The 72,089-nt window shown below is 33.7% G+C and overlaps 1 protein-coding gene across 1 annotated transcript; it reads right to left on the reverse strand.

Moving 5' to 3' along the window:
* Window positions 1-22,456: 22,456 nt before the first annotated feature.
* On the reverse strand, window positions 22,457-46,953 carry LOC129233420 (histone H1.M6.2-like). Its single transcript, XM_054867449.1, has 3 exons — window positions 46,746-46,953; window positions 29,767-29,828; window positions 22,457-23,373 (listed from the first exon to the last, which is right to left on the reverse strand). The coding sequence occupies exons 1-3, from the start codon at window positions 46,819-46,821 to the stop codon at window positions 23,245-23,247; spliced, it is 267 nt and encodes an 88-aa protein (XP_054723424.1). The 5' UTR covers window positions 46,822-46,953; the 3' UTR covers window positions 22,457-23,244.
* Window positions 46,954-72,089: the final 25,136 nt, after the last annotated feature.

A 72,089-nucleotide genomic window follows, 5' to 3' on the forward strand; every position in this document is an offset into this window, starting at 1 on the left:
ATTAAGTGACATTAGAAGAACAATATTTGCTTAGCCTAATATTATGACCACTTTACCCCATCTTACTTGAATTGTTCTAAAAAATTATCTAAAAGAGATTCAGCTAACTGCTAATGAGTAAGAGTTCTTGAGACATATAGGAATTTTCCTATGCAGTCAATTCGTTTATAATTCTAACAAACAAAATTTCCCAAGGAAGTTAAAAGAGGTGTTTAGATTTAAAAACTTTTCATATTCACACAAAATATTTTTTTTTACCAAATAAAATTTTTCCAGTTGTAAAATTTTGTATTCAAAATGTAGTTTCTACCTGCCCTACTCTATAATAAAACTTTCACATTCATTCGAACATTTATTTCCAAGCTATAGCCATTTATTTGACGAATGACCACATTACCCCATTGACCTCTTTCCCCCACCAGACCCTATGGCTCTGAAACAATTCTCTTGAGACTGCTTTATTCTTCTTTTTTTTTTTCATTCAACTCCCCTCCCCCCGAAAAAAAAAAAAAAAAAACATACAACCTTCACCTTTTTTTGTTTTTGTGGAATTTGTTATTTTATTAGCGCTCCAATGTTTTACATCCTTAAAGGAAAAAATAAAATCATGGTTCTATTCAGAGAAGAATTAACATATGCTCTCCAAAAGTTTGATTTTATAAAACGGCGAGGATGATTTTATTAAAGGATAAACCTAACATGCTTTGATAGAGAAATGATTCTGTTCTTCCAGATTTGATTCTATAAAGGGGCTGATTTTATAATCCAGTGATTTTATTAGTGGCGGGCACTGTAGTAGTATAGACCTCCTTGTCCATATAATAGTTTTTAAAACTAAATTCCTGGTGAAGTTTAATTATGCATTATTTAAAAAAATTTGTTTATATATATATATATATATATATATATATATATATGTACACACACATATATATATATGTGTGTGTGTGTGTCAAAAATTTTACAAAAAAATTATTTTTAAAATTAAAAATAAATAAAGGTATGATTAATCAAGTTGGAATTAAAACAAATTATACCAATCTATTACAGTTCTAGTCCACCAAACATAAATATTTTTTTAAAGCAAATAAAACAAATGTGCAGGAACATTGCAGACACATGTTTCTGCGTTATAAGGAACGTCTTTTTCAGTGCATAAAATGTGAGCTAAAGAATGTAAAGACATTCGACAAAAAAATCCGACTTTTGTCGGATGCCTTTAAATCCACGAGCTCATTTTGTGCATTAAAAAAGGAATTCCTTGTAACGTCAAAACATGTGTCTGCAGTGTTCCTGCACTGTGCTTTTAACGTTGTTCTATTTGCTTTTATTTTTTAAGAGCAAAGGTATTTTTATATTTCTTATAACTAATTTTTGTTTGTAGCAAAAATCCATTTTTAATATAAAATTTCTATATTTTCTACTTACTTTTTTTTGCACAATTTTTAATAAATAAGTTTTATTAACTTTGGGGACATTAAAATAAGGATTTATTCCATTGAAGCATTTCAAACTTCATTATTCCCAAAATTTAAATTTGACTTGCAAACTTGAATTGTACGGGGTTCATATTCTATTTGGATTAAAAAAAATCAATGACTTTTACAAAACTTTTTTATGACTTCATAAAAATTTTCATGACCTTTTTACATGAAGAGAATAGTACAATTTAATACCAAGCCTGCCAATTTTTTGGAAATGAGCATCAGCAAAACTTTTACGTGAATGCCACTACCTCATTGAAGCACTTACTTGTGATCGAAAAAATATCAGTATTCACCAAAAAACTAAGCTATTCTTATTTGTCTTCATCACATAAATTTAAGTAAAAATACAGTGAATGGAATATAATGATGTTTAATGTCTCACATTTTTTTTTGTAAACAGCCACACACATTCTGTAGTAAATTAATTCTTCTACACCAGATATTTACTTTTAAAAAACATTCAGTAGTGAATAAATCTTCTGATTTAAATGTACTTTTATTTGCACATGTTCAAATGCATACTAATTAATAGGTTTAAAAATTCTAGAACATAGTGTTTGATCCCTGACATTAAGTTTTGCAGACCGTATGTTGGGCACTACTGTTTTAGAGTATTAGAATTCCCCTATTTCTGTATGTTATCGCCTGACTAAAGATCTTTATTTTCTAAAATCTTCAACAAATTAAGATAAGCTCTGATAAATTTAATAATAAAGTTTTTATGAGTGATGGAAACAAACTTGGATGCAATTGAATTGCATCAGAGTTGCATCTGGATGCGATCAAACTGAGTGGGTGTGGCAAAATCAAGAATGTGCAAGTTCGCTACTACAGAAAAAAAAATTAAAAAGTGTTGAAAATAATGGTAAATTCAAAATGAGTGATGTGCAAGCAATAAAATTACATTGAAAAAAAAGACGAGTGGCTGCAACAATGGATCTTAAAATAGAATAGATGTGCCTTCTCCCCACTTTTTTCCTCAGAGCGTGCGTCAACATACCCCGTTGAGCATCACGTGAACAAGGGACACCCCTCACAAGAAACTGTTTCCCTTATCGAAGAGAATCACTTTGCGCCGCGATCATTTGCACAATTAAGGGAATATAAAGCATTTAACCCATGGGTTAAATGCTTTAAGCATGGGTTAAACCCCCCTTTAAGCATAGGTTAAATTAAAGCATTTTACCCATTATTAAAGAAAAAGGGAACACTCTGTCCCTCACATAACACCTCATATTATTCACTAAAAGTAATAATTAAAAAAGGTAACAATTTTTTTTTCATTAAGAAATCGCAAATGTATTTCTTGCACTTTTGCAAAAAATGTTCTTTGTTACCTTTTTAATGAAATGCGGGACAAAATGACAGCTTTTTCATGGAACGGTTCATTAGATATTTTCCCATCACAACTTTTGAAGCAGACGCACAAGCTATTTAAACAGTTTTTCCAGTGCTTTAAATACTGAGTAGAAATAGACGTCTTCAAAAATCTTAAACAAAAATTGACCTTATAAATTTTCTTTTATTTCAATCAAATTTTTCAAATACAGATAAATAGTTTCAATGCGTGCTTTTTCCCACAACTTTTGAAGCCAGTGCAACAATTTAACATAAAACCCTATCTAAAATCATAAACCAATTAGAAATACAAATGTAAATAGTATCGAATATCAACACAATTAAATAATATTCTAATATTTGCATGCGTTTCGCACCAACACTATATTAGCCAAACCAATAACTTTGGTTTGTTCCTATTTTTAAGCAACTTCAGTGTTTTCTTTTTTTTTTTTTAAGTACTCAGAAAATAAATTCATTTGCAATTATAAACTACATGAATGGTCATTTGACTTCCGCCCCCTCCCCAATTTTTCTTTTCTTCTTTTTTTTTGTCCACAGAATATGATAATTTTGACAATTTAATGTCGAGGGTGAAGAAAACTAGTGATGATTGTCTCTTAACAATATTAATTTTGTTACTTTCCTACTTATTGATCTTTGAATTATTTTCATTATTTGAATTGACTGTGCGATATATTCACACGCTTAAATATTAGTAAAGATTAATTTTATAAACTTTTTAACGAGAAAATCTGCTGCTTCTGTTTCCAACATATGCTTATTTAAACTTAGAAAAACGGAATCCAAAATTTCTCCAATTCTTGTGGTCTCATGAGTAACATTATAATTTTATGTTTTACTCCCAAAACTTTTTCACATTCTTGTTTAGTTGTTCTTCACAAATAAACATATTTCAATGGCTGCAATCTTGCAATAAGTTATCATACATGAAAGTGTCTCAAAATTCTTAAATTTTATTAGGTCTATTTTTTGATTTGTTGTAGTTAAGACTGCGCTGCAGTCGTCGCAGTTTACAACAGAGTGCACTTGCTGGACAAAAAATCCAGCATAGTCCGAAACATCATTAACTGCGTCATGTTAATTGAGATGATTTCTGAATTTTCCAAATCTTCGTCAAAGGAATCGGAAGAAAAGGCTTTCTTTCAAAGCATTTTTGTTACGCTTCAAATTTAATCTTAGCATTTGAAGGTTGTCAAAATCAGGCAATTTGAAGAACTGCTGGACTCTTTAATTTCCGTATGAATGAATAATCTTTTTTTCGCACTTCGAAATTGTCCAACGATTATTGTTGAATCCCCCCTCATAACCTGATAGCACTGAAAAAAGTTTCAAGGTGATCCTGAGTAAGCTTATAAGTCATTATGCAGTTTAGAACTGGAATTTGGGCACCTATATACTTTTAATATGTTCCCAGCACACTTTTCATAGAAATTAGAAAAACCTAAAAATCCAGTTTTACGCGGACATACTATAACTTAATTTTCTATCGCTTGTTTTTAGTGATTTAATATAATGCTCAGCATCTACAGTAAATTGCTTAAAATATTCTTAATTTCAACTCTGCATAGGGACTTTTTTTGCCTTTCGCAGAAAGAAAGATTTCTGTTACTCACTATGTCTTTATTTTTTAATAAAATTCATCAAACTGTCTTTCGCTAGAAAATCTGATTCACAAATATAGAGATTTCTCACATAAGTATAATGAAAATCTTCAGAAAATCCTGGACTTTTAATGACGCTTCATTGTTATATCGTTATATCACTGCTGCCCGAGAAGAGGGAGACACGATGTCCCTTGATCACGTGATTCTCGGAAGAATCATGATGACCCCACTTTCTCGGGCGAAATACGCTGCGCTGTAGAGAAAGGCCTATCTATCTCTTTTAAAGATCTATGGCTGCAACAGAAGTGGATACAATGAGATTTCAAAATTCAGATTTGTTTTTGGGATCGTTCAATTTTCCAGTTTTAATAGCTTTTATGTGCAATACTGTTAAATTACTCAAGATTTTTAATGCTCTTTTAGATACAGTTACTTTCTCTTTGCCCAGAACTTTTTTCCATGACCTTAAATAAATTTCCATGACTTTGAATGAAAATTTAAATTTTCCATGACTTTTCCAGCTCTGAAATTTGCATATTTTTTTCCCATGACTTTCCAGGATTTCCATGACCCATACGAACCCTGATTGTAAATAATTGCAGAATATTATATATGCTTGAGCTTTTTATAAATTTTTACATCTGTCTTGGACAATATTCAATTTTTTGCAACTACTCGGTATTGGCCGAGTATCTGATCAAAATTTGTTTGAGTACCGAGTTCTCAGCAAATTGGCGGAGTACCGAGTAGTTACCGAGTACTCGGTACGTCTCTAGATTTAATTATTCATTTTGCATAGTTTTAATAATTATTAGAAATTATCCAAAAGTTTTCTTACCATTGTCAATGAAAAAAGCTGGAATTACGGAAATACAACTGAGCAAAGTAAGCTTGAAATTTTCACTCAGGGCAAAACTTAATCTAAATATCTACGCATGAGCTATAATAGTTTATTAAGTAACAAACAGCAAATGTTACGTGTATGCTTTTAGTTTTTTTTTTTTTTTTCTATTTAGTATACTCATAGGACTACTAAGAAATTATTTGAACGAAGCAAGTATACAACCAAAAAGGCTAGAGCTTCCTTGTTTCCCAGGTTTCATCATAAGCATATGGCAAAATTTGTTCGACAATGCTCAAAATATCGAAAATGAGGGTGCAAATCAGCCATCTATATGGAGCAAATTACCCAGTGAGTACTTATCTCTTTTAAAAACTGTTAAATTTTACAAAGGACACTATGACTAAATGTACACTCTACAGATCAATTTGCAATGCAGTTGTTAGCTATGGTGTTTCAACTTCAATATAGGAATGGTATCAGTGTAATCATCTACATTCTTAACCAGGCTAACTTTTGTTTTCATGTAATGACCCACCACAACTAATGATCCATGGATCTAATACAGAATTCCAAATTCATATGCTATAGGGCTCTCTAACCTACGGCCCGCGGGTGTTCATCCCCATGTTTTTTCACAGCATTATCCATCAACAAGCCTTGTGTGGGAAACACTTGAAAGTAGCTGAAGTAATGAACGTAGTTGTCATTAGTTCAAGTTCTCTCAAACACTGTCAAATCACTTTTTTTTTTTGCTGAAATCAACAGCGTTTACTCAGATGTTCTGTACCATTGTGAAGTTTGCTGGTTGAGCAGAGGCAAAGTAATGCGGCGGTTTTTTAAACTCCGTCTTTTATCATTCACTCATTAGCCTTTTAAAAAAAAACTTCACTTTATTTTGTGAGAAAGAATATTTTTTAAATTTTAGTTTTCTAAATTTTACTAGATTCTTTAACGTTACATTATTAGACATTTACGGGCACTTAAAATTTACTTTAACTATAAACAATACATATAAGGAAATATAGCAACTTAGAAGCAAGCCCAAACATTTTCAGAAATCACAACTGAGCGCTTAATTAAAAAATATATATATTCGCGATGTATGGGTGGAGGGGTTAGTAGCGCTAAATAGGCCATCTGAGCTGAAATATTGTTGGACCGGCCGGCCTAGCCTCCAAAAATTTACAATGTGGCCGGCGAGGAAAAAAGGTTGGAGACCCATGTGCTATACGTTTCTTCAGAAATACTGAGGCACAGCAAGAACGTGTTACACGAAACTATTTAAGATTAAGTATCAACTAGCATGGGCAAAATTATTACACAAATTGTTAATAGAATGAATATCAAACAATCTTCATTGAATTTTCAAAGCAATATTACAAAACTCGATAACTTTTTACGAATACAGTTGGTAATGACTTTCTCAATTTAAAGAAGACTTTTCACGGTCCTGAAAAGTCGTTAAATAGAGAATCAACTGTAGTTCAAAGGAAGGACTTTTTCTCTGCTTAAGTTTGTCTGGCGAATAATATTTTTAGGCAACAATTTAACTTAAAGAATAAAAAACTTTCAATTTATTAAATAGAATCATTGTCCCCTGATCGTCTTCTAAGAAATTGGAGATCAGTGGAAAATTCTTACTCTTTACAAAATGTAATAACATGCATTTAAAAAGTGCTGACAGCCAAAGCAAAGAAACAAAATATTTTTTTCTCGACATTCCTAGAAATAATTATCCACAATTCAAAACAAAATCTGCTTTCTCTAAATTAGTCAATGATTTTTCTAATGTTTACTTTCATTATTTATTAGGAAGAAAATGCTTTATCTTTTCATGCATTTTGAATGAAAAAGTGGATTTTCCTTTTTTAGATTGCTGATCACAACTTTGCCCAGTCAAAATTAAAACATTACCGAATAATTATTAAAGGAAATATAAAGTTGATTTTTTAAAATTATTTTGCCATAAGCAAGTTTAGAAAAGTCGCTAATTCATGTTTCTACAGTATATTAATAATATTTGATCAAGAAGCTTCTGTGAAAATAACTGTATTCTGTGAAAAAATTTATTTGTGCATTAATTTTTAATCAAGCTATTAAGTCAATAAAGTCTCAACTAATAAAGAAAGCACAGCAAAATTTTTTAAACTGTGCCAAGAAAAGGGGGAAAGAAACCAATAGTAAATACAGGATGTTTCAAAAAGAATGAGCTGATTTCAGAAAATCATAACTATTCAGATTTTAATGCGTTTCACTAAAGGTATCGGTTTAATGGAGAAAATCTCAAGTTTCACAGTGTTGTCGACAAGTAGCTTTATGAAGATGGCGACTGCAAGTCTGTAACAACTGTTCAGCATGATTTTCGTCAAGAACACCCTGGTGTTGAACCTCCTGCCCTGAAGAGATGATGTAAACAAAAATCAAAGACACGGGTTGTTTACGTAATCAGTGGAAGCAGTCAATGCAGACATGCTTGCAATCATTTGGGACAAATATGACCACCATATGCCGTGCATCCAAAGGAATATATAAATCCATGGAATATAAAATTGATCTGAAATATGTCTTTCAATAGTTTTCATACACAATGCGAACTTGCTTAGGGCGAAATAAATGCCATTCCCTGTCGGATAAAGCTTCAAATTAGTGTTAAATCAATCGTTTAACACAAAGATTTGGACGAAATCCTGCACAAAACGATGACAATTTTAAGGTCTTGGAGAAAAAGAAAATCCCCATTTTTACATGAAATTATTTTGGAAAAAATTCCTCACGCGTAGGAAAATGGCAAAACCCACGTTGTACAAGAAAGCACAAACTTTAACTATGCTTACAGTAAAAAAGCATGGATGAACGGTGAAATCTGCACCAAGTCACTGACAAACCTAGATTTTAAATTTCATCGTAGAAAAAAAATCTAATCCTGGACACTTGTTTTGCCGATTAGAGGTTTAACCCAGAGCCATAGAAGAGGAAGGGCTAGGTCTTAGCGCCTCGAAAGTAGGAACGGAGGGGGAAAGTGCCAGTGACGTCACTAGGTACACTCGATCTGGGACATTTGTGTAGTGCGTGCGTGCGTGATTCCTCACTCTTTTCCCGTTTTTATGTTATTTCTTGAGGGTTAAGCTTCAAAAAGGAATGAAATACAAGGGTAAATGCTTTGAGTCCCATCGACAAGTTAATAAGCGATACGAAAAACAGTAAACCTGATTAAAATCTACAATACAAATTTTCAGTTTCTCTTGTGTAGTTTTGGATATTCTTTAGCCAATATTCCTGATTTAAAGGGGTAGAAAGCGGAAATTTCGCACAATAAAATTGAGCTTATAAAGAAATGAAAATAATTTACTGTGCTTGTCAAGTTTCCTCTCGTGTGTACATAATTTTGTCAGTTTAGGCTTTAAATAATATTAATAACATTGTTATTTCAATCTTGTCTCAAATAAAATGAAAGAGATAAGATTGATATAAGGAATAATTAAAACATATTTGAATTTCGCGATACCATTTGAATCTAAATACTGCCGATATGTTTTAGAGAAAATTATTTTTTACGAAGTAACTATAACTCTGAACAAGAATCTTAACAAACGTTGTTTTTGAAAACTGAAGTAGAACCTCATTAACCTAGACTAATATAGGATCCAGGTCATCTAGATTGTTTAAAACGACTTAAACAAAACAACCTTTAAATTCAATCAATGTACATATGTAAAATACTTGAACACAGTAAAAGTTGTATTTTGAATTCAAGAGAATGAAATATAAAGCTGCATTAAAGAAAATTAAAAAAATAAAAATACAGCCTTACAAAAATACATTATTGCACTAACGCGTTCTTCATTTATACCGTATGTACATTTAAATGGTTTTCCCAGATTAATGGGTGTTTACTGAAATTATTAATCAACATTTTATTCACTTCAATTTATAAATAACGTATTGAAATTTATCAACGTAAACCAAGTTTAAAGTTTCAATGATTATCGACAAATTTATAAAGCTAACTTATTTGTAGACTGAAAAATTTCTTCATGTCTGAATTCTACAAAACATTACGTTACAGCAGAGGTTCCCAACCGGTGGTTCGCGAACCCCCAGGGGTTCGCGAGGTGCAGGAAGGGGGTTCGCGAAAATTTCGGTGCAATGGCGGATTTTTCCTAGTTTGGTAAAAAATTATAAAATATTCAATTTGCACACATAGTTACTAAATTTTTTTTTAATTTGAAAACGCGCCAGACTCTTGTATTAAGCTCAAAAAAAAAAAAAAAAAATTATAATCTTGGTTAAAAAGAATTTTTTTTTTTCGATAGACAACAAAAAGAGATATCCTTCCTTCTTTATTGCGAGGCGCCATGCAGAAACGTTGTATTAAGCTGTGGCGGGGATCACGATGACCTTAAAAAGGCGCCATCGCGTGGAGTCAATCAAACAATATACATAATATACATATGTCGAAAAAAATAAAGAATTCTCAAACAATGCATCATAGGAGTATTATTTCTAATCTGGTTGAAATATAACTCGGGAATTTCCGTCGAATTCAGTCATCGAATAGCAGACATGACAGCAAAAGGCTCCAAACTTAATATTTATTACTGGATTTTACCCATCTGTTCGTTTTCAAAAATATATAACATCAGCATGCTCATAGTTCTGGGAAAATAGTTGTCAACAGACGTATTTAGAGATACTTTAGAGATGCTTGAAAACAAGTGATTTTGTTTGCAATTGGTTTTGCTACGTGAACTTGCTACTCTGTTTGTGAAGTTATAATCGTGTTGGTAATTCTTATGACTTAATAACTTTCTGCTGTTATGGATCGATGGTTGAAAACTGGTAGTTCGGTTGAGCGACAAATGGACAAGCAGTCAATCGATCAACCCTCAACATCAGCAGTAACTTTCGAATCAACACAGGATATTGAAATAGATAGCTGTAATGAACTGCCGCCTCCCCCGACTAAACAGAAAAGTGAACTAGGGGAGAAAAAAGGAAAAAAGCGAAAATATGACAGTGACTATTTACAAATGGGCTTTTATTTTACTGGAGAAGAGTCTGAACCTAGACCGCTTTGTCTTCTCTGCAACGAAGTTCTAGCGAACAGCAGTTTGAAACCGTCACTTCTGAGAAGACACCTCGAAACAAAGCATCCGACACACAAGGACAAACCTATCGAATATTTTAAAAGAAAATTGGAATATAATAAAAAGTGTAGCGTCTCTACGTTCCTGTTAGAATCCAACGAAGATAGTAAAATGGCCCTTGAAGCTTCATATCGAGTCAGTTATAGAATTGCAAGATCTGGACAGCCACATACAATTGCAGAAAATTTATTGGACCGTGTGCTAAAGCGTATGCTGGGAGAAAAGTCAGCAAAAAAATTTGACCTGGTTCCGCAATCAAACACAGTATCACGCAGAATTACTGATTTGGCAAGTAATGTGGAGAAAGAACTTGTGAATAGAATAAAAGAGAATAATTTTGCGATCCAGCTTGATGAGTCGACTGATGTAGCAAACGCTGCAATATTACTTGTCTATGTTAGGTATATTTTTAACGATACAATTAAAGAAGATGTACTATTTGCAAAACCTTTGAAAACCAACACAACTGGAGAAGCAATTTTCGAACTGGTCAACAGTTACTTTGAAGAAAATGGAATAGATTGGTCTTTGTGTGTGCACGGATGGTGCAAAATCAATGACAGGAAAATTTGTTGGCTTTGTGGTGCGAGTAAAGAAGATTAACGAGAAAATTGAATGGACTCATTGCTGCATTCATAGACAAGCATTAGCATGTAAGCGTATTCTCACAGAATTATCCGCTACTTTGAATGATGCGGTAAAAATTGTAAATTTCATAAAATCACGTGCCACAAACTGCCGTCTATTTCACGCGCTTTGTGAGGAATTGCGAAGCCTTCATGTTACTTTACTTCTTCACACAGAAGTTAGATGGCTTTCCCGTGGCAAAATTTTGACACGCTTATTTGAATTGAAGTCAGAAGTCCAAGCATTTTTTGTTGATCATCCATTTCACTTGTCCACTTGCTTTGGATGCAAAGGCTTGCATATTTAGCTGACATCTTTTCAAAATTAAATGAATTAAATCTATCCTTGCAAGGTGCAGTTGTTAATATTTTCGTTGTATATGATAAAATTGAAGCTATGGTAAACAAATTGAATTTCTGGATCCAATGCCTGGAAATGGGTGAGTTTTCTTGTTTCACTTCTCTTAGTAGTTTTTTATCAGAAAACTCAATGAAACTTGATGAAAGAGTTTAAAGAAATGTATGCGAACATCTGCAACATCTTGAACTAGCTTTTGACGAGTATTTTCCTAATAGGCGTAACGTCCCTCTCTCAAACAACTGGATACGCAATCCTTTTGAAGGAAATCCATGCTTAGAGAACACCCTGACATTACCTGAAAAGGAAATGCTCATCGAGTTATCCTGTGATAATTCATTGAAAACTACCTTTAAAGAGCTCTCGTTAATTGACTTCTGGCTCAGTGTAAGAAATGACTATACCGTTTTGTCCAAAAAAGCAATTCGAATTTTATTACCATTTTGTACAACATATCTGGGCGAGAAAGGATTTTCCTCCTATACTTATCTCAAAGATAAATACCGAAGCAGATTGAATGCAGAGCCTGATTTAAGACTCAAACTGTCAGGCATTGAACCAAACTTTCAGTTTCTTTGTTCCGTCAAACAGCCACAAATATCGCATTAAGGATTTTTTCCCCAATTTAAAGTATGCTTAGAAAAAATAGTTGGTTCATAAAACTTCTTGTTTATAATTTTTCTTGTAGATGTAGTTTTAACTTTTTGTTAATATTTGCACTTAATGATATTTTACAATTATATTTTTGTTTATTGCAATCAAATGCTGCAAAAAATGGAAAGCAAACATGCTGTTTTTTTATTGTTTCTTACATGTTACTAATTTCAACATCAGGGGGTTCGCAAAGAGAAAAAGGTTGGGAACCGCTGCGTTACAGTAATTAATTGAAATCTTTTGGAATATTCTACAAAGTTTTCTTCTGTGATAAAGTCCATTTAAAAAAAAAATGTCGGCGTACCTTTTGTAATCAGAAAGTTTTTCGTTCAAATATCGGATTCTTCCAAATGTTCTTACGCGAGAAAAAAGTTCAACAGCTTTTTTATATGGGTCAGGAAATTAGTCTTCCAATACAGAAGAACAATTACCGTACTACCCCGCATTATTCGGCATGCCGGAAAAAAGCGAGGTTGACCAGCACGCCGAGAAATTAGAATTGTCCGGCATGCCGGATAATTCGGGGTTTATTTCGCATTAAAACAAAAGTAAATTTTCCCGTTCCGGTCCAATCAAAAGTCAAACCACTGTAAGTAAAAAAATAAATAAATCGCGAAAGTAACCTTTTTTCAAAATAAATGTGCATTTCATATAACATGTGCGTGCTATTTATGATAGGACATAACTAATGGATTTGATTACATGCCAATAAAGTAATCAGTTCAGAAACAATTATCGTTACTGCGATTTATTCATATTTTTTTTACATAAAAATATTTTAGGTTCCTTTCAGAGAGGTAAGTTTAATTTTTACTTATTGAAGAGCTATGGTAAATTATTTAGCACTGGTTTAGGGGCGGACTTTTACTGCTTAAATGTTTGCTTACATAGTTTCAATTTAATTTTTATAAAATTATTTGTTATCAAACAATATTTTTCTTGTTAAAATAACAAATGGCATTGTTAGTAAATATTTTCACAAAATTAAACTGTTTGTTAATATCAATAAGATAGGAAAAGAATTCATATTCATTTTTAAGCTGATCATATATTTTTTATATTATTATTATTTTTTTCCTAACCTCGATTTTTCCGGCATGCCGGAAAGGACCAGGCAAGTGTTATTGAAAATCTGGTAACCCCCAAATTTTGCGGCATGCCGGATAATGTGGGGTAATACGGTAAATGGCCAAGCTTTTATACAATCACAAAAACACTAATGTATCTGATTTGAAAGCTTTAAATGATCACAAAAAAAAAAAAAAAAAAAAAAGAAAGAAAGAAAAAGAAAAGAAAAGAAAAGAAAAGCTCCTACAAAAATAGATACACGATTGAAATAATCACGATACAGTGCTCATTTTACATGCGAATTATTAATTATTTTAAGCATGGGGATACAGTGTTCAAGAAATTTAGTTAAATCTATTGAATAATATTTACAAAGAAATTTCATGCATTACATCTAGATATTGTAATTTTACGGTTGAAGGAAACTTATTACGGTCTCACAGTGCCGTTAATAAACTTATTAAATATCATTAACTTGCAATGTGACAGGGTTGAACCAAATCCTGCATTAAAAAATAACTTCGTACACCACATTTTATGAAATTTGCCTAGCTCTTTATCTTAACTTTTTAAAATTCTTCCTCCAATTATTTATTGAAGCAGCTTCAAATTTAGTATTCCATAAAAAAAAAAAGCATTTAAAAACAGAAAAGAAGGTTGTATTCTCAATTTTTTGATGTGTTTTGAGCTCTTTGAAAATTTTGAGGGAAAGCTTAAGTTTCCAGAACTTTTTCAGTACTAGACCATCAGCACGTGAAGGAATTTTCAATACTTTCAAATATAATTACACACAAATATTTTCGATTCTAAAAAATGTGACCTTTAATGTCTACTTTAGCATAACGTGGAGGAAAAATGACCTGCAACTGATCTAGCGCAGGAGCATATTTCTGAAGAAACCCTAGTCGAATGTTATGAGACATTTCCAAATTAAAATCAAACCTTGAAAACAATATTCATATCCTTATTCATAATGAGTGATTTTTAACCTTGTCTGGGATTGGCCTGGGCCCCTTCAACTGCTTCTTTAACAACCCTTGTACAGAGAACAAATTTTTAAATTGTATTTTAGCTAAGGCATACAGCAGTTCTTTGGGCACACACACACTGGATTGTCCCGCGTAAGACCCCTAGTCCCGCGGAGTGTACCCGATGACGTCAAAAACGAGTTTTCTACTCTCGCTGTCCTTTCGGCGGTGGAAGGGAAAGATCAAAGGATTGAGCTAGCCCTTGTAACTTTTATGGCCCTGGGTTTAACCCGTTCGCACCCAGCGTCACGCGGACGCTACGCAACAATTCCTCTGTTATCAGCCCAGCGGCACGTATCCGCTACGCGCTCTGATCGACGCTGACGCCCCAGCGTCACATATATGCTTTCTCGAAATGGAAAGATTGAATTGAATATTTAAACGATAATAGATGGCGCTAAATGGCTATAACTTTGATCATATTCGAGTCACATGGTATTTGACCTTCATGTACACGCTTTAGTTTCTTATTTGGACCTCTCAATGGGATAGATTTTTTTTTATGTAAACAACAGTGAATCACTGCTCTGCGCATACTATTTATGAGGTCTCAATTGCTCTTGTTTATATCTTTGCTTCTCTTTTTTTGTTACGAGTAATTGAAAGAGATATACATCTAGCTGAATAAATTATGGGGGAGGGGAGGAAGGTTAAAATATTTTTGCGTATGTGTTCCAGACTTTTGGGATTCCCCGTTCGATGAGAGTACAGGAATGATTTCAAGCGGCACTGAAGTTTATGATTATTTTTGAATCCTTTCTGATATTGTTCTTCTTTAGGGTCTGGTGGGGTAAAGTGGTCATAAAATCGTAGGTTTCCAACTTAGGTTTCTAATAAATGCAACAAATTCTTTAAACACTTTAACTTTTTTTGTTGTTAATTTACATTGCATTATTAAAGAACACGGTATAGTCCAGGATCTGACAGCACTTCTGTAGGAAAGTTCGAGTAGGGAGAGTTTCTTTTCAAAAATGTTTAGTAGGTGTTCTAGAAAGTATTTTGGACTCGGGTGGACATCCGCCACCTGGTCACTTCTCCTGCTATGACGTCATCAAAGATGGCGGCCGCTCGCTCTCATAAATGCTTAGTACTTCGATGGAAGATTGAATACGGAGAATTTTGCTTCAAAAATGTTTATTAGGTGTCCTAAAAAGTATTTAGAGCTTATGTGGATATCTGCCATTTCGTACATTTTTTAGCTATGACGTCATCAAAGATGGCGGGCCCGCGCTTTCGTCCCCATATAAGCCCAAATTTATGTTAATACTTAACCAACAAAAATGAAAATTTGGCCAGTAAGTTACTATTAGTGTTTTTAAGGCGAATAGCAATGTATTTTTACTGCTGCTATTAATAACTATTTTTTTTATTTTTTTGTTGCACTTAATAAAATTATATTTAAAAGGGGTTGTTACAAGTTGGTTGCAAACCAAGGGCGCCCATATACAAAATAGTAGGGGGGGGGACTCAGATATTTTCCCCATGGGTTAGGAGGGTGTTTTCTCCATGGAAACCGATTTTAGGACAGATTAGAGTCATTAAAATATTTCATTTTTAATAACTTATTCATTAATGGCTGGAGAATAAATGTTTTTACATTTTTGCAAAGCAAAAAGTGCCAAAAGCAAGGAAGTTCTAATTTTAAAGGCGGAGGGGGGGGGGACACCCCCTTGCCCCCTATATGGGCGCCCTTGTTGCAAACCCGTACTATTACACTTACAGAAAGAGCAACAGGTTACTTCATTTGCTCTACAAGTATAGGAAGATTTGGCACATTTCAAGCAATTACATGCTCCAATAAAATCGGTTGGAAATCTCTGTGAGTTCTTTTCTGGCATCAAATCATCATCTACCACTGCAAAACCAAATTCACAAGGATCTAAGTCAAAAGCAACATCGTCAATACAATGTCGTTGTAGGTATGTGTAAAAATATGATTTTAATAAGTGGCTTTTAGCACTTCTGCTAGTAGGCGGCAAGTTAACAGTGTCAATATTTTTCGCATGATGATACAGCAATAACCTAAGTTCATCTAAAGATTTACAGAATGAACCTTTCCGCAGTACTTGCACTAAGTATTTTTCTGCAGATTTAAGGCTTTGCTCTATATAAATCCAGTCAGATGATACGCCAAAACTCTCCAAATACTCTACAGATGCACAATGAAGAGCAGATTTTTTGGTACGAAATTTACTTGTATAATCTGATCCACATAGTGCGTGGATGGCAGGAAACAACGAACATAAGTTTTCGCCTTTTTTCAGTGAATATCATTAACAGATAAGAATCGTGTAAAATCACCAATTCCAGTACGCACCTAAAGTTCCTGAACACCAAATCGTTGAAGAGTAAGATAGTGAAAAAGTTAACACCATTATATCAGTGTTGGCGCTAGCAATAATGATTTTAGTGAACACACACAGAGATGCATGTTTTGAAGGAATCGACATTCTGAATTCAGCTTCCTCTACTGTCAGACAATTTAATTCTGGGTTATTTATCTGTTTTCCACTTTGCACAGATGTACATTTAAATATTACATCATCCTCTTCATCACCACGAAAGACACTAAAAGTGTGGTTGGTATTATGTGGTGTTTGAGTCAAAGAAGCTGTCACTGTATCAGATGTGAACTTTTGCAACATCAGTTTGTTTCTTAAAGATCCCCAAAAGCTGCTGAGTCGGACAGGCAATGGAATATATCTTCTGAGATTTTGACCACATCTATAACGATGCTGCTACCTTGTCTTTGCACCCTTTCAGATTTTTTAGGAGAAAATTTGCGATAACTGTCAAAAATGTACTCTTCCACAGTTTTTGGTGATGCTCCCGATGTATGACGAAAAAGCTGAAATAGCTCCACCCTTTCATACAGAGTTCATGACGTCAACTATAAAACAGGTTTTATCGTCAGACTTGAACCAGGTATCATTACTGGTGCTACCATGTTTCCAGCTCTTTTAACAATGCACTTTTTTTGTTATTTTACCATTAGCCCTTGGTTATTGAACAATGAACAGTTTTCAGATAGCTCATTACGAAAGAGCTCTTGCTTGTCATACGAACGAGCCTGAACTATTTGTATCATTCGGTGAGATGACTTGTTCGATTTCTTTTTAGTAACTTTCCTTGTAGCACCTAAACTTTGCGCTTTGGTGCAATGAAATGGTGGCAACATGACTTTATGGAAGGTGCTTGATATTCTTACTGTTTTGTCCTCGTATCGTGTTTTCTGCAATGTACAATACATCTCTTCGCCGGTCTTAAATAATTTTAATATTTTTTTCTTTGTATATTGGGAAACCAGTGCTTTTGTTAACAGATTGTGCAATGGGTTAGGAAGCATATGCATATAAAACCGATTACCATTGTTCCCCTTCATGAACATGTCATGCACCTCTGGGGCTGTCTTGGTTAGTCTCCTCATGTCTTCTAAATACAGAGAAAACCATTGCTGATAGTTGACACAGTCAAATACGGCAAATACTGGTTGAAGTTTCTGCACTGTATTTAAATGTAATTTCCAAAGACCTTGTCTATCTGAACGATTTAAATTTCTGAGAAGTTGGACGAGTTTCAGAAAATTGTCCCAGTACAAAAATTGCTCTGACATTTTCCTTCCTCGGCTGAAAAATCTCTCAAAGTCCGAGAAGAGTTTTTCCACATTACCATCTACATCTATATGATCTGATTTTTGTCTGATCAAAGAAATATTCTGCTGAATGTTCTGTAAGTTTTCAAACTCTGTAGCGCAGGACTCAATGGAACGTTCTTCAAAAAAGATTTCACCTACAATCTGAACATGGTTTCTCCCAACATAAACATCCCCTTGACACCTCTCACATAATTCTTTCCATGTAAAACCGATTGTAGCCCATTTACTACAAAGACTGAACATTCAATAAACACATTGGATATTCCACTTCCTCGAAGATATTTACCTAAACAACATAGCACAATGTTAGCCATATGGAATGCACCCAACACCAGTACAATATTTGAAAATTTATCTGGATTGCTAAGGCGTGCAATAGCGTAGACACCTTTGTCACAGGTTACTGGTAAATAATTTATCAGTAACTTGCCATCTTCACCTTTTGATTTTTCCTTCTCATTTTGAAGCTGTAAAAGAGGTTTCTTATGACAGTATTGCTTATAGCATGCATTATTCATATGGTAGTACAACAACTCTTCCTCACTTAACGCGTTCAAACGCTTAGTAACTACGTCATTTCGCAATGGCCCTTATTTTTTCACAACCATTTTCTGTACTTTTCACACTATTGTTGCTTTTATAACATATAATGCAAGTCTTTCCAACTGGTTTAAGGTCTCCTATGCTGTCTTTTGACACTCTAGACAATTTAATAATATCCATATCTCAATTTTATTTCGATAAGTCTCGAACAAAAGAATCATTTAGATTAACAGCGTTTCATCATCTCAAAAACTACTCTCAGTCTCACTCAAAACACATTATATAATTCAATGGCTGCCAACTTACTACTTCGAAGAATAACAACGCGCTCGAATGTTATCTCTGCGTCGCCCATAGTGGCACGCTTAAGTGGAGCGACTAATGAACATTCTGATTAGTCACACCAGGTGAAAATGGCAAAATAAAACATTTTTTTACGTAAATAGTTTCTGAGTATAATTTTATACGGTTATTCAAAGATTGACAGTTGAAAAAAAAAATTTAAAGAATGAATTTTAAAAAGGAAAATAAATAAAAAACAATAAATTTTTTTAAAACTACGTTTTCGGGAAAACTTTAACACTGTAACTGAAAAGTAAACTAGTTAATATAAATTAGTATAAAAATGTGCAAGAATTTTGCAAAAAAGTCAAGTATTAAAATAAATATGAGCATTTATATGATCGAGATGCCGCCATCTTTGATGACGTCATAGCAGGAGAAGTGACCAGGTGGCGGATGTCCACCCGAGTCCAAAATACTTTCTAGGACACCTACTAAGCATTTTTGGAAAAAAATTCTCCCTACTCAAACTTTCCTACAGAAGTGCTGTCAGATCCAGGACTAGTACATTGAATTTTAGGAAGAAAAATATTGATTTTAGTAGTTTTATAGAACTTTCTTTTCCCTATGTTTTTATGACCACTTTACCCCATGGGATGGGGTAAAGTGGTCATAGTTAAAACTAGATGCAAAACCATTATAAAGAACCGTAATACTTGTATATTTCAGTTGTTTTTATATAGCTACAAGTATATTCACGAGTACATGCGTGTATACACGTGTTATACACGAGTAAACACGTTCCTATATGAGTAGATACATGTATACATCAGATACATGCATGCACGTGCCTACTCAAGTATATACGTGTATATACGAGTATATAAGCATGTATACGTGATTACCTACAGGATTGTATATGTGTCTACATGAGTAAATACGTGTCACATGTATATACGTGTCTCGTATATGTACGTGTCACGTGTATATACGCGTATAAACGAACATCATATGCAAGTATACACTTGTATCTCGAGAAAATACGTGCGTACTTGAGTATATATGTGTATAGTAGACGTATATACGCATATAAGTGTACATACATACATATACGAGTATACGTGAGTTAATTCGTGGATACATCCAGTGCGTCTTTGTACATGTCTACTCGCGTATATATAATATGGAAGCACGAGTATATAGGCATGTATGCGTGTAAACACGATTATATACCTGTATAGACGTATATACGTACATTTACATGTATACACCAGTACATGTATATATACACGATAATATACGCTTATATACATGTCGGCCTACAGAGTGAATCTAAGCTCTTGGGCAAAAATCAAATGGGTGTGAGAGGGGAGGATAAGAAGCAAAGAATCATAAGAAAGTTATAATCACTGACGCGCTATATGCACACAAAGACAGAAACTGATGGATGCAAAGCAAGGCAGAAATTTGTTGCACAAAGATGATTTTACCTAACATTTTAGTTTTTAAGAAATATTTAGAGCAGTTGTTGAAAGTTACGGTCTGTAGCAGCTCTAATACACGCATCGCAACAAAGGCGCAGCGGCTGATGAAAGTGTTTCAAAAGTCTCGTTATTGCAACAGAGAGGGATCTGTGAATGCAACGCATGTATTACAGCTGAAGGCCGCAAATTTCATCAATCGCTTTAAAATTTTTCTTAAGTCCTAAAATGTTGTTTAAAATTGTATTTGTGTAATATATATATATATATATATATATATATATATAGATATAAATTTGTGACTTTTTTTGAATTCATCAATTTCTCACTTTGCGTGCATGTAGCGCGTCAGCATTGTGTTTGTGACCATATGTTCCGTGTTGATTCTTACTTCTTATTCTCTCCTCTAAAAACTTTTAATAATTTGCTCAGGAATGTAAACTCACTCTGTATACTTTTATATCATATGCTTGTATGTAAGTGTCTACTCGAGTACGTACGCGTATATATAAGTGTTCTTATATATACAAGTATAAGCGAGCATATACGTGTATAGTAGAATGTATAGCTGTATAGATAAAAAATACTTGCAGATACCCATATACGTATTTATCGGTGCATTTATGTGAATACGTCTATGGACATGTCTACACGAGCATATATGTGTATATATACGCATATGCTCGTATATTTAACCCCGTTTACTGTAAAAACAATACTTATTAAGTAAAATTAATATTTAATTTGTATCTGCCTTATACCTAAAGATTAAGTGACATTAGAGGAACAATATTCGTTAAGCCTAATATTATGACCACTTTACCCCATCTAGCTTAAATTGTTCTAAAAAATTTATCTAAAATAGATTCAGCTAACTGCTAATGAGTAAGAGTTCTTGAGACATGTAGGAAGCTTCTTTTATAGTCAATCTGTTCCTAATTCTAACAAACAAAATTTTCCAAGAATGTTAAAATAGGTGTTTAAATTTTAAAATTTTTCATGTTCACGTGAAATATTTTTTTTTACCGAATAAAATTTTGCCAGTTGTAAAATTTTATATTCAAAATGTAGTTTCTAACTGCCTTACTCTAAAATAAAATTTTCAAATTCATTCGAACATTTATTTCCAAGCTATAGCCATTTATTTGACGTATGACCACTTTACCCCATTGACCACTTCCCCCACCAGACCCTATTTATTCTTTTTTATTTGGAGACTGGAATATTGCAATAAAAATGGTTAGCGAAGTGAGTGAAATGGAATGTTTTCGAGAGAATTATGAAGCAATTTTGAGACTTGTTGCGTGGGAATTTAACTAGTTTAAATTCGTTGACCTAAGTTGTTTTAATTAAAATTACATAAGGAACATATTTTTTTGCTACATTTCTTTTTCTTTGATTGCACATTCACGATGTCTAACTCGAACTTTGTTTTTGTGCACATATTATTTAACTTTCTGCACATAGTTAAAGTTTTAGTATTCTACTTATTGCACTCCCTTCTAATAATGTAATAGTCTTTATATTAATAATTAGTAATCAGTAGTACATTGTTTAAGCAAATTTTAAATATCAAGTCATTATTTTGAAATGCTGATTTTATATGAATATTTTTGTTCAGTTAGGCTTAACTGCTGTAAATGCTCGGACCGATGGCGGCGTTCCATTTCGGAACGTTCGGTCCCGTAGCTGCGCATCGTTTTCCATGCGCTGGTCCTCAAGGGGTTAAGGTATATAGTATTTTTTTAACCGCCAACACTGCAGGGAAAATCCAGTCTTGCGATCAGAGTAAAATCAGATGTTTGAAAATGCACTGTCGCAAAGAAATGATCTGAACAGTTGTTGTCTGTTTTGAATTACTTGTGTTTCGTACTTTAACTATACATTTTGATGCTTGGGTATACATTTTTGTACAAAGGTGCTTCGGTTCCTATATTTTCTGAGACTAAACAAAAAAACCTGTCTGCTTACACAAAATCCAGTAAACTTCAAAATCGGTTAATACAAAATATTTTGGCATCCCCGTCAAGTTCGTGTTAACGAGATTTGACTATATACGCATTTCAAATCAGGTTATTCTTTTTGAAACACCCTGTACATATATGCATCATTTATTTTTAAAAACCTGGAATACTAACAAATTCCAGGTCCTAACAGTAATGTTACAAATCTGGAATGACTTAAATTTAAGTTTTTGTGTTTTAAATTTTTATATACATTGCACAATTAAATATTCTGCATAAATAGAAAAGTTATTTGTAGAACCAAAAAACATCAAACATATAAAAATACTAAAGAAGTACTTGAAATCCATCAAAATTTATTTTATTGATGTCCAACAGTAAAATGACAATGGTAATTGAAAAACTTCATCAAATATATTTTTTCCCCATCATAGGTTATTTCAACATTAAGAAACAAAATGATGAAGTACAAAAACATGGAAAGCAAGAAACCTTTTGTCATCAAGTTTTGCAATCTATTTCGAAACTTGTCATTTTGCCTAATTCATCGGCAAAAAGAAATGAAGTTAAAAGTGAATATCCTGAAGAAAGAGTAAAAATTGCATATCAGAGAAACTTGAAAAACGCAATGAAAGTCATTGAAGAATGTCGCAAAAATATTTTTACAAAATCTAGTACGTCCGTTTGTAATGAAAAAGTGAGAGATTTCTTGCTTTCTAAACCATATGATGTGAAGCTACATAAATTACTATCATGTATGAAGAAATCAAAATGTGAGTAAGTTACACTCAGTACATTCAGAAAACAAATGGTCTAAGAGATTCAAACATGTAAAACACAATACAAAGCAACTAAGGTGATTCAAACACAAGAGAGAGCATTTAATTAAAACCTTTGATGATGCTCATATGAAAAAAAAAGGCAAAAGATTTTTCTTTTGAAATATATATACAGTAATACTGTCGTTTGATAAAGAAGTAATAAGGTGACATTTTCTTTTACATTACTCTTTAGATGGATTTTTTTTCAATGAAGACACAAGTCCGCATGGCACTTGGGCTTTTGTAAGTTTCACTGTATATATATTTTAAAATCAAGATAAATATTGAAGACTCAATATGAATGTGCATAAAATTTTGCTTTATTTCTTTTTCCCTTTGCCCTTGGCTTTTGGTTTGGCTGCTGGTTTTTTCTTGGCAGCTGCACCAGAGCCACCAGCTTTGGTTCTTATTTCATTCTCAATGTCGGTTTTTATGCTTGTTTCCAAAGCCTGAAAGAATATAAAAATTCCACATGCATAAATAAAATAAATAAATAAATTAACAATTTAGATTTTAATACCTTATTCTTTGGAAGTATTAAACACATTGAACAGACATTCTACAAATGCTAATTTTTTTACTTTTTTATCTTTTTATACCATATTTCGGAAAACAATATTGCTATTTTCTTTACCCTCCTCCCCACACAAAAATCTCTTTCTATAATATTAAAACTGATGACATAGAAAAATCCTCAAAACTTTATCAAAAACCCTAGATTGTTAATTCATAAAAGCAAAAATAATATTTGGCATTTATTAATCACATCATTTGAAATTACCGGTATATTTCATGTCTTGAGCATGAAGTATTTTTCAAAAACCAAGTTTGATGTACAGAGATAAATCCAGACTCAAATTGGGGCTGCTTTGAAGTTCCTTCAGAACCCCCCTCCCCACCTTTTACCAAAAATGATTACGGCTGTAAATTTTATTCAATCATTTTTTAGTTTTTAAAATTGATCTTAACTACAGCAGTAGCTTATCTTTAGATTTATTGTATTATCACTTATTTTCGCAAGTCGCGAAAAATTAATCCAAAATATTTTCTGGCGGAGGATTTTTCAACTTCTGGCACCGTTCAAATAAAAATTTGAAAATTACTAATATTTCCATTTTTTCAAAAATAAGTGCTTTTACAGTATAAAGTTTAGTAAAAAAGTAAGGGAAAAAATCATTCAGTGCTTAATTAAAAAAAATACAGTGAAGCACCATTTATACGTTTTTGAAGGAACTGTATGAAAAAAGCATACAAATGAAAAAATGTATAGCTATAGGTTAATGTGTATTAGACTCTGAAGTGGCTAATTTAAAAAAACGTATTAAAGAGAAACTTATAAATGGTGCTTCACTGTATTTGAAAGCTTACTCTTAACAAACTTGGAATCATGTTATTATTTTCAAGATTTTAAAGAATCTAATCCTTACAGATGATGCAGCAAAGAATGCTATCATATAAACAATCATGAATTCAAATCGTGAGATATTAGCAGGAAAGGTTCTACTAACAGGCTTTTACTAGAGAGAGAGAGAAATGTTTTTGGAATATGAAAAATTTTCGGAAACGGCAACCAAAAACTTTTTGATCACACACAAATACCCTTGATTCATTCAGTCAAAAAACTCTTAATATGTATCCTGATCATTAAATTTTTTTCTTATGCACTTGGAGACCTAGACTGAAAACTGGAAAAACTTTCGGGACAGAATTTTTTTCAAATAGAAAGGGTTTAGTCTTTAAATAAAAGGATTGAATACAGTAGTTTAAAATGAAAATTTATCTTTTTTTTATGAAAAGTGATCATGAACAGATATTTACATGGAAGTATTATGATCAATTTTTTGAGAAATAAAATTGCAAGAAATTATTTCACTTCACTTTTCTACATAATTAGGTTATGAGTAGCAATTTTTTTCATAAGTATGATCATAAAATATAAATAAAATGAAAAATAGTTATCTCAAACTCTCTGAATCAACTCATTCAGTGATTTTTTTTTTCTGTCTGCAAACTTTTATTCCTACAGGTACAGGAGACATCAAACAAAAGTAACCATGCAGGTCTGTCATTAGAAAAATCTGGAGAAAGCAAACACCCTCTTCTGTAGAAACCCTTTTATATCTTAAAAACATTAAAGAATTTAGATATTTGACCTTTTATTTATTCAGGGTGGCGACAGGAACTGTGAAAAAAAGTTCCCTGATTTTTCCCTGATTTAGTTCACCAAATTTCCCTGATTTACGTTACCAATGATAATGGTTTTCTTTCTTTGCTCTACTTGAAATCCATTGTATGTTTGTATTAAATGCAGTATTTTAAACGTTTTAAGTTGTGTAAAGTTGTTGAACTAAAGATATATTTTAAAAAGATGCTACTTTTTTAATAAAATGGTTTTTTAAAAAAACAAAAAAACAGGACAATTTTTTTGGAAGGAAGGAAAAACCAACAAAACAGTATATTAAATTTTTATACATGGAAAGATAATAGAAAATTAAATAATAAAAAAAAAAAAAACTTTACTTCCAGAAACTACTTAGCATAAGAAATTTAAGAAACTATTAAAATTACTCTTAAAAACATATGTGTATTTATGATAGAACTAAAAAGTAATTGAAATTATTTTGAACTAAGTTTTCAAACAGTATAATAATTGTTGCAAGAATAACAATAGTGAAAGAATTAGGGCTCGACCGATGGCATTTTTTGGCCGATGGGCCGATGCCGATTGTTGGCCGATTGTTCAAAGATGGCCGATGGCTGATTGTTTTCCTCCAAATGGCCGATTGCCGATGTCGTTGGCCGATGGAAAAAAAAAATCAAACAGAAATAAATTGATAAAATTGTCAGAGATTTAAAGGATGATTGATTCATTTCACTTTACTTCCTTTCTACGAATAAGGAATTGCAATCACAAAAAAATAAAAAAAAAATCAGATTTTCACCTAAATTTTTATTTTACGATCACCCAATTCAAACTTCACAAGTTTTTTCGGCACATCTGTACATGCATATGTACCTAAGAACATGTAGATGACCGAAATATCCATTTTGAACGCTTCCTCACTTAATTATCGCAAATTCTCGTGTGATGTCTTCATGCGCGTAAACTTACGTCACTCAAAAACGTTATGAAATAGTAAGTTGAAAACTCATACGTACGTAGTATGATCTAAAGGTTAGAGGACAAGTTGTATAAAACCTTACCCTGAATAGTTCACATTACCGAAGCAAATCTATCTACAAAACAGTCACCTTGAACGACTATGCACTTCTGCCAATGTTCGTATAGCTTTTAGAAGCGCTCCTGGAAGACATTTTCGCAACTTCCTGTAAGGCCTCTTGCGCTGCTGCTTTAACTTCATCGTAGGGAAGAAGGCGACTTTCATGTTGAGGATGCATGGTTCGATTGGTCAATACTCTGATATGACAAACAAATAACATAACGTTTCGTCGGACTTAGCTCCGTGTGACTTTTACCTGTTCCCAGCAAAAAAACATTTGCATGGACGATGCTTTCCTCCGTCAGGAGAAGATAAAGCTGCATCATAGAAAGTAGCGAAAAATGGCTTTCAGAAGTGTTTCCAAAAGTTATATGAACACTGGCAGAAGTACATAGTCCCTCAAGGTAAACTTTTGAAGGTGGATGTGCTTCTGTAATGTGAACTATTCTGGGTAAGGTTTTATACAGCTTGTCCCGAACTTTTGGATCGTACTACGTACAATCTATATAGGGTGTAGTTATGCTTCTCCTTTTTTGACTGCTGTACAATGAAAGATAAAGAACAACAGCCAAAAAAAAAAAAAAAGGAAGAAAAACAAAAAGACTGTTTAATAAACAATTGATTTTTTTTTTTTAAATTGAACATATAACTAAGATTTCAGTAATATTGTAATGATGTATGGATTTAAGTTCACTAAACATAGTTAAAAAACATTAAATTATGTTGTTAAATCATTCAAAAAAAATAAGAATAAAACTATGAAACCGTCAACAAATTACGCAATTAAATTGGAAAGATTGCACGTAGACATTTTTTAGTCATCAAATTAAAAAAAAGATAACAGATAAATTACAATACTAAATCATAAAAGAAATATTTTTTTCTTATTTAAAATCTATGAATAGAAAATTTTGCATTTTTCAAAAAACTAAAACAGTGACATAAATTTTGCTGGAAAAAAAATTGCCATGAAAAGAGCGAGGTTCTTAAAACGCAGCTATAAACAAAATCAATATTTACACAAAGTTAATAACTGAATACATATGACTACTTGATCTGATGTTTGCATACATAATATTGAACAATTAGATTGTTTAATCTTTTATGAAGCTTTACAAACAAGTTCAAATTAAATTGTTCAATTTAACAGTAATTTTCTGAAATTTAAAAAATTGCATAATAGAAAATCCTTGAATCTTTTCTATAAAAAACAAAAATAACTTATTCATTGATTTTATATAAATACATAAAAATTGTTACTTACAACAGAAAAAAAAATCGATCGCTATTAATGATACAAAAAAGATGGCGCATTACGAAATGGAGGGGGGGGAGGGTCACCCTCTGATTTTGGAGTAACTCACACTTCGGCCCCAACCTCGGCCTAATATTTCTAGTACAGAACCGCTAAAACCAACACCTCGGAAGAGTTTCTGAATCTATTTCAGTACTTCCGAAGAAAAAATTCAAAAGTCCCTTCGATTTCCGAATTGTGTCACCATTCAAAATGTCTTTCTTTAATCAATTTCTTAAATTAATGCTCTAAATTCTTTCTAAACAATAGATAAAGTTTGAAAAAAAAATCTCTAATTTTATGAATGGTGTTAGTTTTAAACAACTCAGGAGTATAACTAGAGTTTAATTTCAGAAATTGAGGGAGTGGGAGGAGGGGCACACAAGTGTTCTCGGAAATTCAAAATAGTCGTAAAAAATAGAGTTCAAAATAATCATAAACATTGAGCAAAAAAACCCTTCCGAAACTTGCACCCGAGTTTGTATTGACTTGCAGTGGCGGATTTAAAATACAGAGTGTTTTAAAATGAATAGCAGGGTTTTGCCATCTCATGTTTGTTTCCATAGTCTCCAATTCGGCAATATATCACCAAATGACCGTCAGTCTGAGACGCTATCTTAGTTTTGCATTGAAATAAGTAATTAATAGCCACAAAAAATGAGTAAACAGGTTTTTCAGAACACCCGATCGAAAACAAAAAGGGAAGTGCACAACTGGAACGTACGCACACCCCACACGCGAAAACTTATCCTTCTACAGTTTACCATTTTGGAGTTATGACTTATGAGAGATACTACGTGCATCCAGCAGCAAGAAACAACGCAATAATTAACTTGTTTGGTACCTGAATGCAGTATTAAAAACTCTTTCAGGGGTGACTCAAATAAAAATTCATACTGAAATTTAGTAAACAATTTTATATGAAAACAACCTTTACTTTGTATTAAAAGGTAAAACATCAAAGGTCTTTTTTTTTTTCAAAAACATCGGTCAATTCCATCGGCTTTTCGAAGTTTTTAAGGCCGATGGGCCGATGTTTCTTGCAATTTAGCATCGGCCGCCGATGCCGATGGCTAAATTGTTGAACCATCGGCGCCGATGCATCGGCCAGGCCGATGCATCGGTCGAGTCCTAGAAAGAATAGAAGTAATGTAGTAATTCTTATCTAACTAATTGACATATTTATGCAAAACAGATGAAATCATTTGACATCCATTCATAAGGAGCATTTCTCTAATCTAAAATATAGGTTTTAATGAATGAATACAGCATTTTAACAATAAAAAAATGAAAATATTTACTTAAGTTCACAAGTTAACTCTATTTCAACTGATTTCAGTATGTAACGAAAAAAAATCTTAGATTGCTTTTGCAACAAACAACTTTGAATGCAAGAAAAAAAAGCAATTAGTTAATATCAAAATATATAAAAGAATACAACTTGGTTATAAAATTAAAAAATTACTTAAGTCTGAAGAAAAGAAAACCTTTATAATCTGCGGTGACAACAAATAGTATAACGGCAAAAAACAAAGTTCTTTTAATTGAAAGTTCTATTTTAGCAATTAAAAACCTAAAGAAGTAATAATTTTTAAGCTTTTATAGTATTAATTTAATAATCAAAGATTTCTTCTTGAAATCGTGGTTACAGTACACTAATTACTTCGAGACAGTGGGATAAAGGCAACGGAGCTAAGGCATTAATGAAGCCTTCCTCTTTGTCTGTATGGTTGTTTATTTTACGTAGCATTGAAAGCGTAAAAGGAAATTTCAAGCTAGGTAAAATAAAACAACCTAACAGACACAGAAGCTATCTTAATAAGTTCATCCTGTGGTTAATAAGTAAGATTCAATACTTTGACGTTGAGGAAAAAAGATGCACAAATATGGGGCAGTGTATAATCGCACCTCATTAATTTTACTTTTTTCGAACAGATAATTGGAGGAAAATGCGTAGGGAATTAGAATATTTAATTTTGTAAAGCGAAAAAAAAAAAAAAAAAAAAAAAACATTTTTTTTCCTTCATAAAATCAATTTTTCCTGATTTTTTGTTATTTTTTCAAAATTCCCTGATATTTCCCTGATTAATAAAGTTCCCTGACTTTTCCCTGATCTCCCTGATCTGTCGCCACCCTGTTATTTATTTATTTATTTATTTTTGCACTGAATTTATACCCTACGCTCACATGACTTAGACTGTTAACTGACTGTTCTGCAAACACAATAGTCTTTTAATTTTCACTGCAAAATCTGAGAAATAATGTCAAAAAATAAAAAAGGGTAAATGAAACTTATTTCTTTTAGTCAAAGAATCACAAATATTTACTTTTTGTAATTTCTTTCTTTCATTTGCAGTCTTTTTAGGAGTCTTCTTTGTGACTCTGCTCCCTAAATGGAAATAAATAAATAAAAAATTCGTTCATAAATTCTAATTATAATAACATATACTAATAAAAGTTCAAGTTAGGCAAAATAGAAATAGACATTCATGTGTTGGCAACAGGGTTGTCCATTTCATTCACTTTTTTCAGTAGAGTTAAATATGCTGAAATTGACAATAATGAGAAGAAAAGAGATGTTGATTCTCTTCATTTAAGGAACATTTAAAAAATCTAAACAGGACACATACATCACAGTAGCGACTCTCAACTACTCCACCAGCGGACCGGCACCAGTATGTGTAAAAATTTGACTGGTCCTTAGAGATTCTTACCTGTAGGCAGGGGCAGACTTGCCAGGTTGGCTAGTCGGGGATCCCCGACTGGGCCAACCGCCGAGTGGGCCACTTCAAGCAGTTTTTTTATTGAACTTAATACATTTAAATTCACACATAAATTTTTTTAAAGTGTCATAATAATAATAATAATAATAACACATGTAATTCGTTTACACTATATGTGAAAAAAGTGTTTGAAAATAGGTTTTTTACTTTCTCTCTAATTTTTAGAGCTCTGGGCGCCATGGCTCCCACATTGAGGAAACGGGAGGGGGCCAAGCAAATTGGGGTCGGACGCGGCCTGGAAAAGGGCCGGGGACGAAAAAAAGTGTTAATACCTTGTACGCATATTAACAAAAATTGAAGGGGCCCGCATAAAGTGGCCCCGGCCCTGCTATAGTGCCTGAAGGAGGTCAGATTTTTTTAATGAGGGGTGAAATATATGTATGGACAAGGACGTAGCCAAGGGGTGAGTCCATGGGGTCCGGACCCCCCCCTTCCCGAAAGACCCCTCTCCTTTTTTCTCAGTTGTTGCATCTTGCATCAACAAAATTTTTCCGAAAGATAATGTTTTTATAAAACGCAGCATTCTCTCCCCTTAAATATTCCCAGTAATCGGCAATTTCCTCAGCGCTTGAGTCAATTCAGAACACGAGAACCTCGTGCAACAACTGCAGGTTCCCAATTTTCGTCTGTTTTTTGCTGTGTCACCTACTCCGTCCGAAACGGGGAAATGTCCCTTTCGACTATCAAACCAGCTGGGTCCAGTGACCTTGAAATTCATCCCCTCTCCTTGGTCCATCAAATTGCCATTAGCAAAGTAAAAACAATCATTTATTGCCACTTCCGCCGTATCCCACAGTCTCATTGGCGTGGTTTTCTTTCTCTTTTCTTTTTGGATTTTCGTGGATTTCATTGACGCATGTTGTACGAAAGATAGCCAGAGTGAGGTGCGTTCCTGGTGAATCAGTAATTGAATTCCGATCCTTTTCTGTTTTAACAGGCAGTTTTTATCTACGTTATACTTATAGGAAACATATCTTGAACAAAATTGTATGCAAAAGAAAATTAAGTTTACCCAAACTAGGTAAGTTGCAGTGCTCCCTTTTAAAGTTTTCTTGATAGTACGAGCAATTTTACGTGTTAATGTGTTTTTCATTTAAAAACTAATTTTAGATTCAAAGTCAGCAGCGAAAAAAGAAATTCTACACATTTCGTGTCTTTGAGGATAAAAAAAAATAATTATTGATTTTTTTTTTTTTTTTTGCATTTCAACTCTATATTTTTGGCATGGTTCATTTCAGATTCATTTTATATTTTGATACAAATTTTATTTGAACTTTTATATTACTTTTAACTAGTGATGTAAAATACCCGGGTATTTATTTTTAGGGGTAAATACCCAGGGTATATACCCGGGTAAATACCCAAAATGGGTAAATACCCGGGTATTTATTTCAAAAATTTATATTCAACTAAAATACTTTTATGTATGTATTCCATTATGTATATATACAACCAATCATATACAAAACAATAAATTTTTGCCCAAAAATTGTATTTTGATCACATATTTAAAGAATTATTGTGTGAAACAGCTTAGCAATCTAATATGATATTCATATTAAATGTGTTGGATATGCCTAATCAACGTTGATAGCCAAATTTCAGATATAAAAAGCCATTCTACAAAAAAGAAAAAAAGCTTAATTGGTTACAAAAAAAAAAAAAGCAAACATCAATTTTTTAAGGTCCTAGTCTTTTATAACCCAGTAATATATCCCCTGCATGACATCAAAATGTAACGAAATGTCGCTCAATTTATTATTACTATTTATTTACCTATATCTTATGCAGAAATTTCCTCCAAACTTAGTTCAATTGTTCAGGTGTAGTCTGTATCACACACACACATATATATATATATGTACACACACACACACATAATATACATAAACATTTAAAATTCATTTAAAATTTTTAATCTTTTATTTTGGGGTTAATGTTTAAAAAAGAAAATAGTCACCTTTTAATACTACCTAAAAAATTTTTTGCAAAATGCACAATTACTAGGGGATTTACCCTGCCTTCGGATAAATATCCAAAAAAATATTTACCTTCCCACCCTACAGGGGAACAAATGCAAATGAGCAAAGCAACAGAAAAGAAAATTTTGCTTTTTTTTTTGCTTATTAATGTGGAAACTGTTTCTATATTTTCCATGTTATCACTTAAATATCAATAAAAAAAATAACACCATAGTGTCTTAATAACTTCTCAGTTTATTCTTCCAAATATCCCTCATGCTTCCTTTTTTTTTTCATTTTGGATATGACTAACCTAGATTGCAAGTTTGAAATCCTGAAGTTCATAATGAATTGCCAGGGTTCATACTCTATTTCGATTAAAAAATTCCATGACTTTTCCAAGACTTTTTCATGACTTCAATAAAAATTTTCATGACCTTGTTATACGAAGAGAATATAGCACTATTTAATATAAAACTTGCCAATTTCTGGAAATGAGCATTAGCAAAACTTCTACATGAATGCCACTGCCTCAATGAAGCACTTACTCATAGCGGAAAAAATATCAGTATACACTTAAAAAACTAAACTATTCTTATTTGCCTTCATCATATAAATTTAAGTAAAGTAAAAATGCAATGAATCGAATATGATGATGCTTAAATGTAATATGTTTGTTATAAACAGGCAGACTGATAATGAATGGGAAAAAGGTTGCTCTAAACGTTGCCTTTTAGAGTCAATAGTGCATTTAATCCAGGCCCGTGTCCAGATTTTCATACAGGGAGGGGTTTTAATCTTACCTGAGGGAGGGGGGGGGGAGTCAATCCCTCACAACCTTTAGTTGAACTACAAATTATCGATCCCAGTATGGCGTTCATGCATCTGTAAGTACTGCTGTACCCCCCCTTCCCCTAGAAGAATAATTCTGGCTGCTCAAGTGACCAAAGTATTCCTTCATTTTACAGGTTCACTTTTATCAAACCTTGTTTGTTTCTTTTTAATTAAATCTGTTACCTATGCGGTTTATTGCAACAAGTATTTAAAACTCTCCATGAATTCTTTTTGTGTAAGAGAATGCATATCAGATTTTATGTTCTGAAATAAGGCTTAGAACGAGCGTATTGTAGATGCAAATTACATTACTAAACACAATCACTAATACATCTTCATAGCTGCAACATATGCCAAAGTCATCATTACCTACTTACAATAAGCAATATTAGTGCCTTGTATTGGTAGATAATTCAACGGTTCTACCACCACAGTTTTTCCAAATTATTATTTTAGTCGGCAAAGCTTCAACAGTTGTAAATTACATAACATTTGAATGTTACGCAATTTTTTTTTAAGTTATAAAAGATTCAAATTAAAGTTCAGGGTTCATACCCTTTAGGCAGAAAAAAATTCAAGCACTTTTCAAGTACTTTTCAAGGTAAAAAATTTTGTTTTCAAGGCAATGTCATAAATTTGTACTAAAAATATTGTATGCAGATTTCATTTACTACAAACACATAGAAATAAGGCAATAATACAAAAAAGTATAGGAAAACAAAATTGCTTTTTCTACAACGAGAGACGCTTTGATGAAAGATCTACTGTGTTGAAAGTTTTTCTGAAAATGTTTAAAAAGTTTGGTCATAAAGAGAAGCAGATACCAAGAGGTTTGATTTTGAGGTTTTTCAAAGGTTGCAGCAGTCAGAGGTTTGTATATTTTCTAGAATCAGCAAATTAATACTTTAAAAAAAACCTTTCATAAGTGCTTTTAACTTTTATGGGAAGAAACTAAAATACCCAAGTTCAATGGCATTGCCAGAGAATAGTTTTTGAAGTCACTCCCCCCCCCCCCCCCCCCCCCCGGTTTCAACATTTATTTCCAATATCTATACAGTGGTTTATTACAATATAAGGGCGGTTAGGACAAAAACACTACCCAGAAAGTTATTTTAGTTTGCACTATTAAGTTCTAAAAATATTAGGTTTGCAAATCATTTATAAGTATGCAAATCAATTATTCGTATGTATTTATTAGCTGTTCAGCCAATATGGCATTTCAACTGTCCTCGAGTAAATTTAAAAATTAGGAAGTAAGAAAAGTTTATGAAAGTCCACAGTCCAGTCTCTACACCTCAAAATATGCAAAAGCAGCTTAAGCAGTGATAAATACTCTGAATGCAAACTTGAGCCTATTCAGCTTTCATTGATTAACTTGCAATAGACAATAAATGTGCAAGTTTAGATTTATAGAGCCATATTTCGAAATTGAAAAGGTTCACAAGAAGTTGACATATATTATGACAAAAGTAGTTTTATTTTGGGAAAAAATGGGTTATTGTTGAAATTAGAATTTAAATTTAGAAAGGCAATAATATTCAGGTGTAATTGTGATTTGTGAGTTCATAAAATATTACCTGAAAGTTTCAAAGAGCAAAATGGGGCAAGGGGGGGGGGAATAATTTTTAAAACTAAGACCCCTATTACTTGAATATACATATGTACAAGAATAACTTTTGCTATGCATACAATTCATAAAATAGTTTATTAAGTCAAAATATTCTGCATAGAAATATAATGTCCAGTGCCTGTTGATAACCAGCAACAGGTACTGGGCCTAGCTAGGCTGGTACTGGTCAATTTATTAGATCCAAATGAAGATGAATGACCCTCCTTAAGCTATCTACCCCTTTGCTGATTAAAGCCTCTTTCAGTAAGCTCCAAGTACCCACAACCTTAATAAAGTAGTAATTTTGAACATTTGAGGAAAAGGGGAAAATTGGAGATATAGGGAGGTAAAAGCATAAAAACGAACACTACTGGATTTCAAGTGAATAATCATAACACAACCACCCCTGTTATACACCTTATTTATTTTAGCAGACATAAAAAAATGATGTACTTATAAATAAAATTGTTTAAATCAACTTTACATTTAAAATACAAACTTTAAGTTAATTTGTTAAGTGCTCAACTGCTGAAATTTAAATTTTTTTAAAAAAAAATCTGTTATGACCAAAAATTAGGTAAAGATAATCATTCAAAATTGCAAAAATAAATAAGCAAATAATTAAACAAGGCCAAGGTAATAAATTCTTTAACTCTTTAGTTATTAAAATAAAATAAGCTAATCTGATGTAGCAGTTTTAAAATAACTACTAATTGCCAAAAATATAAAATATTTACAAAATGCAAAAGGATTGAAATCTCAAACAAGGGAAGCAAATTTTCGTGAATTAAGTTTAATGTTGTCATGTTTCCCATAAAATAAACTTATATTTTACTGAAATTAAACATAAAATATGCTAATCTACGGTAGCAAATATGAAAATAACATCCGATTAGTGAATATATTTAAATATTTGCAAGATGCAAAAAGATTGAAATTTCAAACACGAGAAGCAATTTTTCGCAAAGTCTGAGTTTGTTCGACGTGGCATGTTTCCCATGAAATAAATTTATTTGTTTTTTATTAAAATTAAACAAAAAATATACTAATCTAAGGTAGCATATGCGAAACTAACATTTGATTAGCCAAAATATTTAAATATTTGCAGGATGCAAAAAGATTGAAATTTCAAACACAAGAACAATTTTCCGCGAAACCCGAGTAAGTTGAATGTTGTCATGGTTTCCAAATTAATTTCTTTGTTAATTAATGAAATTAAACAAAAAATAAACTAATCTAAGGTACCATATGTCAAAATATCTTTCGGTTGTAAAAAACATCAAAATATTTACAAGATGCAAAAGGATTGAAATCCCAAACACGGAAGCAATTTTTCGCGATGTTGCATACTGAACACATGTTCAGAAAATTGCAGTGGTGAAATAATTTTTTAAAACTTCTAAGCACAATTCGTTGATTTTTGAGAGAATTTAAGCACTAAGAAACTTTTTCAAGGTTTTAAAACTTTTTCAAGGTTTTCAAGCACTTGAAAATGAACTTTTTTTTTCAAGCACTTTTCAAGGTTTTTCAAGGGCGTACGAACCCTGAAGTTAATTTAAGTCGATCGTTTTCTTCATTTGACGGTACTTTTTTTTTCAATGGGAGGGGTTTAACCCCTAAAACCCTCCCCTTGGACACGGCTCTGATTTAATCATCCACATAACTTGACAGTATTTTGGTTCTGTAAAGTAAAGCCACATAGTTTAGTTCTTTGTTTCAAAACCAGATATTTGTGTAAAAAAAAACATTCAGTACTGAACAAATCCTCTGATTCAAAAGTACTTGCTTTGTTTATTTATTTGCACATTTTCAAATGCATATAAATTAATAGGTCCAGAAATTCCAGAACATAATATTTGAGTCCTGACATTGAACGTAGCAATGATCCGCATGGATTAGTTTAGCAGGCCGTGTGTATGGGCACTAATGTTTAGAGTATTAGAATTCCCCTTTTTCTATCTTCTATTGCCTGACTAAAGATCTTTATTCTCTACTAGTGGTACTCGCACGGCTTTGCCCGTAATAGAAAAATTAAAAGGTCTTTTGGTTCGCCTGTATATTTACAAATAATGTATGGTGAATTTTCTCTCCAATTGGCTTGTACCCATGTTACGGTTCCACGTTATGATAATTTCGTATCTCGCCAATTGACTTGTGCCATGTTACGGTTTCATGTTATGATAATTTCTCGTCCATCTTATGATAGTTTTGTTCTTAAAATTGGAATAGAAAACGAACCACATCGAATTTTCGAAACATCGCTTCGAGGTGCACACCCCCATGTTACAAACTAACTTTGTGCCAAATTTCATGAAAATCGGCCGAACGGTCTAGGCGTTATGCGTGTCCACAGAGATAAAGACATCCTCTGGACATCCAGACAGACTTTCAGCTTTATTATTAGTAAAGAAAATGTTCAACAAATTAAGATAAACTCTGATAAATTTAACAATAAAGTTTTTAAGGATGATGGAAACGAGCTTTGATGCAATTGAATTGCGTTTTTTGAGTGGGTGTGGCAAAATCAGGAAAGTGCAAGTTCGCTACTACAGAATATAAAACATAAGAAATGTTGGCTCTCCTCTGATATGCCCCCCTCTTGGCGAGATTTTAATTTTTCGCTCGATACGAAAATCGCCAATAAGGCGATAACTTGGCAACCCTGGTTTTGCAACTTGAACGCTGGAAAGTAGTTTCTCGCAGTCTGTCTTTTTGCACGTGTTTGTGTGGTAGGAGTAGGAGGTAGGTGCTCATATGTTCCGCTCTTAGGGAGATTTTAAGTTGAATACTCTAAAATAAAGTTTCAATTCAAACTTTATTTTAGAGTATTCTTTTTCTTGTTGTTTTTTAATGTTAATTTAGTTGAATTTTCTATTTTAATTATAAGTTCGGTTTGTGATGTTGTCCAAATGTATCAATTGAAATTTTTGAATGAATCTTCTTTTTCTTTTTCGTCAGGTCGTCCAACGTTTGGACGTACCGGAGTCCTAAATAGATTTTTTATATTTAAACTAATTGAAAATAAAGAGGTTTTTTTAGAATTTTTAAGGGAAATTGGTTTACTTATGAATGAAATGTTATGTTCTAGATGTAATTCTGTTCTTTCTACAAGTAAAATAAGGTTGTTTTTTTTGGAATTTTTTTTGTCAAAACAAACATAATTTAAATATTTTTGTAAAGTAATGATAATAAAAAATGGGATAATTTCCGTAAGAGCGGAACATATGTGAACTGCCTCACGTGAGGAAGTAAAAGAAAAGTAAAAAAGGTAAGTGAACATATTTTGAATTATTGTGTTTTTAGGGTGTTTCTGGTAGTTTGTATTTTGGTCTGGCTGGCATTTTGTAGCACAAAAATGGTGTTAATTTCACATAAAATCTGTGACTTTATTGTATACTGAACGGAGGGGATCTGTGACTTATATCCGACTGTGATGTATATTAAAAGTCGGAGGGATAACGGACCGAGCGGCAGCGAGGTCCTGGCGAGCCCGAGGTCTCATAGTACTTTCGTAATGAGACCGAGGCAGGGCCGGCGAGCCGAGGTCTCATTACGAAAGTACTATGAGACCGAGGGCTCGTATCCCGGAGAAACAACGGAAAAAAATTAATGCATTAATTTCATTAAATAATTAATGACATAATTTGAATTTTTCCTGTTGGCGCTAAAAAAGCATCGCTAAGAACGATGTATGACATATGACGTCATACATAGTTTTCTTGGCGACGCTTTTTTGGCGCCAACAGGAAAAAGTCGCCAAGAGGGGGGTATATCAGATTTGTTTCGAAATGTTGAAAATAATAGTAAAATCAAAATGAGTTATGCTCAAGCAGTAAAATCACCTGACAAATAAAGGCAAGTGGGTGTGACAGAAGTGGATGTAATGAGATTTCAAAATTCAGATTTGACTTTAAGATCGCTCAATTCTCCACTTTTAATAGCTTTTATGTGTTAAATTGTTATATCACTCAAGATTTCTAATGCTCTTTTAGATACTCTTACTTTATCTTTGTCCAGGACATTTTTCCATGACTTGAAATAAATTTCCATGACCTTCAGTGAAAATTTCAATTTTCCATGACTTTTCCAGGTCTGAACTTTTCTTATTTTTTTTCCATGACTTTCCAGGATTTCCATGACCCGTACGAACCCTGAATTGCTTATACTTCTCCAATTATGACATTGAAAAGAAAGATTCCTTGGTTCACGATATGTTTCTTTCAAGATTTCATCAAGTCTTTCAATAAAAAATATTATAAACTGTGTAATACATATGTATATATCAGTTTCACCAATTATTTCATATTTAGATTTTTAAAAAAAATTCTCATTCACTTTTTTGCATTTTTTATAAAATACCCAGTTTTTGGGTATTTACCAGGCCTTGGGTAATACCCAAAAAATATTTACCTACCCGCTGGGTATTTACCCGATCCACATCACTACTTTTAACATCTCTCTCCTTTCTGAGTAACAAATTACGTAGATTTTTTACTGATGTTTTCCCCCAATATTTATGCATGATCATGGAACATATTAAATGCCCCCCAAAAAAAAATTCGTGTTTGAAGGTAAAATAAATAAAATAAATGAATAAATAAAACTTGAAGTTGATGTAACAAACTTTTTATGGTATCAAAATTTTATAGAAAAATAAATTGAAAATTACTTGAATATTTTACTGTGATCAGTTTATGAAATTACAAGTTCGGCCCATTAACGCATGTAATAAGTAATTTATTAGAAATTATTACTTTTAAATCTTACTGAATTGTGATTCTATGATCCCAAAAGAAAAACAGTTAGTTTTTAATTGACGAAAAAAAATCTTATTCGATGTTGTTCCATAAAACATATTTGTATTTGCATCATTGGAATACATTTTCTGATTGTTATTCACTGGCTTTGTACTAAGGAGTTATTTAATTAGCATCTATGCATCCATCTTTAGTAAATTGTGAAGGTAGCATTAATTTAACAAAAAACAGGCATGTGCATTTAACTATAAATTACTAGGTGAAAATTACCACTATTTACTGCGTTACAAGCAAAGAAACAAAAAAGGTGAATACGAGGTAAATGTTTTTGAGCTTTTCTTTTATATATTGCCTTTTTTTTTAAACACTTATTTTCTTCAAGCTAAAGATATTTACTATTTCTTGCAATAGAGTGTTTTGCTAACATAGTATTGAAGAAAAAAAATCATTACCTGCGTCGTAAAATATGATATGTATTGTTGTTAAAATAAAATTACACAGATGCTTAATTTAATTCATTAGGTATACATTCCATTAATCGGCATGTAAAAGATCCCTTAGGTCGTTTGACTGTGAATACTCTTCACAAAATTAAATTCCTTTTGCAGTTTCATATCGAAGAGAGCTCAGGTGTCTCCATCTGGTGGAAACTGGGCTTCAAATTTTCCTATGACATTCACATCCGCGCCTTAATGGTGGCATATGAATGACTGGATGCCATATCGTTGGTTCGCACTTGTTCCGCAAAAGGCTAAAGCCTCTAACACAGCCCTGTTAGAAAGAAAAAATGATAAAAACGGCAATACGCCTTTTCCGATATTTAAAATTTTTTCGAACAGTTTTCACCCTTTGAGGAATGGCGACTTCACTTGAGAACACCATTTATTTCTTGCTTCTCTTTTTTTTCAGCTAACTGAAATCACTGTGTCAGTTGGTTGAAGAAAGAAAATATATATATATAAAAAATGGTTGCAACAAAGGAAGCCTCCATCCCCCTAAGAGTTAATAGTTTGTTCAAGCTTTTAATTGATGATTAGGAATGATAATTAGAAAACGGATAAGATTGGAAATATCATTCTATTTCGTGGTATCAAAAGAATATTATAAATGTAAATAAATAAAAACTAATTCAAGCTTTTTAAATGAAACCTTGTTAATATTTTCTTGAGAGAGTTGTGGGATTTTGCCTGAAATGTTGTTCAAATCGGACAGGGTTACGTTATGTAACATTCATATAGTTATACATTCGACTCCATAGATATAGATTTATTTATCCTCATATAAATAATGCCGATGATCGAGTAACCCGCGTGTTTCAACAATGAATTCGCACCACGGCATGATATGTAATTCAATAATATGTTTTGGTAATGTTTAACATGCAAGGAAAGGCTTTATTGTGACAAGGCTGAACTCGATCCGGTAACTTGAACAGTTTTACTGGTAAGACTGTGTCATATCAGAGGAATGAAGAAACGAAAACAATGAACGCTATCTACTGGAGTTTAGGGTTAATCCACTGGTGTTAGAGTTAAAATTTCAACTATCAAAATATCACCAAACAGGCAATTGCTTCGTTCAAATGAAGAAGAGTTGAAGCAATTTTCACCCGTCATGCCTTGACGGGTGAATTTCTAGTTTTCAAATAAAATGGCATAAGTACATATGTACATATTTTGTCGAAATATATTACAAAGCTTTAATATAAAGCGATAATAAAATTATCGCAAGCATTTTCCAAGTAATTTTTGGAACAGTTTTTGTTTTCCGCTTTTCTTTTCTTGGGCCCTTTTTATTAATAGAAAATATATCACTTATTTTCTGGAGGACAGAGGTTCACCCATATTTGGAAACTTTGTATGTGATTACCACTTAACATAAACTTTTTGTTAACTAGTTTTAACTAATGACTCACTCTATTAATTTCAATTATTTAATTAGTTTTAGTTAATTATCATATTTTAATGATCAGTTTTAATTGGATTTACCTTAGTCTTGTGTAATTATCAGCTACTAATTCTGCTTTAGCATGCCTCCTCTTTTGAAGTTTGTGCAACCTTAGACCCCCGCCCCCCCCTTAACAAAGTTCTAGCTACGTGCCTTGTAGGGACGTAAGGAAAACCATATAGAGAGGTAGGGGGGGCGCAAAAGTCATTTGTGACGGGCCTCAAAATTTCTGTGCACTGCCCTGGTTATTCACTGGTTGTGACAGATTCTACTAAATGCTGTCAGTTGGCAAAATATTTCATTGGTCTATTGTAACTTATCGCTGTACGAGTATTTTCATCTCAGAATCGCACACGGGAAAGCAAGTCTAAACTACGATAAACTGAATCTGAAACAGGACAAAATTTCGACTTAGAAGAGAGAGAGCTCCTGAACATAGGCGGATTTAGAACTGAGTTGGGGGGGGGGGGGGGCAAGGTTTTTTTTCTTTTGAGCAACATTAGTTGTAATCAGGCCCGGATTTATACTTAACGGGGTACCTAAGGTATTTCAGGAATGAAGTCCCTTTGTAGCCCTAAAAATGTCACCAACGATAGTCTTAAGTCTACAATGGAGAACTTGGATGCAAGAACCAGTTTAGTCCAAAAAAAAAAAAAAAAATTAAATAGATTTTTGCATGTGGAGAATATAGAAGTTTCGATTGTTACAACAATGGACACAAATGTAAGATCAGACTTCTACTTTCTAGTAAGTAATGTAGGATAGATATTAGCCCTTCTACCGGACAGATGTTATTTGTTGGTCTTACCAAAAATGAGTGAGTCTAGTCAAAGTTGGTTCTTGCATCAAGGCCTTTAAATGTGTTTTTCAGATTTAACTATCAAAAAATTGCTAGACAAAGTCTTCAAACCTTCGGCATTCCCTTAAAGTTCCTAATAGAGACGTACCGAGTACTCGGTACTCAGCCAATTTGCCGAGTACTCGATACTCGGCCAATACCGAGTAGTTGTAAAAAATTGAATATTGTTCAAAGCAGATTTTACAATTAATAAAAAAGTGCAAGCATATAATATGCTGCAAACAGTTTCCAATTCAAATTTAAAAGTCAAATTCTAATTTTGAGAATAATGAAGTTTGCCATGCTTTTTTAAATTATTAAATGGATTTTTGAAGCATAAAAATACCTTTTCTTAAAAAATAAAACGTTAAAAGCACAAATGTGCAGGAACATTGCAGACACGTGTTTTGGCATTACAAGGAATGCTTTTTTCAATGCACAAAATGCGAGCTTGTAGATTTAAAGACATCGTTAAAAGGCCGATTTTTTTTACAGTCATTAGCTCACATTTTATGCACTGAAAAAGATGTTCCTTGTAATGCAGAAACATGTGTCTGCAGTGCTCCTGCACATTTGTGCTTTTAACGTTGTTCCATTTGCTTTTAAAAATTATTTACGTTTAGCGGACTAAAAGTATAGATTGATATAATTTGTTTTAATTCCAACTTGATTAATCCTACCTTTTATGTATTTGTTTAACTTTAGTTTAAAAAATAACTTATTTAAAATTATTGACACAAACAAAGGAACAAATCTGATATACCCCCTCTTGGCGACTTTTTCCTGTTGGCGCCAAAAAAGCGTCGCCAAGAAAACTATGTATGACGTCATATGTCATACATCGTTCTTAGCGATGCTTTTTTAGCGCCAACAGGAAAAATTCAAATTATGTCATTAATTATTTAATGAAATTAATGCATTAATTTTTTTCCGTTGTTTCTCCGGGATACGAGCCCTCGGTCTCATAGTACTTTCGTAATGAGACCTCGGCTCGCCGGCCCTGCGTCGGTCTCATTACGAAAGTACTATGAGACCTTGGGCTCGCCAGGACCTCGCTGCCGCTCAGTCCATTATCCCTCCGACTTTTAATATACATCACAGTCGGATATAAGTCACAGATCTCCTCCGTTCAGTATACAATAAAGTCAGATTTTATGTGAAATTAACACCATTTTTGTGCTACAAAAATGCCAACCAGACCAAAATACAAACTACCAGAAACACACTAAAAACACAATAATTCAAAATATGTTCACTTACCTAACCTCTTTATTTTCAATTAGTTTAAATATAAAAAATCTATTTAGGACTCCGGTACGTCCAAACGTTGGACGACCTGACGAAAAAGAAAAAGAAGATTCATTCAAAAATTTCAATTGATACATTTGGACAACATCACAAACCGAACTCATAATTAAAATAGAAAATTCAACTAAATTAACATTAAAAAACAACAAGAAAAAGAATACTCTAAAATAAAGTTTGAATTGAAACTTTATTTTAGAGTATTCAACTTAAAATCTCCCTAAGAGCGAAACATATGAGCACCTACCTCCTAAAACACATACACGTGCAAAAACAGACTTAGAGAAACTACTTTCCAGCGTTCAAGTTGCAAAACCAGGGTTGCCAAGTTATCGCCTTATTGGCGATTTTCGTATCGAGCGAAAAATTAAAATCTCGCCAAGAGGGGGGCATATCAGAGGAGAGCCCAAACAAAATATTTTCAATAATGCATAATTAAATTTCACCTGGAATTTTGTTTTATTAACAATTATTTGGACATGGAAGTCTATTCTGTTGTGGTTCTTCAAAAAACATAATTGGAACTAGGTACTCGGTACTTGGCCGAGTAGTGAAAAGCTGAGTACTTGGTACTCGGCCAAAGTGCTACTCGGTACGTCTCTAGTTACTAAAGATAGTTTAATATTTCACTTTTTGAAATTTTCGCGAGAGAACTCCGTAACCCTTTTATCTGCACTATAGACTAAAATTGATTTCAGTTTCAGAAAAAAAATGCCCTGAGGGAAGTAGTGTATTCCCCAGACCAAAAAAGTGGTAGTGCGCTTTCAGATAAAAGGATACTTTTAAGAGAAATTTTGCAGAACACAAAAGGTGCTTCTTTTACTTTTTGGTTTTCTGGGCAGGGGAAAGTGGGGTAAAAATGGGACCCTGAGGTTTGCAGGCTTCCAGAAATCAGTTTTTAACATAAATGAACAAAATCTTGCAAAAGTATGCACTACTTATCTATTAATGGAACCAGTTTCAAAAACATAAGTGATTTTATTATTTTATTTTTATTAATGATTTTGTAAAAAAGTCATTTTACCCGGTTTTTCCCCAATAGTGGGGCAAAAACGGGTATAGACACTTTATTGCTATGGGAAAATAAAAATTTTAAAAGTTTCCACAAAATTCAAGTTTCATTTAGTGACATATGTTAACTATTGTCAAAACATAACTGAATACGTATAAAAAGAATTATTCATGAGTTGTCAGTTAGTTTAATTGTCTTTACCTTTAATTTTTTGCTGTAATATAAGACCTATTGACACAAGTTGCAAGTAAAATAGTTATCCTCCCCTTCGGCCCCCAGATCAGCTTTCATGCGCCCAACGACGACATTAGATGCATTGGATCTATCCCTCACTACCCTTGGAGTCCGAGAAAAGCTCATTGTAGTAAATCCAGGCAGCATTGTCATCCTCTTCACTGGACTCATCCCTTTGCTCCTTCGGTTTTTCCTTTTTTGAGCGCTTATTTTCTGTCTGTTGCTTTTTGGCATCTTTGTTATGTTGCCTTTTCTTTGACTCGTTTATCTTTCCTTCAGATTTTTTTTCTTCCGTTGATCTTTGGTCTTCTTTCCATCATTTTTCTTTTTCTTTTCTTTTAATGTTGCCTGAAGATGAAGCTTGTAGGGGAGTCCGTCAAAATGACGTTTTCCTTTTCTCTTGTCCTCTTTCGGTTGCATCTTTCTCTCTGTGTATGGGGGTAGTACCCCGTTTTGCTCCTTGGTTAGTACCCGATTTTACCCTGCACATACAGTTTTCATAAACAATGCCTTCATATGACTATATAGAACGCTACAGAGAATTACTTAGAATGATATTAAATGTAAATAAATGCTGTACAAAGAGAGCTACATACCTTTACTGTTGCAGAAACAGGAACATAGTATAATTGGTCTAGTTTAGTTCAAAAATTTTGAGCAAAAAACCATTCAAACAGAATTTTCTTCACAGGAATGAAAGAAGCGAGTCTATTGTGTTCTAAGGTAGACCAACCAGTGAATGAACAGTTAAGCACAATTTCATTTTTTAAAAATCCTAGTAATTTTAAATTCTATACTATTCAGATTGTAATAGTTAAAACATTTTAATTGGTCTATGTAAATATCTCTAAAAAATTGCGGGAACTTAAATGGTACCGCTTCCGACTTTTTTAGGCGTTTAAAGAAAAAGCTAAGCTATAGCTTGCTTAGCTTTACGTAAATCCGGCAATGCCCCAGATCCTCTTTATTTCAAAGTTAATACTATACTTCTGGTTAGGTTCATATTGACTTTCTCTTAATCTAGAAGTCTTAAACAGCTGCTCAGAACAACAGTTAGATCAACTGAATCCAGAAATAACCACACAGATATCCTGTTGTTGTTTTGAGGTGAGGATATATGCACATGTTTGTTAAGAAAAGAGTTAAGATTATTGGAAGGTTACCGTCTTTATATGTTAAACTTGGTCACCCAATGAAAATTCCTTAAAAAATACTCTGGCACTAAATACACTCAAGTAAACTTGTGCATTAAAAAAATATCGATTCTTTTTCAAAGTTATTTCCTGGCTCTACCATTTAATAAGCATAATTTGTAAAAACTATGCTTTTTTTTTCACACAGTTGCCTTTGCATGCTGCTTAGAAGGGGTAAATAATGGTCACCTTAGATACCATTTGTCCCCCCCCCTTCCTACAAAATCTGCAATGATGGGCCTGTTAAAGTTCTCATTTTTCATATGGGTCAAGGTTGAAAAACTGCGCCCTGGACATTACCCATGTATACCGTTTCAGGTTGTTGTTGTTTTTTTTTTCTAAGTTTCTTTTCCCCTGAATTTGGTGAAACAACTTTTGAATTAAGAGAAATTGATTTTTTTTATTGACGTTGAGTGTAGTCTGATTCTCTTTTTGAACTTCCGAGTTTGGTGAAGAGTACTCTGTTACGGGGGGTTCAGAATGTTGTGAAACGTTAGTTTGTTTTTAGAGCTAGGAATTTCATTAAAGAAAAAATCTTGAAATGCAATCCTAGTGTCTGACTGAAAAATTCCTCACTTCGTAAATTTGGTGAAAACTAAGAAGTTTTCCCATTTTCGATCATGTTAAAATCTTCATCAGACAAATAACTTCAAATAAAAAATTAGAAAATTCATCAAAATTTCTGTTGTCAGAGAAGATTGATGACAAAAATACAGCGGTTCAATAGAAATGAAATACATTTTTAAAAAATATTTGACATGCTGAACGTTGATTTATACATAGCGTCTCAGATAAACATAATGATGATATCGTAACTTTAAGGAAATACATACCCTTTTTGGAAACTTTTGTGATCTTCGGTTTCTTTGGAGAGGCTTTAGATGCTTTCGCACGAGATCCTTGAGGCATTTTTTACCGCAATTAACTTCAATTGCTCCAAAGAACAAAATAATAAACCTTTCAATCAATGGAGATGAAACAAAACGCTATGAAACCGTTGCAAAATATGAATTTTTTTTCAACTGTGATTTTTTTCCCCTTAATTTTCTGGCAGTTTAGTTGTTTTCGGGCTGCTCATAAATTTCAAACTTTGGCACTGATAAAAAGCTCATCTTATTAATTATGACTGAAATCAAACATTTTGAGAAGTATTGGTATGTCACAATACGGTTCTTTTAGTTTAGGAGAAATTAAATTAATTAAAATAAATGAATTAGGACAATTTTATTTGAATAAATTTTTAACTGTTAATTTCTTGCTGGCTCCATCTACTGCGAAGTAAGAGCACTACAAGCAACTGTTCGTGGGGGAAAAAAAGTAGATTGAAAGAGAGGGCAAAGCAAAATAAAATTTGAATAGAGTCTTTTCTTCTTTTGTGTTTCGTTTTAAAAACAAATGATCGTATTGACGTTATTTTTACCGATTTTGAAGAGAGTATTTTGTTGAATTTCTTCCTATACTTCAAGTCAAAATTCAAACGAAAATTGTTAGTGCCGCCATCTAGCGTAACAAATTAACAATACCAGGATTAATAGATCAAAGCCTTAAAATTAATTGTATTAAAGTGGCAAGTTCTCACTTTAAAAACTTTTTTTTTTTTAATATACTGCATTTTAAAATATTTCTTCGAAGGATTCGAGGTACTTCGAATCCTTCGAACGAAACTCGTCATTTATAACTTTTCCACGGCCGGGGGAGGAATGGCATACTCCAAATTTTTTTAAGTTTTTTCACAAAACCAGCGACGCATTACAGTTTGAATGAATAAACAGTTGTCTGTTCACATCAAGAGTACTTGCACGGTCTACCTCGATAATTGAAGTTTGTAAAAGTGATGCAAGAACAATCTGGCATAAATTAAAGGAAAAAAATTAAGTAAAATTTCCTGTCAAAATAATGACAACAGTCAATAAAAAATATCCATTACAATTCTGACATCAGTCTCTGAAAATTCTCATTCTAATGAGGAAACTTCATAAATAAAGTTAACACTCCCCTAAAAATCCTGATTTCCGTCGGATTGTGTCTGGCGCTGCGTGAAATATCTGATGGACTGTTATATGGATCCTTGCCTTAAAAAAAGACTAAATTGTCAAATATCATCAGTAGAATCTCAACATTTGTCCCTAAAATACATTTCTTGAGTGAGAACAACAATCCCTAAAAGGATCCTTAAATCCTTAAGAGCGGGGAGCACCCTTAAATCTGCTCTTGTTCTGATAAATTTGGCTTATATTGACATTACTGATTAAATAACCTCTAAAAATGGAATAAGGCCTCAAAAGTCGAGTGGGGCAGGTGGCTTTCGTAAACTTACATCTTCCAATTCAAAGTTCCATTCTAATGAAATAACATAAGACAAGTCCATTTATTTCGAATATTTCGTTTTTATCGTCGTGAAATAAATCAACCCTCCCCGTAAAAATCATTTTCCGATCGATCATTATCAATGTTTAACACTGAAAAGTGAGGGGTGAAGGAGTCTTTTATTTTGGAAGTGAGAAGACATTTGCCGCCTCCCCCCGCCCCTCCCCCGTACGAGCCGCCTATGAAAACCAATATGAAAAATTTCCACTTACTAATACCCTAATTATGTTCTGCCTGCTGTACAAAACAATAAATAAATCGCAAAAAAATTATCAAAAGGGAAAATTTTAAAATTTTTTCATTACAGAAAAAGCCTCAAAGCAAAAGCAAGAATTTATTTGTTCCCATTGAAGCAAAAAATGGCAACTGATATTCTTATTTACTCTCAATGATTTTGTCACGTTCATTAGATTGCTCATACGACAAATATCCAATTTAGAATTAATTTTTGCTTACTCAAAACTGCTGAAAATTTCTCCCCTGGTTAATTGAGGCCTTTGGTATTTCCTAACCGGATGAAAAAAAATCGTCTACAGGGCATTTTATTCCGACTTTCCAATGGAATTAAAATTAAGACGATACCATAATTCTTTCGAGTAGGAAGCACCATTTTATGCCGTTTTGGGGTCTTAAACATAAAATTCGAACGGTGCGGTACTTTTTTAGCGTGTGAACCCCTCCCCTCTCGACATTCTTCCCTGGTGCTAAAGTACTTCCCTGCAAAATTTGGGCAACATCTGACTTTCATTGTATATTGTATAGGGAACATACATAACATACATATTGTAACGGATTCGGTGCGACTTCCACTTTCTTGAAATGAAGACACAGTTCTTGATAAAAACACAGGAAATTTATTTACACTATGTACAGGAAAGATCTTCAATAACTGCCAAATTATTCATCAGCAATTAAGCAATTATCACACAACACCGTAAACTCAACGTTTACACACGTATTTACTTCCAAATACGAAAACAACACAGCGAAATGCCTCGCTATAAACAGAGCAAAAATCTTCTCAGTTCGAAATATCAATCGAAACTAACTGTTTATCCAACGTAACCGTTTATATAACACCGAAAAGAGAGCTCTCAAAGATTAAAGAAAATGCTACAGCGTTCTACAACTACACTTCCATTGATAAAATCAGTGAATGAAATAAGGAAAAAAGAATAGGGGGTTGTATACTTTAGCCATATGAAAAGGGGTTGTATATTCATTACGGGAAACTATTTACAGGTTACGTTACTACAATAATTACTATTTACAGGATTTGTAACATTGCCCCCTTCCTAAGGACTGCACGTCCCGGGCAGTACAATCCCCAGAAAGGGTGCCAAACTTCTATCACAAGTTTACAAATATACACATTAATTAATAACTAACAGATACAGAAAACACAATAATAACAAGAAATATTACTAAACATTAAAAGCAAAAATTATCTACAACTTTTATGTTATCAACCATGGTTGTTTACGTAATACTCATGAACTATGGCCATAGTATGGGGCTAACCGATCATAATGTAAAACCCTAGGTTTTGCATTAGGTGATTTTTGGATCCTCACTACGACGTCATTCAGTCGGTTAAGGACTTTGTAGGGTCCATCCCAATGCGACTGCAATTTGGGTGACAGACCTTTCCGTCGGATGGGATTCCATAACCAAACCTTGTCGCCTTCGTTGAATTCATGTCCAGTAGACCTTGTGTCGTATCGGGTCTTCATCTTCTCCGCCGCGATGTTGATTCGCTCTCGTGCGAAGTTATGAACGTCTTCCAACCGGGCCTGGAAATCCTGGATGTACTCCTCAGGCGATGAAGGCGCATCCAGAGGACGACCGAAGACGAGATCACAAGGTAGCCGAAGCTCTCGTCCGAAGAGCATCTGAGATGGGGCATATCCGGTAGTCTCGTGGACAGCACTGCGGTAGGCCAGCAGGAACAAAGGTAGCTTCTTGTCCCAATCCTGTTGATTTCTGGATACCATAAGTGAGAGATTATTCAGGATTGTGCGGTTAAATCTCTCCACCATGCCGTCCGATTGTGGGTGTAGTGGTGTTGTCCTAGTTTTCTCAATTCTGAAAATTTGACATAGGCCCTTAAACACAGCAGAGATGAAATTCCTCCCTTGATCGGAATGAATCTGCAAAGGTGTTCCGTATCTCGAGATCCAATGTTGGACTAGAGTCTCTGCTACGGTAGTAGCCTCTTGATCTGGAATGGGATATGCTTCCGGCCACGTGGAGAAGTGGTGCCATTCTTGTGACGCCTGTGCTGCTCGTAAAGGACCGAAGAAGAGAAGCAGAGGGAAGATACATCTGTACAACGTTGGAGCTCCTTTCGAACGAATTGGGATCGACATCCTGGGTCCTCTACCAAGAACTGCTGATGGGAACAAATACATTCTTGTTTCCATCGACTACTTCACCAAATGGCCGGAAGCATATCCCATTCCAGATCAAGAGGCTACTACCGTAGCAGAGACTCTAGTCCAACAATGGATCTCGAGATAAGGAACACCTTTGCAGATTCATTCCGATCAAGGGAGGAATTTCATCTCTGCTGTGTTTAAGGGCCTATGTCAAATTTTCGGAATTGAGAAAACTAGGACAACACCACTACACCCACAATCGGACGGCATGGTGGAGAGATTTAACCGCACAATCCTGAATAATCTCTCACTTATGGTATCCAGAAATCAACAGGATTGGGACAAGAAGCTACCTTTGTTCCTGCTGGCCTACCGCAGTGCTGTCCACGAGACTACCGGATATGCCCCATCTCAGATGCTCTTCGGACGAGAGCTTCGGCTACCTTGTGATCTCGTCTTCGGTCGTCCTCCGGATGCGCCTTCATCGCCTGAGGAGTACATCCAGGATCTCCAGGCCCGGTTGGAAGACGTTCATAACTTCGCACGAGAGCGAATCAACATCGCGGCGGAGAAGATGAAGACCCGATACGACACAAGGTCTACTGGACATGAATTCAACGAAGGCGACAAGGTTTGGTTATGGAATCCCATCCGACGGAAAGGTCTGTCACCCAAATTGCAGTCGCATTGGGATGGACCCTACAAAGTCCTTAACCGACTGAATGACGTCGTAGTGAGGATCCAAAAATCACCTAATGCAAAAAACCTAGGGTTGTACATTATGATCGGTTAGCCCCTATGGCCATAGTTCATGAGTATTACGTAAACAACCATGGTTGATAACATAAAAGTTGTAGATAATTTTTGCTTTTAATGTTTAGTAATATTTCTTGTTATTATTGTGTTTTCTGTATCTGTTAGTTATTAATTAATGTGTATATTTGTAAACTTGTGATAGAAGTTTGGCACCCTTTCTGGGGATTGTACTGCCCGGGACGTGCAGTCCTTAGGAAGGGGGCAATGTTACAAATCCTGTAAATAGTAATTATTGTAGTAACGTAACCTGTAAATAGTTTCCCGTAATGAATATACAACCCCTTTTCATATGGCTAAAGTATACAACCCCCTATTCTTTTTTTAATTGTTCTTGATTTGCAGTAAAACTTGCAGTCAAATCACTTTTCACAGAGGTGATTGCGTCAAGAAGTTGTTTTAATTGTTCATCCATTGCGCGAGTAATCACCATAAAAACAAAGTCTATAAATTCAAAGTCTTTATGAAAAAAGTCACACTTACTCCAAGAAAGTCCAGAAGAAGCCCCACGTTGGGCGCCAAATTGTAACGGATTCGGTGCGACTTCCACTTTCTTGAAATGAAGACACAGTTCTTGATAAAAACACAGGAAATTTATTTACACTATGTACAGGAAAGATCTTCAATAACTGCCAAATTATTCATCAGCAATTAAGCAATTATCACACAACACCGTAAACTCAACGTTTACACACGTATTTACTTCCAAATACGAAAACAACACAGCGAAATGCCTCGCTATAAACAGAGCAAAAATCTTCTCAGTTCGAAATATCAATCGAAACTAACTGTTTATCCAACGTAACCGTTTATATAACACCGAAAAGAGAGCTCTCAAAGATTCCAGAAAATGCTACAACGTTCTACAACTACACTTCCATTGATAAAATCAGTGAATGAAATAAGGAAAAAAGAATAGGGGGTTGTATACTTTAGCCATATGAAAAGGGGTTGTATATTCATTACGGGAAACTATTTACAGGTTACGTTACTACAATAATTACTATTTACAGGATTTGTAACAATATGGTTAATTCCAGGAAAAAGGAGACAAGACACTTGAATTTTAAAAATTAATATTCTCTCACTTGCCAAAAACCTTTTTCTTCAGAAATAAATGAATTTCTTGAATCTTAACCTGTTTTCCTCAAATACTTTGATGACTTTTAGAAAATCAAGTTTCCTCTTTGTGTTTTTACAGAGCAAAAAATCTCTTTTTTATATCTTTTGAATGTCTAGTTAATTTTTTTGGTAAGTAATTTATTTATTTATTTTTTTTCAACCATGAAATAGGTCTAAGGTGATAACTTGATGTCCTTCCGTTACCAAAATACTACATCTCAGTTAGTTCACCAAGAACGTATTGGGTATAGAGACTTATGTTTTCTTTTAATGCAAAGCAGAATTATGTCCTTTTTCAAGGAGGTATAGTTATAATTTTAATATGGATTTAATTTAAATGGTTTTTAATGGTAACGGAAGAACAAAAAAATACGGTAACGAATGGACATTTAACTATAAGCTGGTATAAGGTACAAGTTTTGTACCTTATACCAGCTAGTACGAAACAAACTATTGTTTAAAATTAGTAGTCACATTTATAACATATTTAAGTAATATTTGTACAAAAATTATGTGTCCTTAAGTTTTAATTAACTTTTATTTAATTTTTTTAAAATCTGTTTCGTGATTTTATTTCTTCTATTCTATGTGATGAAAATCATGAAAACTTCACTTAAACACTTCTAAGCATGTGAAAATCATTTTGGTATGACATATAATATGCTGCAAACAGTTTCCAATTCAAATTTAAAAGTCAAATTCTAATTTTGAGAATAATGAAGTTTGCTATGCTTTATTATATTATTAAATGGATTTTTGAAGCATAAAAGTACCTTTTCTTAAAAAATAAAACGTTAAAAGTACAAATGTGATGGAACACTGCAGACACATGTTTTGGCATTACAAGGAATGCTTTTTTCAATGCAAAAAATGTGAGCTTGTGGATTTAAAGACATCGTTAAAAAGCCGATTTTTTTTACAGTCATTAGCTCACATTGTATGCACTGAAAAAGATGTTCCTTGAAATGTAAAAACATGTGTCTGCAGTGCTCCTGCACATTTGTGCTTTTAACATTTTTCCATTTGCTTTTAAAAATTATTTACATTTAGCAGACTAGAAGTATAGATTGATATAATTTGTTTCAATTCCAACTTGATTAATCCTACCTTTTATGTATTTCTTTAACTAGTTTAAAAAATAACTTATTTGTAAAATTATTGACACAAACAAAATCTTCTCAATAATGCATAGTTAAATTTCACCTGGAATTTTGTTTTATTAACTATTATTTGGAGATGGAAGTCTATTGTGTCGTGGTTCTTCTTAAAACATAATTAGAACTAGGTACTCGGTAACTTGGTACTCGGCCGAGTAGTGAAAAGCTGAGTACTCGGTACTCGGCAAAGTGCTACTCGGTACGTCTCTAGTTACTAAAGACAGTTTAAAATTTCACTTTTTGAAATTTTCGTGAGAGGGCTCCATAACCCTTTTATTTGCAATATAGACTAAAATTGATTTCAGTTTCAGAAAAAAAAAATGCCCTGAGGGAAGTAGTGTCGTGTCCCCCAGACCAAAAAAGTGGTAGTGCGCTTTCAGATAAAAGGATACTTTTAAGAGAAATTTTGCAGAACACAAAAGGTGCTTCTTTTACTTTTTGGTTTTCTGGGCAGGGGAAAGTGGGGTAAAAATGGGACCCTAAGGTTTGTAGGCTTCCAGAAATCAGTTTTTAGCATAAATGAACAAAATTTTGCAAAAGTATGCACTACTTCTCTATTAATGCAACCACAATTTCAAAACCATAAGTGATTTTATTATTTTATTTGCGAAAAACGAAATTTGCAAAATATAATGAATTCGTTCATTCCGAATTTCTAAAGTCGCCCAGTTGTTTGATTTTGCATCTTCTATGTCACATTTTTTTCACTAGGCGACATTGATGTCTCGTTGTTATAAAATGCACTGCTACATATCTATGTAGAACCCCATATTTCTATTGTGAAATTAGTTAAAAATTAATGCAAAAAAAGATTCACTGACAAACGCCCAGACAACTGTATTGAAACGGTAACCATTCCCGACTGTACCAACATAAAAAAAAAAAAAAAAAAACTTGTTCATGTAGTTTCAAAAATGCAGTTTTAAACTGACTTCGATGATGTTAGGAGATAATGAGAGAAGGGCAAACGGCATCATTTTCAGCATTTTTTTAAACATTTGAGTTCTAAAAACGCAATTGCATGCCATCTTTCATAGTTAACTGACTGACTTGCGAGATCGAAGGTATGCGAAGCTCGAAGAGTGGAAGTTAAAAACTAGAGACAGCTTAGTCCCTTTTCCGCAGAAAGTCAATCAAACAATCGAGATCCGCCCTTCTCCATTTATTGTTCTGCCATCGTAACGCAAGGAACTTGCTTCGTCAACTACAACAGAATTTGGAAAATCCAGGTCACCTCTAGCGTGCAGCGTGCAGGTGACAGTGACAGCATGGTTGGCTTACGGCTCTTCGAAAGTGTTTAGCAAGAATTTTACAGCCTATAAAGCAGGGCTGCGGAGTCGAAGGGAAAATGACCGGCTGCAACTCCGGGAATTTTGTAACCTTCGACTCCGACTGCAACTCCCTTAACCCAAACCCAAGGCCATATCCAGAAGGGTGGGCGCCCCCCCCCCCCCCCTATTGAAATCCGAAATGTTTTGTAACGTAAAACAGAAGAAATTTTTTTGAAGTGATAACTTCTTATGCGAGGGTAAACCGATTTGTGACATAACGCGCGTAACGACGCAACTCTTGTCTGGCATTCCTTTCGTTCTCGCATACGACAGAAGCGCCATGATCGGGGAAATTTTGTTTCTTGACTCTTTGGGTCAGTTTTAAGCGTTAAGTGATAGTAGAAAAAGTAATGAAATTAACAAACGATGGACGATCGTCGCAACATAACGCAATCTCCTAACGAAAGGTGAGTTTAATAATACAATATAATACCAATAACATTGTAAACAATATATATACGCAAAACAGCATTTAATCTTTAAATTTATTTTCAAACTAAAAACATTTTTGCGATTAGTTATACTAAAAATATCTCGCTTCGTTTAGAGTTTTGAACTGTGATAAGGTGTACATATTTTAAACGAACTTCATCCCCGCAGACTCCGCAACGCGGGGGTTAGGGACACGACCGAGAAAACAAAAATAATGAATACACATTTAATTTGTTCATCACAGAGTAAAATCTAAAATGTTTCGTAAGTTTGAGTGTTTTTCCTGATAAACGAAATATTTAGAAACGACGCGTCATTTAATCTATTGTTTTTGCGCCGACATCAAAACTTATGTTTAAAAGTAGTCTGAATGGTGATCAAAGAATAAAATTATTTTTCATTTAGAGCAATTTTGAAGTTGGTTCTATTTTATTGGTGAAATGTGTATAGTGGAATGTCTCAATGAAGCAAAGCAACAAATTATTTTATTGCCAACATATATATATCTCCAAACAAAAGTATTTCAAGTAATATTCAATTTATTCATAAACAGCTTTTAAATTATACACAAGAAGGTTCTGCTTTAGTTAATGAAAATTATTATACAATTCCTTTAATATTAACCGGAGATTTTAATGTTAATTTTGCTTCTGATTGAGATAAAAATTTAGAATCGTTTCTACAATCCAAATTATAATTACAAATGATTAATAAGTCAGAAGAAGCCACTACAAGTCACGGAACTGTACTTGATGCAGTCTTTGCAACATTTTTAGATAACATACAATGCAAAAATTTCGTTGCTTATTATAGCTACCATAAGCCAATTATTACCTTCATAGGATTAAATAATGATAATAATTTAATCCTATGAAAGTTATCACTTCTGCCGAGCATCCCGTGACGCACATTTTTTTTTCTAATTCCAGAATGGGAAAATAACAACGTTTTTTAAATCCTTAATTGTGCAATTATTAAACGAGTGAAAATTTGAAGAAATACAGCATACGCAATTCTAGTTCCTAGTTCTCATTAGCTGCAAAGCATATTGAAATTTGGACAATTATTAGGACTTCCTGCTCTCTTTCCCAATTCAATTCAGGGCCGTCCAGGAACAAGGCAGGAACCTTGTCAGTTTGGTAGACTTCCCCTCCTCCCCCCAAAACTTATAAAACTTACACTACGCCGATTTCGGGACTCCTCAAGGGTCAGGCCCTAGTTTCCGTTTAGACTAGAGTCTGATTACCAAGATGTGCCTAATTCAGCTCCTTGATACATCCTGCGTAAAAAATGCAAAAATCACGATTTTCGCGTTTTTGCTGCATATTTTTCAAGATAAATTTTTGCGAACTAAACTATTTTTTTGGGCATAACTTTTTATAGGTTTTGTTTGCCTATTTTTCTTTATACTTTTGTAGTCACAATTACCACCATATAAGGCCTCAAAATACAGATTTTTATATGTATTTTTCAAAAAATTTCTCGGGGAAGAAACCCCCGGACCTTTTGAAATTGTGGATATTCTACATCTCACTTAAAGGGCTCTCCTATTAACCTTCACCTTCTCACTACAAGGTGAATACAAAATAATAAGAAATCAAAATAAAAATAAAAACAGCAGGGGAGCATTAAACAACTAGATAAAAACGTGTGTGTGTGTGTGTGTGTGTGTGTGTGTATGTGTGTGAGGCCAATGTGCGAAAAGCGAAACTGGGTCCCTCTCGAAAAAAAATTCTGGATACGGCCTTGCCTAAAACTACTCCGACTTAGATCCGCAGCAGTACTGGGAGAGTTGCGGACTCAGGGGAAAAATGACTTAACTCCGATTCTTGGAATCAATCCCTTCTGAAAAACCTCGTGTTGCGGGCGAGGAGTTGGTGAAAGCTGTGAGATACGTTACTCATGAAAAACCTGCGTTATATCCAAGTCCGTCATTTCAAAAATTTTTAGAGGGGGGAGGGGCGTGCAAAGAATATAAAGAGTATTTGTTCAATACATTCTTGGGAAAACACAACAAAATACATACAAAATGCATAATTACGGCTCCAAAATCCAGCGGGGTCAATTTACCCCCCCCCCCCCCCCGGTCGTTCAAATGACGGGCCTGGTTTTACCGTGATCCTTAGCGACGGTCACGGTTTTACCCGCTTCACGTAAGTCAAATCGCGTGGTTGTAATTAACAATTACAACATTGTAATCGACAATGACCCTTTACGAGAGAATAATATTTTTTATTTTTTTGTTTTCTTGATTTTTTGCTCTTTTCCCGGTGTCCTCAGAAAACAAGCAAGTGAAACCTGTTTCTTCTTCAAAAACGAGAAGCAGGAACTGAAACAAACAACAACGGAAGCAACTAAGAAGGAAAACAAACAAAAAAAAAATTCTGGATCAATCCCTCATTCATGTTTTCGAAGAGAGAGAGAGCCTGCTCCCAGAAGACAATGGGGAATCGCCTAATGACATCCAATTGAGAAGAGTTGTGCTGTGATCTCCTCCCGACCTCGGGACAATTCCAGACGGGTACACGCAGCTATGAATCATCCCCTAACGTGGGCGAATCGGCTGCTGATTCACGAGAGGGTGGATTGCTGCTGGTGTTGATCTAGATCGGATCTTATACGGCCGACGATCGGTTGCTGACCTTCGCAGGTGACTCAGGTGCGAACCACGGGCGACAAGAAGCACGTTAAATCACAAATTATCTGATCTGCTTTGGGCAAAGTTGCGTTTCGATGAAATAGCCATTTACAGGAGAAATTGCAGACTTTGGAATGGTGGATTTTTGTTCATTTGAACAAAATTTCAGATTAGGGGGCCCAAAGCCAAATAATTTTTTTGCAGTCCCCTGTATTCAAACTTTAAAATTTTAGCATCGCATAAAACAATTTTAGGCATTGACTAAAACAATTTTTCTATTTGGGGGCCCCTAAATAGTCAGGGCCCTAAGCCATTGACTAGTCGGCCTATTCAGTAATCAGGGCCGCAGAGAGCCCTTGTCAGTCATATCACCGGGCCCTTCCGGTCCCCCCAAAAAAGAAGAGAAAAGGAGGAAAGAGAAAAAATGGGGAAGGGAAGGAAAAAAGGGGGGGAGGGGAGAAAAAAAATCAAAACTGCTTACTAGAAAACAATTATCTCTATTAAAGTGCCCACAACAGAAAAAACCAAAAGGGTAAATTTTACTCAGTCTTTACGTTTTCTCTTGTTCGGAGATGCCCCCCCCCCCTTTTTTTTCTTTCTTCCTTTATTTTCGTCAGTGTCGCCGACACTGACGCAACCCCCCTAGTTTCCTGACGGGCCCCAAGTTTCTGACTAGGTTGATGTGTCCTCTCGTCGGCCCTGGCAATCAGTTCTGTTCACAACATCCCTTTTTGACAGCGTTTACATCTGCGAGGAGCTATCCTCCAGAGTGAAGAATGAAAAGTCGAAACTGAAGAATTGTGTTTATAACACTCATCTCAAGAATTCTCTTGACATTACTTCATCATATACAGAAGCAATGTTGACAACTTAGTAAAAGAGAAAATATTTCTGATTTCACATCGAATTGAAAAAAAAAAACACCTTTTTTCATCATTCTAATTTAGTTTAGTGTTTTGTAACATATTTCACTACATAATATAGATAATTTAAAATCACGTTTTGATAACGATTTTGACTAATTTTCAAACTAAACGAAGACCTATTTCAAGACTTTATATTGTATTCCTTTTAAATTATGGGAAAGGGGGGCACATATCGTCGCCTCAGAGCAACAGTAAAATATCTTAGTGTTATTTCTGGGACTAGATATCTTACTGTTGCTCTTTGGTGACGATATGAACAATTTTTTTGACTATTATCAATTTCTCTGCGCAAAAAACGTCCCCACATGTTTGAATAGTCTTTTCCTTATGTGATGGAACTTTTTTGAGAGTTTTTAAGCAATTATTTCATTGCTTTTCAGTATTTAAAAAAAGATCTTCAATTGTCCACATGTACCCAAATAGGGGGATACACGTGAACAGGCCTGGGACACGTATGAGCACGATTAAAAAAATGCAGGACAAACATCATTTTTTAAAGAAAAACTCTTGAACAATACATAAAATTTTTATGAGTAAACATTAATTTAATTTACCCATAACTTCCAGACGCGTTTCACCCTCCCGATACGGGCCATTATTAAAAAATAAAAATTGAATTAAAGAAATAAAAATAAATAAAACATCGCTCTCCACAAAAATTTGTTCAAAGCACTTATTAGACAAGGATTTGTATAGGATTCAAATTTCCATGTGGTCTCCAATGTTAACATTTAAATTTTTTTTTTCAAGTTTGAATACAAAGTTGTTCTAAAAATAAAATGAAACATAAGAATGAGGTGCCCTGCTCAAGAACTTACAAACACAAAAACAATTTGATTCGAATAGGATTATCCCCTCGAAATGTATTAGGCTGGCAGGGATAAATTTACATTCAAATTTTCCATTTTCTAGTACAATGAAATAATTTATTTTCGAAAATTTGTTCTTAGATACAATTTTAACAGATATCAAATCTTCTTTCACTTTTTTTACAAACTTTTACGAAAGTGTAGGTTAAAAACATGTTCTCGCTGCATTGAAATTGAAAAAATAATAATAAAATTGAAAAAAAAAAAAAAAAAACATCTGGTTTCTGGAAGTGGAAACTACCCCCCATCACCCTTCCCGTAAAACCGCAACTGGGTTTTGCATAATAGCTGGCTAGTATATGTAATAGCCACTTTATTTTCGTTTCGTTTCCATTTTCCCCTTGCAAAGCTTTAATGCATTTGAGTGTGCCGTGCAATTTGTGGAATAATTTTGTTTAAACGATGAAACACAAGTGCTACGTCTTTCCCAGGCCCGTCTTTTGGACATTAAGGGAGACCCTTGGATATTGAAAACATAATGTAATTGTGCCTTTTACATGTATTTCGAATTTCGATGCTTTTCCCCTTAAAATGCATTGAGTATATATACCCTTTGCACTGGAAAATTTTGAAATGACCCTCGGTTCTGGTCTCTCTTATTATCTCTCTATCTGGATGTCTGTTACGCGCATAGAGCCTAGACCGTTGGGCCGATTTTCATGAAATTTGGCACACAATTAATTCGTAGCATAGGAATGAGCACCTCGAAACAATTTTTCGAAAATTCGAATTTGTTCTTTTTCTATTCCAGTTTTAAGAACAATATACCAAGGAAATTATCATAACGTGGACAAGTAAATTATCATAACGTAGTCGAGCGAATTATCATATCGTGTACGAGCAAATTACCATAACATGGGCGAGAAATTCGTCATCAATTACTTGTAAACATACAGGCGAACCAAATGACCTTTTAATTTTTCTACTTCGGGCAAAGCCGCGCGGGTACCACTAGTAATTACATAATTCGATTGGTCTCGATATTAATGAGATAGAAAGAGAAATTTGGCACACAATTCCACAGTTCTTTCGAGCATCAAGAAACTGATTACTGCATCAATGTATAATAACTCATCATTGTCATAAGTGCTGGAAGCATCTGGAAAATTATGAAATTTACTTAACGCAACAAAATTTCAAGTTTTGGCTATTCAATGTTATCAAACTATCAAAAAATATGTAATGAAATTTCAAATTTAACCAGAACCATAGGTTTACAAATAGCAGAAGATATACTGTTACATTTATTTGAGACAAGTGGTACCGGCACGGCATTGCCCGTTGTAGAAAATTAAAAGGTCTTTTGGTTCGCCTGTATATTTACAAATAATGGATGATGAATTTCTCGCCAATAGGCTATGTTCATTCGCTCTCCCATTCCACGTCATGATAATTTCGTAATTTTCTCGTCCATCTTATGATAATTTTGCTCCGGAAAATGTTCTTAAAAATGAAATAGAAAAAGAACAAAATCGAATTTTCGAAAAATCGCTTCGAGGTGCACACCCCCATGCTACAAACTAACTTTGTGCCAAATTTCATGAAAATCGGCCCGAACGGTCTTGGTGTTCTCAGTGTCACAGAGATCCAGATATCCTACAGACATCCAGACAGAGAGACTTTGAGCTTTATTATTAGTAAAGAAGTAAGAAGGTGTATGTTGAAACTTTAGAGAGAAGATGAGGTCGTGAGAAGCAAAGGGATGTGCGTAAAAATTAAAAATTTGGAGATAACCAGTACGAATGGTAAAAGAACCTGTTTTCTGTTTTGGGGCACGAGATAGTATTTAATTTATTAGTAACCCTGTTAGGCGCTGCTGTGCAGCGTGATTTAGAAAAAAGTTCGAAGAAAGCCTGCCATGGACCTGAATTTTATACGTGTTTAACATAAAACTTGAATGAGTCCACTTACAACTCTTTGCTTCTAACTGCCTGACAATGGGTAAATTAAATTAAATTGTAATAAATAGGTTCAAAGGTTTTTTTTTTTATTTTTTTTTAAACCACATCCCATATAGCAGGATGTCATATATCGTCTTTAAATTGTAAACTTTTAATACGCAATGAAAAATAAATGATGAGAAAATACATGACATTGATGTCCATCATTCATTGTTAATACGATGTTAATCATACATCACCGAGCGAAATACTTTACGTTAATATTTTGTGAAAATCATAATATATAGGATAAAATATCAAATTAGCAGAGGATATATGTTATGTTTGGAAACAAACCGGAAAGTATACGATGTATACTGCCGTATACCTTCAATATAACCCTGAATTTAACTTACATTAATTCAACTAATATTTCATACAAGTTTTGGCAGTTTTGCATTTCAGTATTACCATCTTCATATAAATAACAGTCGATTGTGGAGTAAAACGCGTGTTTCAACGTCAAATCAACACACTGATTTAGGCTTGACGTCTCAGATTTTTATGATTTTGTTATGCAGTAACATATCATAGACTTATGAAAAAATATCAAATTTCAGTCATGTAGCACAATTATTTTTGAAGTTATTAATTTTTAAATATTTAAACTTTCATGAACATGTTTCCTGTTTTCCTCACCTTTGGATGCCTAAAGGCTGGTAACCAGTGATGATATATACCTAGGAGTGGTCTCATTTTAAAGCTGTTGAATGGGGCTTTAATATGATATGCCAATTTCAAAAACAATTTCAAAAACAATTGGGTTTACAATTTCAAAAAAAAAAAAAAAAAATAAAATAAAATAAATAAATAAATAAATAAAATTTGAAATTAAATTTTAAAATTCAAATTTCTCAAAAAGTGTCAATTTTAAAATTAAAAAAAATATATATCAAAAAAAGTTTGTTTGATATTGATACATATAGCAAAATGGCTATATGTATAATTATCATGGCATCTCAATGGGATCAGGAGATACAGGGCTTCAGAAATACGGGTTTTGTGAAAAATACTATACTTAGAATGGTTTATTTCATTGAATGAAACAAGCAACATATTACAATGAAACAAGCAGTGGCTATTTTACAACTTTTAATGGAGAATTTTCACATAGACACTAGGGATGCCCCCCTAAGATCAAGGGCGCACCTCCTAAATATTGTGAACTCCCTCCCCCCCCCCCAAAAAAGCAAGAGTCTTCCCAAAAAAGTAAAAAATACCCCACAAAACATCCCCCTAAAAATTTCAGTTGTGCCATGACCCCCCCCCCCCCCCTCCCGCCCACAGGTGGGCACCTCTAAATATTCTGAACCCCACCCCCAAAGAAGCAAGAGCCCCCGAAAAAAAGTGAAAAATACTCCACAAAACATCCTCCATAAAAATTTCAATGGTGTCATGACCCTCCCCCCCCAGGTGGGCATCCCTGAATACACTTACCATTAAAAATCCAATATTATGAGTAACGTTAGGGTCAATAAATTATTTCATAGAGACTTCAATCATTGGAAGAGAGCTAGTGATGTGCCGGATCGTTAAAAAAATAGATCCGCCCGGATACGGATACGGATCTCAATTCCCCCCCCCCCCCAATTCAACTATCCAAGTGTAAAATTTGTTACGGAAGGTATTCCCGTCAGAATAATGGCAGTTTCTTCAAAGAATGTCAACTGCGGCAAAAATATAATCGAGACTATGATTTTCTCTTTAAAGAAATCTCCGTAAAAATTGAGGGAGAGTTGGAAGGAATGGGCTAGCGCTGCATTAATGCTTAGATGGAATGGAAAAATTATTTCTAGCTTACTCGGTAGATGTAGGATACAGGAGCAAGAGTGTAGCTGCTACTGGACAGGCTAGAAATATTTTTTCGCATTTTATTTCAGCATAAATGCAGCGGTGATCCATTCCACCGAACTTACTACGACCGACAAAATATAGAGCCGGGAATACCTTTACAAACAGTAAATAGAGAATTTAGTCTCACTTTTTTTGAAGGATGCCGAGAGAAACAAAAATGAAGAACAACAGAAACCACAAATCAATAACGAAAACTAATATTAAATTAAAAATTAAAAAAACAAAACGTGTCCCAGAGAGCCGACCTCATATTAAGATGAATTTCACGAGTCTAAACACACATTTGTTAACAAATATGAACTGACAGCAGGTAAAAATTTTAAATCAATGAGCTTTTTCTCCTTATCTTCCGACTCTGAAATCGCTATCAATCACGCATATTAAATTTTAAATGCTAAGGATTGCATTCAAAATTTACTTAACAAGATTATAGCTCCAACTGTATATAAGTTGGAAGTTACAAATAAATATCAAACGCAGAAAACTTCGTTCTTTCAATTAGGGCCAACATTTTTAACGTACGGGTAAATTTTTACTACCGTAATTGTGAAAAATGTTAAGTCGGTTTTTAATTAATATCTCCGGTAATCATCTGTTTAGGAGCTACGATGCCACAAAAAGACACACTGATATACACTTTTAAAACTTATTTCACCTTCCTTTTCGCAACCGGGGGGGGGGGGGGTGGGGGGGTACAAATTGGCTTCTGAAATGATACCTTATAATTTAAATAGGGAATAAAACCTAATTTATAAATGGAATTTAAGAGTCTCTAATTCAAAATTTTAAATTTTTTTAGAATAAAAATGATCCGTTTAAGATCCGTCAAAAAAGTAATGGATACGGATACAGATCTTTATTTTCCCCTCGGATATCCGCGGATACGGATACGGATATCCGGAGCATCACTAGAAGAGAACAATGCATCTGTTCATTTCCTTTTCTTGCATGGGAGTGATTCAGGGGTGCCCACAGGGGGGGATTATGGCGCAAGTTGCGCCATCAAAATTTTTGGGGGGAATATTTTTTCCGGAAAGTTTTTTCTTTAGAACATGACATTTTTGAATTTTGGAAAGAAAAAAATATTTAAACTCATTCAACAAGAAATTATGCATCAATAATGCTTTTTTTCACGTACTCTTGAGGGCAGTCTCCGTCCCCCCCCCTTCCCCCGCTGTTTTTCAGAAGTGAGGCCGCCAATTTCATTTTAGCGATGGAACTAATGAAGAAAAAGGGAAACTTAGTTGTTTTAAAAAATTAAAACAGTAACTATAAATGAACAATTTAAATAATGGTGCCAAAAGTGTTTTTTTTTTTTTTGTGAACTTTGAATAGAAAATGTAATTTTAAAATACAATTTAGGAACATCCATGATTCTCTTTTATTAAGAATATCTAAGTAAGAGCCGCGGAAATGTACGCTTCAAACAATTTTATCAATGAAAAAAGAAGTATTCAGTACAGTACACTCTTCACTAGGCCGCAGAGTGGGTATGTCTGCCTAATCGAAAACTATGGGCTCGGCTCAAATTAAAGAATTGTGCATAGAGAAAAATTAGCATAATGGGAGGGAGGACTGGCGACAACACTAACATGGTGCACGCCTTGTCTCTCGGCGGCTCTGGTTATACAAAACCATGCTTCATGGTTTTTCAGTTTAAAAAAAATACATAAATAAATAGGACAGCTTCATTAGGATATCCCATAGAATAGGGGTAGCCGAAACATTCCTTTTTTTTAAAATGAAAAATGTTGTCCTGAAAATCATTATTGATGGGAGAAAAATGTATGGGTCGCCGAAATAAGTTTGAAATAGAGAGAGAGAGAGAGGAAAAAAAAAAAAAAAAACAATTCAATGCAAAGAGAGATTCTAAGTATTGTAATGAATACTCACAGCTAAAGTTCTAAATGTTCGAATGTAAAAATCGTAAGTAAATCAAAGCTTGATCAAGAGATGCAGGTGGCATATTTAAAATAAAATGAAGTGGAATAGAGACCTAAAGTATCTCAGAAAATTACCACTTCCATTCAAAATGTTAAAAGTCCTTTCTCTAAGGCCGCAAACACTAGTATCGCAAGAAAACAAAAATATTAGGGGGGGGAAATTGAAAGTTTTAGTATGGAAAATCCAACCAAATAATCTTGTTTGACAAAGGAAAATTGGAAGAAAATATTAACACAATATGTCTACCAATAATTAAAATTTACAATAAAGATAGGAGAGATGTAGCCAAAATGAAAAGAAGAGTGGGGAACTCCAAACGCTTCTTTTTACATCCCCAAAGCTAGCCTGTGTGTGACTTTTTAAAAAACTTAGGTTTTGAAAAACTCCCGGGATAACGTTCTCAAACATCATCCCTTACCCTAACGTCATTAAAGATGGCCTCACCTGAGAACTTAGGACTGCAATTTCGAAAAACCGTGAGAGTGCTCTCAACGTAACCTCCGAGAAACGCCCTCTAAATTAATCATTCATCATCATTCAAGACCGAATAAATTTCGTCTTTTCTACTTTAATTTAAAAAAAAAACTCGCTGAGGTTTCCCGAAACTGTCGTTCTCCAAATATTAACGAAAATCTTCAAGAATCTCATTGTAAAAGGCTTCAATTCATAAAATGTTTCGAGGGAGATATCCAAAACCTTTTACCCCTCTAACATTATTTAAAATCGTCTACGATTGCGTTAACTGAATTTCAATTTTAAAAATTTTCCAGGGGAGGACTCTCAATCTCTCCACCCATTCACATTACCAAAAATCTTCTAAAACTGCGGTTTCAACAGATCGAAATTTTTTCGAGAGAATGCCTCCATCCCCCTTTCCTCTCTCTCGCCAACATCATCGAAAAATGTCTTAAATCTCTCTTTTAGTGCTTCAATTACGAAACATTTCTGGTCGCGAGCACCTTCAAAACTTCCCCCTCCCCCTTTTCATCGAAAGTTGGATTAAATTACGTTTTCGGAGCTTTAATTTCAAGAAACTGGCGGTGCACTAAATTTTCAACAAAAAAAGTCTACAATCGCGTTTTTAAGGCTTCAAAATTTCAAAAAATTTCGGGGGTGGGGGCGCATTTCTTTTCCTTAATATCACCATAGATCGTCTAAAACTGCATTTTTCGAACTACAATTTTCAAAATTTTCCCGGGGGAGAACCTCCGGACCCAACCCCAAAATGCATGTTACAATAAGAAATCATTCACAATTGGAAATGCGTGCTTGGAGTTTGCATTTTGAAAAATTATAGAACGATGACCCCGAGTCCCTTTTCGTCCCTTAACATCACTACAGATCGTCTAAAACTGTTTTTCAAATAACAATCTTGAAAATTTTCGGGGGAGGTTCCCCAGATCCCCTCTTCTGAACATAATTAAACATAACGTACGATTGTGTTGGAAACTTAAATTTGGAAAAAATATCGGGACCTCATCTCCCCTTCCTCCCAAACTTAAAATATAGTCTAAAACTGTTTTTATGTCTTCAATTTAAAAACAATGCAAGAAGGTTACGATTAAACTTATATTACTAGTACTAAGGTCTAGTAATATGAGTATCCCTGATAAACCAGAAGTCAAATCTTCTCTCTCTCTGCACATTAAAACGTGCGTTTGAAACAATTAGGGCCCGCCAAAGCGTGCACCCCTCCCCCCCAGAAATTTTTTGACCTAGCGACGGCTTTGGTACTCTTTCCAAAATTTAATGACCGTGTTTCTTTTTCAATGAACTGAACACATCACAGACGGCATGGAGTTGATGTCCGTTTCAAAGCTGGATCAGACGATTTGACTTCTTTTCAATTTTTTATGAATTTTCTGGAAGTAGAACAATTTTGCATGAATACGTGTGACAGTGATGAGAGTCATCTAAAACTGCGGTTATAGTACTGCAATTTTGAAAAATTAATAGGAGAGAGCCCCTGATTCCCCCCTCTTTCCTTCACACGATCAAAGACAAGCCTAGAATTGCGTTTTTTGAGTATCAATTTCAAAAAACTGCCGGGTTAAAGGCGCCGAAATTCACTTTCCACGATATTATAAAGATCTATCAAAACTGCGTTTTTAAAGCTAAAAGTTTGAAAATTTAAGTGGAAAATTAAGTGCCCCCCTTCACCCCCCTCTCGTCAACATTATTAAAAAATCGTCTTAAATTTGGTTTTCAGGGCTTTTAATTTTGAAAATTTTCCTAGTGCGAGTCCTAGGATCTCTTCTTTTTCTAACATTACCACATATAGTCTAAGACTGCGTTTTTAGAACTGCAATTGTGAAAACAAAGGAGAACCCTCCTTAACACAACGTTAGAATATCTACAATTGCAATTTTTAAAAATTCAATATTGAAAAATTACCGGAAGGGGCCATCAAACCTTTTATCCCCCTAACATCAGAGATAGTCTAAAACTGGTTTTAAAACTACAATTTCGAAAATTTTCCAGGGAAGGAACCCCAGGATCCCCTATCTAAATGACGATCAAGATTTATATTGCATACATCCAGTAATGACTCCATTCTAAGCCAGAAAGTTGAATCCAATCTCTCTGTAATTATTCATACGTTCGGGAAAAAAAAAAGGTGTAGCGAAATTCAGGGGTACTCAAAACTTGTTTACTCAAGGTCCACGCTGTAAACTTCGGGAAGACAAGGTGAATCAAGCGTATTTCAGTTCAAATGGCATTTGTTAGCGCTCCCCCCTCCCTTCCCGTGAATTTGACTAGAAATTTAACACTCTAAAAACTATTATGTTTAACCCGATTCGAAAGCGAGAATTTTTTTTTGGGGGGGGGGGAATTCGCGCCATTGAGCTTGGGGGGGGGGATGGGCACCCCTGGGAGTGATTAGGGTTATTAAAGGGTTAAAAAAAGCCATTTTTACAGACTTGTCAGTGGTATCCATTATGCACAACAAGGAAAAGTGCAGTGACCAAGACATTTTTGTGTTTTAAAGATACAATATCACAAGAAATATCAAAAGATCTTCCTACAATCTACACTGGCTATAAAAGAGTGGTTTTGTTTGTTTAATGAATCATCATCTACCTTACAAAATGGGTTTCCCCTGAGGAAAATCCTTATTTCATTTGAATAAAAAGAGATTTCCTGGTACACTTGGGCTAATCAGCTTTAGTTTTCTTTTAAAGAAAGGTTTCCAGACATGGTACTATAAATATAAATCACTGTGGTTTATTAATTTAATAGTGTACTGTGCACTGCATAGACAAATTAGTTATTAATAAACTAAATTTTACTAATTTGGTACATTATTTGCAAAACATGTATATTTCTGAAGCTCTGTACCTCCTGATCCCATTGAGATCCCATGATAGAATTTTGCTAGATGTTTTGGATGCAACAAACTACTTTTGTGATTTTTTTTTTAATTTTAAAATTGTAACTTTTTAAAATATTTAAATTTAAAATTTTTATAAATTGTAACCCTTACCTTGTGGCATATAAATCCCCCATTCAACAGCTTTAAAATGAGACCACTCCCAGGTTCATATCATCACTGGTTGCCAGCCTGTAGGCATCTAAAGGTGCCAAAATATAAACTTTAAAAAAAAAAAAAAAAAAAAAAAAACACAATTTTTAAAATTTAATAACTTCAAAAATAATTGTGCTACATAACTGAAATTTGGTATTTTTTCATAAATCTATGATATATAGCTGCATACCAAAAATCATGAAAATCTGAGACACCAAATCTGAAAATCTCTCAAAATTGTGTTGATTTAACATGGAATGACCCAACAGCGAAACTCGCGCCACGGCATAATAATTTGATAATATGTTTTAGTAATGTTTAACATGCCGGGAAAGGCTTTATTATGACAAGGCTGAACTCGATCCGGTAACTTAACTGTTGAAGAAGTTTAAGACTTTCAGTTTAGAAAACGAAGAAACCAAAACAGTTAACGCTATCTACTGGAGTTTAGGGTTAATCCAATGGTGTTAGAGTTAAAACTTCAACTATCAAAATATCACCAAACAGGCAATGGCTTCGTTCAAATGTAGGAATATTTTTCACCCGTCATACCTTGACGAGCGATTTTCTAGTATTAAAAATAAAACTCTGCTTTTCGCATCATTTGTACCTAAAGAAGTTATTGCTTCTAAAAAGAATGAAGGATAAACATCATTCTTTCTACGAAGTTAATTACAATGGTTGCAAAAAAATTATCATTCTACTTCTTATTTAATATTATTTTTAGACCCACTTAACATTTTTAAGATAGCTAATTTTAGTTCTTTTACGTTTAAATCTCTTAAACAAATGAGAAAGAATGACATTTTGTCACCTTCTCAATCAGGACACCAATCAAGCGGTAGGAACGAATACGTGAATTATTGCTTTCACACACACACACACACATTTGCTTTATCTTTCTCTGCGAGCCTAAAATAGCTTGTACTACTTTCTGATTAAATAAAATAATCAAGGAACTAGGATGTTTTGAGCGTTTTTACAGATCGTCTGTATCTAAATGTTCAACTGGCGCTCTACTCAAGATATTTTTAATAAAGAATGCGGATCATCCTCGCGGAAAATGGTGCAAATCATGCCCGAGACTTTGGAGGTTTTTTTTTTAATTATTAATATTTTAATAATCACTAGAAGTTAAAAAATTTTTAAATTGATTATCCATTCAATAATTGTGTCGTGTCTAATCAAGTATCAATTGTTTGTGCATAAATCATAATGTTGTACATAAATGCAAAGGGTTCAAAAATATTTAGCTTTGGAACAAGATGGGGTATAAGTAAAACCATTTTTCGGAGTCAAAAAAAAAATGTTATAGACATGTTATTGTTATAGACAGTATCGTTATACACAGGTTTCACTGTCGTAGCTTCAAATCATTTGGATTCAAAGATTTAATGTTGTGTTGAAATGCAACAATAATGTAAATTATCGCTTGCACTTTATCTTTCACGTGGAAAAAAATATTTGTTACAACATGAGAGATTTTTCTCTCTCTGGAAAATACTTATTTATTGATGTCCAAACATTTTCTACGTTTAGATTTGTCCGCTCTGTTACAGCCATTTCGAAAACAAACTTAATAGTTATACTAAATCCTGCAATATTTTCAAGAATCTTTACTAATAATAAAGCTGAAAGTCTGTCAGGATCTCTGTGACGCGCATAGCGCCTAGACCGTTCGGCCGATTTTCATGAAATTTGGCACAAAGTTATTTTGTAGCATGGGGGTGTTCCATTTTTCGAAAATTCGATGTGGTTCTTTTTCTTTCCAATTTTAAGAACAAAATTCTCATAAGATGGACGAGAAAAGAACGAAATTATCATTACGTGAAACCGTAACCAAGCCAATTGGCGAGAAAATTCACCATACATTATACAGTGGCTCCCAAAAGTGTTCGTACACCTTGAAATTTTGTAGTAAAACCAAAATAACGCAAAACTGAATTTGAATATGAAGTCCAATTTTTTTTCACACCATTCTTATGCCATTCTGAATAAAACTCAGTAGTTTTTTTTCAAAATATTGCCAGATTTTATTTTTGAAATTTGTCAAAAAATGAAGAGACGGAGAAATAATACGCCACAAAAGTCGTCGTACACTCAAAGTTTTTCGAATAAATTCATGATTAAAACTATCATATGTCATTTTTTTTATTATTTTTGCATTGTGTTCACCCTTAAAAGTCATTTGGCTTTAATTTTTTGTTTATTTATTCCTTAATATTGTGCTTATTACTTTAAAATGACTGGTATTTGAAAAACACCACAAACACCATTCGAAATTTGAATTGTTTACTCACAGTAGCGGTAAATTGGTTTGAAATGTCTCTAAATTAGGTAATTTATACCATTCTATAGTGAAGTGCTTGATAAAATGCTTTAAAGACAAGAATAGGATCGAAAACACGGTAAGAAAAGGTCAACTGGCAAAGTTAACAATGCGTGATCGGAGGTTTACAGTTAAAAAAATTATGAAAAATACACATTTGAGTGCTGAAAAAATTTCTGCAGAATTGAATGAAACATTTTACGTTTAATTTTCACCTAAAATTGTTCGCCAAGTTCTCTGATTAACTGGATTAAATGGGACCTCTTCCTGCAGAAATTTTCTTGTTCGTGCGAATAACAGTAAGCTTACGCTTCCCGTCGCAAAATCAATGATAAAAAAGCTCAAAACGTTTTGGAACAACGTCTTACTTATAGATGAAAATAAATTTAACATTTTGGGTTAAATTGTTGTATAATTGTAAATAAAAGAAAAAATGAGGAATTTAATCTGAAGAACTTAGTTGGATCAGTTAATCAGGACGGTGAAAGTGTTTTAATGTGAGGGTGCATTAGAGCATCAGGACTTGGAAATTTGGAATTTTTTGATTAGAT

Source organism: Uloborus diversus, unplaced genomic scaffold, assembly GCF_026930045.1.
Source record: "Uloborus diversus isolate 005 unplaced genomic scaffold, Udiv.v.3.1 scaffold_40, whole genome shotgun sequence".
Lineage (NCBI taxonomy): Eukaryota > Metazoa > Arthropoda > Arachnida > Araneae > Uloboridae > Uloborus > Uloborus diversus.

Bases quoted from the DNA above. Each gene is read 5' to 3' on its own strand.
- LOC129233420 (XM_054867449.1), bottom strand. From the start codon at position 46,821: ATGCCTCAAGGATCTCGTGCGAAAGCATCTAAAGCCTCTCCAAAGAAA. The intron at 29,829-46,745 runs GTATGTATTTCC...ATTTCCATTTAG, and splicing joins CACAAAAGTTTCCAAAAAGG to GGAGCAGAGTCACAAAGAAG. The intron at 23,374-29,766 runs GTAAATATTTGT...ATATTCTTTCAG, and splicing joins AAAGAAAGAAATTACAAAAA to GCTTTGGAAACAAGCATAAA.